We start from the raw sequence: 60,948 nt of genomic DNA, 5'->3' as shown, positions 1-60,948 counted from the left end.
TTACAGTACTGCATGGGTACAACATTGTACTTGCCGTACTGCATGGGTACAACATTGTACTTGCAGTACCGCATGGGTACAACATTGTACTTGCAGTACCACATGGGTACAACTTGTACTTACAGTACCGCATGGGGTACAACATTGTACTTACAGTACTGCATGGGTACAACATTGTACTTGCAGTACCGCATGGGGTACAACATTCTACTTGCAGTACCGCATGGGAAACAACATTGTACTTGCAGTACCGCATGGGGTACAACATTGTACTAACAGTACCGCATGGGTACAACATTGTACTAACTGTACCGCATGGGGTACAACATTGTACTTACAGTACCGCATGGGGTACAACATTGTACTAACAGTACCGCATGGGTAACAACATTGTACTTACAGTACTGCATGGGTACAACATTGTACTTGCCGTACTGCATGGGTACAACATTGTACTTGCAGTACCGCATGGGTACAACATTGTACTTGCAGTACCGCATGGGTACAACATTGTACTTACAGTACCGCATGGGGTACAACATTGTACTTACAGTACTGCATGGGTACAACATTGTACTTACCGTACTGCATGGGTACAACATTGTACTTACAGTACTGCATGGGGTACAACATTGTACTTACAGTACTGCATGGGTACAACATTGTACTTACCGTACTGCATGGGTACAACATTGTACTTACAGTACTGCATGGGTACAACATTGTACTTACCGTACTGCATGGGTACAACATTGTACTTACCGTACTGCATGGGGTACAACATTGTACTAACAGTACCGCATGGGTACAACATTGTACTAACAGTACCGCATGGGTACAACATTGTACTTACAGTATCGCATGGGGTACAACATTGTACTAAAAGTACCGCATGGGGTACAACATTGTACTAAAAGTACCGCATGGGGTACAACATTGTACTTACAGTACTGCATGGGGTACAACATTGTACTTACAGTACCGCATAGGGTACAACATTGTACTTACAGTACCGCATGGGGTACAACTATTAAAATGTCTCATGTAAATATCTGATTTGCCACATATCACATTATATATTAGATTAAACAAAACCAAAACATTATTTTGTATAACCCAAAATCACAAATTATCCTTAACATAACATAAAACCAGTAGGAGACAACTTAAAACAGCAACACACCATGTACACCACAAGGTGGCAGAAGAGCTTATTTCTGAGCCTCAGATTGACTGATTATTATTTATAATTTAACATAACCCTCAATCTACATACATAATGCATGATTAAAAGCTTTACTCACTGGTGGAAACACATATATATATATACACGTATATATATATACATATATATATACACATATATATATATACACACATATATATATGTATATATATACATATATACACATATATATATATACATATATACACATATATATATATATATATACATATATATACACATATATATATATACATATATACACACATATATATATATACATATATACACATATATATATATATATATATATATACATATATACATATATATATATACACACATATATATATATACATATATACACATATATATATATATATATATATATATATACATATATACATATATATACATACACATATATATACATACACATATATACATACACATATATATACACATATATACATATATATACATATACACACATATATACACACATGTATATATATGTGTATATATATATACACACACATGTATATATATATGTATATATATACATATATATACATACATATATATATATACACACCTATATATATACATATATATATATACCTATATATATATATATACATACATATATATACGTACATTTCATTTTCTCATAATCCTATTTACAAGCATTGTTTTATTAATAATGGACATGCACATTCAGACTATACAAATATCTGAGTACTTTTGTTACAATCAATGCTCTTTTGAAAATACGATTTGGTAGTGGACATACGTTTCCTTATCTCGAGGTCACTCATTTAGGAAGGGAAGGATTGCTCACAGGTTGACTGACGAAGGGAAGGCCTCAGTCGAACAGCGAGGCTTCTATTAACTTGCTAATTAATTCTATCATGAAAGTCTCCCACAAACACACACTTGCATCTTTCTCCTGCTGCATCCAAACTGAGGGGAAGTGGCAGCACAACAAAGAATCTTCTCATTGCTGGTGGAGGCTTTGCCAAGCAGGATGTAGCTTTTATATTAAGTCTTTCTGTGTGTGTGTGTGTGTGTGTGTGTGTGTGTGTGTGTGTCACATGGATGTACCTGTGGGTTCAGCAACAGAAGACTCCATAATGATGAAAAGTGGGACCACTTGGATCACCCGACAACTCAGTTTCCACACATTTTATTTCTGAACGTCGCCATTTTGTCGTCTGTGAAAGAAACGTCAGTGATACACACACATATATGTACATATACACATATGTATATATATACACATATATATGTACATATACACATATGTATATATATACACATATATATATACATACACATATGTATATATATATACACATATATATATACATATGTATATATATACACATATATATATACATATATATATATATATACACATACACACACGGGTCATGGAGACGCTTCAGTCACCTCTTTGTGTTGCCAACCGGAGTAAATATCGTCAAATACGTTTGATAAATAAATATGAAGCCAAAGTGTGGAAGCTTGCACTTTATTGAAAAAAAAAAAAAAAATCAAACCAACCAAAATATAAATCTGCAGGAACAATGCAGCAAATGCTCAGTGAATGATTCAGGGCCACTTTAATGTTCAGACCATATTTCATACCTGCACCGGATCCTATGATTGGCAGGGAAAGTTTTATATACACATAGCACCGATCAACAGTGCTCTATTCTCCTGAACAACTAGAACCCCCCTCTGTTACCAGTCAGACCCGAACTTACACCCGTGCCTCATGGTGCCCTCACAGTCCTGAATGCCCCAGTGCTCGCCTATGGAAACATGATCTGAGAATGAAAGGGACCCTGCACATTCAGGCTGGAACCAGGCATCCGGGAGCTTTGTTAAATGTCAGAATATATGGCATGCCAAAAGCGTCAAAAGCATAAATGCAGATTTCTTTCCAATGTAATGCTGCCGCCATCACAGCATTTAGTGATGTTGCTGATGTGAAAAATGTTTCCTTGCCAAATTTTAAGAAATCATCCTGACCGATTTGACTGTTAATGAACGATTACGTTCATTCCTATCCTCAGTGACCCTTAGAGCCACAGATAACTGTACAAGGCATCATAAGAGTACAGAGAATATTTAGTGCCAACAGCAAAACATGTCATCTCTTTATCTTCTTTATATTACATTCTTTTTGAAAAAAAAATCTCAATCACTCAAAATCCAATTCTACAATCAATCATACCTATGTATAAACCTGAAGACCGTCCACAAGGAGATCAGTGACTAGATGCATTTACTTTATTTATTTTGTCATCTTCTCTATAGGTAATCATAAATAAATACAAACAATACACACGGAATGTCTACTGCAAACAATACATACAAAAGTGTGGTATAAAGAGAAGTTTGCAATTACTTTCCCAATTTGGGGATGCTTTCAGAAGGTATTATGATAATCAAAAGACTCAAACAATGTGTATGTGTGACAACAATACAATTTTTTTTTTCTCCAGGTACATAAACCGTGACGTCAGAGCTCTCCCTATGGGTGTCGTGTTTCTTAGTCCAGGATGAAGTAGGGGTTGATCCCTTTCCACATGGGTCTGAATGGCAGCACAGTCGTCTCCTATGACTTCGACGTGATGTGCTCAATGTCCACTGTGATGCCCGTCTGAGATGGTCAGAGCACTCCTAGTCACCGTGGTTTTAGTCAACAAGTCTTATTTGGGCCTTTTATTCCCAGAGAGGGGAGTTCAGAAGAAGCAAACGGCAGGTTTGCTTGGATAGTTCTCTTCTTCGTGAATCATCTTCAGACGGGGGGAAGACCCCCTCCCCTTCACATTACATAAAGTGCATCTAGTGGTATGAAAAACAGTGGGGGAGGGGACACACAACACAAGATTCAATAATGGCTCCAATCGTATGCTTTATGTACATAAATACACCAGATAAAATGCGCCAACAAGGCAAAACAAAAAAGTGTGAGACTGCAAAATAAGAACTACAATTCACTAGAGACTAGTATCACTGGTTATTTGAGTTCCTTTTTCGGGTCCTCTGTGATATCACCCGACGAATCACATCAACGGCAGCCTTTTCACACATTGTGATTTAGTCCCGTTGCTTTGTATCACTATTGTCAAAGCACAGCCACATATTTATCATATGTCCATGGACATAAAATTCATTCCTGCAAGAAACTACAAGCGTGATTATCAATCTCTTGCATCACATCGTCACAGTAGTCCTGAGCACGTAGTGTGTGTAAAGGGTGATGGACTCTCACAGGAAAGTGTTGACATTTAACGCCCAGTTCTGCTCAAACTAAATAGGAATTAATATGCACTTTGTTGACATATTAGGGACCCGGAGTGTTGATGACTGACCCTAAAGACGCTCTGTGGGGGCTGAGACCTGAAGGACTAGAGTCAGAGGAGAGGAAGGGAAGGAGAGCTAATAAGAGGAATTCCAAAAGAAAAGCTACAGGTGTCTGCTCACAAAATAAAACGTATGCATTATTGTTTTATCAATCCTGTATATGGATATCATGCACTTTGTGGCATTTTGTTATGGATCAAAATCCACTTTTCCAATTCAGACAAGCGTAATAACTTTAACTGTAATTAGTGTGTGATCTTTTTACCCCTTTATCTGTATTTATTAAATCAAGCTGGCCTGTGGTTATCATGTTTAGCCAAATTCCAACTCAGATTTGAGAGCTCTGATCCACACAGATAAACAAAAAGGAAGAAGACCCTCAGAGCTGAGGAGCCTTTACTGCATTATGGAATAATCAAGCACAAGCGTTTATCTCTGATGTGGAAGGATTAGGACATTGTATATGCAGACATCCATTACCTGTGCACCTGGACTGGCACCAAAGGGGTTGGCTGGCCTCATCACTGGCTGGGTGTACATCATAGTGGGCTGTGTCGTCATCATCATGGAGCCTACGTGGGGAGGCTGAGAGCAGAGGAAGGAAAACGCAGCAGGGCTGGATTATACAACCTAGAACATACACCTACAAAATAAGGTTGGAGTGGTAGTCAATTTCATCTCCATAAAATAAAAATAAAAAAAAAAGCCTGTTCAGTGATGATGACTCGACTGAGCATCGTCACCCAGATACTTCAAAAGGCTCTCAACTCCGTTGTGCTGCCAGAAGGTGACCGCCTCCCCGTGTGCGTATGTGTGTGTGTGTGTGTGTGTGTCCCAGTCCCTGCTGACTTACCATTGCATATGCCATGGTGCCTGTCGGTGTGGTTGCAGGGAAGGCCATAACAGATGGTGCCTGAGGAGACACAAGAGACAAGATGATTCCTTCTACAGAATCAGGACACTCACCATTAACAGTTAGTAGAGAGTCAGACCCCAGCCTACATGTAATGAGTGTAACTCAAATGATCTATTCAGGAAGAGGTCTTGATCATGGATTCAGAAAATGAATACACCCCATTGAACAATTGTCAGATGTCCATCTAGCCTGGAATTCATATGCAATAAATTATGTATTTTTCCTCAAAATAAATTCACATATGTTGCCATTTCAATGTGAAAACAAAGACAATTCTGACATGAAATCACAAATTAACAATTGCAATTACTTTGTTTGATAAATACATACACTATTTATTGAAGGGTCACTTCTTTCTCAATAACAAAATGCATTAAGGATCATACAGTGGGGAGGGGCCACTTGTCCATCAGGGGACACACACACACACACACACACACACACACACACACACACACACACACACACACACACACACACACACACACACACACACACACACACACACACACACACACACACACACACACACACACACACACACACACACACACACACACACACACACACACACACACACACACACACACACACACACACACACACACACACACACACACACACAGTCTTGCCCAAGGGGCTGAGCCGGGGATCAAACCGCCGATCCTCTGATTGACGGACTCTGCTCACCACTGCAGCAGTCGCCCCCTGACATGACAAGAAACAGCGGGTCACCATGGTTCCTCTTTTAGAAGTGCAGGGACAATAACAAGTCTGGGACAATGTCGTAGAAACGAACACCAAAATATTTGTGGTCCGGTGAAGCTAAAGTATGAAACGCCAAACGTTCCATTTGGCAAAAAAACAAAACAACAACCATCACCAAACAATCCCATCCTCACAAGCATGGTGGTGGCAGCTTAATGTTATGAGATGATTGTCATCTGAGGGGACTGTGGAAACATTAACAGGGAGGATGGATGGAGTCAAATACAGGGAGATTCTGAACAACCTGAAGATGGGTCAGTGTCATATTCCAACAGGTCCATGACCCAAAGCAAAGTTGGACTGGCTATCTATAAGCAAAACTCAATGATAATAATAATAATAATAATAAAGAAATCAGCGGAAACCAACAAACTCTCCCAGCTTAAACTGTTCCGCAAAGAGTAGTGGGATGAAATATCAAAATCCAGGTGGGCTTTCTTTGTGCAGCGCTACTAAAAAGACTGGTAGCTGTGGTGGAAAACAAATGCCTATCAAAATGATTTTGCTGCACTTATCTTGTATGTTAAGGGATTAGGGCAAAACAACCACTTCTATAGGACATTTACAGACAGGATGTGAAAACATTGAAGGTGGTTGTTTCCATTTACTCCCCGAAACATGAAGGTGGAAAGAGGTCTTATTAAAAATGTGTAAACCCTACCAAAAGACTTTCAAGGCTTCTAATGTTATCAGAGCCAGATCCGATGTATTTTAACAGCAGAATGACAGACAGAAGTGCAGGAATCAAAAAGGAGTGTGTCGAGTCCTGGGGGTAGAAGTTGGGTACTGGCAGGTGCTCCTTGTGGAAGGAGATGAAAGAGAAGCTTCCCCAACAGCCCCTGCAGTGATAACAAACCCACATTTGTCTACCGCCCAGCCCTCTCGGGAAGGATACATTTCATTAACTATTCAGTCATTGGCGAAGGGAGGCGCAAGTGAGTCAGACATGACGCTGGTGCCAAAATTGGTGCTTTCATCACAGACTGCGCTTGTTTCATTGCACCGAGAGCTCTCCTTCAGAAATCCTCCTCGCTGACAATGTTTGCCTTGTCTCAGGGACCGCTCACTCAGCGTCCCTCAGCCAGTCAAGAACGACATGAGGCTGGATCTCTGCGCCACATTAGGGTCGTTCTTTAACGACTGATGGATGTCGTGTCTCTGCTCGTTAGTGGATCAGCTTCCTTCAAGTCACCAACTCTTTCTTCCTGGCTTCCTCAGAAGACTCATAAGCCTTTGATCATCAGCTGACATTTGGCCACACCATCATTAACTCATGTGTTCAGAAAGTGTTCTGCCGGATTACCGTCAGATGCTCTTTTTGAACATTTGACCAAAGGGGAGTTCAGATTAAACATTTCACTAGGAAAATTCAAAAAAAAGACTTTGTATTCTCATTTGTGAGAAGTCATGAGACAAAACACGGCTACACATGATCTATTTTGGTAACAGTTCCTCATCGTACAGTACAAGCAACACAGCCCTCATTGTTCATATTGGTCAATAAGTCGGGTTTTACAATATTGACTCACAACAGCAGAAATGTGGTGGTGGTTATATTAAGCAGCCAGAGTGAGAGTACTTTTTGTTCTTCAGAATTTACAATTAAAAAAAGCTACATCAATCTTACATACAACTTACGTGACTGGAAATATTTACTGTAATATGTTTACACAAACTCAGTGCTGGGGCACATTTGAGGGGAAAGTTGAGGTAAAAACAAACAATAAATCATAAAATACAATGCTTAACATTCTGTTGTTGAAGTCCTGAGATATTAATCAAAGTTCTTGTTGGATTTGGGACCTCATCATTAGCACTGCTCTGGTGGTTGTTCCTGATCACAAAGATCAGTTCATTGATCCGACTGTGGGTCAGTGGTTAGCATGTCCGTCTTTCAATCAGGGGATTGGCGGGGATTTAACCTCTAATCCCCTGGTCGATGTGTCCTTGAGCAAGACACTTAACCCTGAATTGCTGTGTCTACGGTGTATGAATGTAACATGATTGTAAGTCGCTTTGGAGAAAAGCGTCAGCTAAATGTAATGTAATGAATAGGACACAAGGGATAACAGCAATGAAAGTATGCAGTCTGAAATCAATCTGCAGTTATGTGAAACAATAAGAGGACCGAAGCTCCAGAAACACTAAAAAAAAATATTTAAAAAAGAAATTTAAAAAAAAACATGGATTGTACCAATAATGCCTCCCAATCTACTTTCTGTATACCACCAATTTCAGTCAATAAATACATGTATAAATACTTGTATAAAAAATAAACACTCAAACAACCATTCATGCGGAGACACAAGAGGTAGGCTTTCATGACAGCACTTAACAAGCGGAAAGGACTAGTGTTTGGAGCCTAGAAAGCACAGGAAATACACTTAACGGCAGGCCATCCAAGAACGCCTTAGTTCCACAGGGCAGGAACAGGCAGATGGACTCTGCATTTTTTTGGCAGACAGAAAACAAAGTTAACCAATAGCAGTAACCTGATATTGGTTCAAAGCTGTAATGAAGTGGTTCCCTCTGCCCATGACTAAGTTGTCCACACAGGAACTGATGATGATTGAGCCCAGGCTGCTGCATGCAGTGCTAGCACAGGAAATCTCCCACACACACTGTTACAGCCTCTCCCCCACACACACTGTTACAGCCTCTCCCCCACACACACTGTTACAGCCTCTCCCCCACACACTGTTACAGCCTCTCTCCCACACACACTGTTACAGCCTCTCTCCCACACACACTGTTACAGCCTCTCCCACACACACACACACACACTGTTACAGCCTCTCCCACACACACACACACTGTTACAGCCTCTCACACACACACACTGTTACAGCCTCTCACACACACACACACACACACTGTTACAGCCTCTCCCACACACACACTGTTACAGCCTCTCCCACACACACACACTGTTACAGCCTCTCTCCCACACACTGTTACAGCCTCTCCCACACACACACACACTGTTACAGCCTCTCCCACACACACACTGTTACAGCCTCTCTCCCACACACTGTTACAGCCTCTCCCCCACACCCACCCTGTTACAGCCGCTCACCCACACGCCGTAACAGATGCTCTTTTACACACACACGCACACACACACACACACACACACACGTTACAGACGCTCTTACACAGATACAGTTACAGCCACACACTTTTTAAAAATGTTTTATTTATATTTGCTCCATTACCAATGGGGTTAAAAGTTTGACTTACTCGTCAACATCACAAACCAGATGAACACAGTTACAGCCGCTGACAGTCACACACACACTAAAAATGGCAACCATATTTTCCGTCTTGGCAACTAAAAGCTGATGCCTGGCAACCACTTTTAAAAATGAGTGTTGAGCCCTGAGGACTATGGAGGAGAGCCACGCTAGAAAATCATTCATGCCCAACTGATCTCCTTTTGGATGTTTACTGGTTGGGGAATAGAAGCAGACAGGTGAGCCCTACCATGGCTGCAGGGTTCCAGGTGGTAGAAGGAGCAGTCTTGGGTTGCCAGTTGTTTCCACCCGTCAGCTTCTTCTCACCAGGCTGACTCCAGTGAAGATCACTACAGAGTCCATTCAAAATGTTAGTCATGTTTAATATGCAGTATCAGGGATATGAAGTTTAAGGCCACTTGCGTGCACTTACTTCTTTGCTGTGCCGTTGCCAATTCCCAGATCTAAAGAGGACAGATGCAATGTAAGGAATGCACCACAAAACACTTAATTAACACAAAGGATAACATGTAGCGAGACGGATGTAATTTCACTCTACTCTTAACATTTATGCTAATTTTACTATGTTTTTATTTATTTCCATGCTATAATTTACGGTACACATTTAACCTAATCTAATAATCTGTTTATACAGCACAATTTGTTGTAAAAAAGGGAACTTACTGCCGACAAGGTTGGCTAGTGATGAGTCCAGGTCGTTGGACACCAGTTTGTGGGCCTGTTGGCCGTTCAGGGTCATGCCCATATCCTGACTGGGTGAACATGTCACTGTGGGTTTGAGGAGGCCACCTAAAACATCTTAATCAAAAGGGGGCATGATAAGGGGAAAGGAAGGGAGACAACAACAGACAATAACATGGCCACACACACAGACAAAAGACGGCCACGCACACACACACACGGACAACAGACGGCCATTCGCACACACACACACACACACACACACACACACACACACAGAGAGAGGGACAGGGAGAGAGAGAGAGAGAGAGAGCGAGAGAGAAACAGAGACAGAGAACATGTTGAGCGTGGATGAGGCAGGACAGCAGTGCTCACAGAAGGAAAGAAAACTGTGTGAGAGGAGTGTGTGTTGAGTCAACTCACCCAGTCATGCACACGCCATGCAAAAAGCCAAGGGCCCAGAGAGTGTGTTTATCCCCAGCACAAGGGAGGAGAGAAACAAGATGATGTGAGACTGTGAGCAGCCGAGAACCAAGTGAAGGTGTGCAAACAATGAGTCTGTTAGATGGTATATAATTACTAGGAGTTCTCACACTCCAGTGACCGTGTTTACATTTTTTTTATAATTAATACCCATTTCACATGTCATTCCCTCAAAAAATCCATCTCAGTGGCAGTGTTAAATACAGGCTGCTAGTGTTTCCAGTAATGGGCTCATTTGTTATAATAATAAGAATTTAAAGAGATATTTAGATTTTAGAGATTAATTTCTCTAAATCCTAAAATTCTACTTTTTTTGATCCCAGGTAAAATGAATAGTTAGTTTTATCAAACACTGTGCTTTTGTGGTGTCTGCAGCTCATTGATAATGACAATAGTCCGTAGACAAAGAATCTGCAAGTGAGACCATCTCAGCTGAAATTATTCCACAGCCACACATAACGAAACAGCGTCATTTTCTGCACCTGTGCATGCTAAAAAATAAATATGTGGCGAGATGGCAGAAGCACATGAGAATTGTTTGGATATTCAACAATAAGAAAGTGATGACCGCCATCTGTGACGTGCTTAAAATAATTTTTCAGACTCCCACTTATGTCATTGTCTAATGGTTATGTACGGCTATAGTGTAAAAAGCATTTAATAATTGAGCCTGTGGGGTTTAAATAATATTGTCTGGATTGATCAGAAGGGGTTCAAATTGTTCCGTCTGAGCATATTTTTAAAAAAAAGGAAAAATGGGTAATCATGTCAACAATAAGTAACCTGATCAGTGAAATTAGAGTATTTGGGATATACTTTGAACATTCATAGTCCACATAAAACACACGAGCAAGTCAAAGTCAAAAACTTTGATTTTCTATAGCCTCAACATGATTCAATGGACGTGCAACTTGTCCCCAAACCTTCAGGTGGCAGCAGAGTACATGAAGACAGCTGGCTCCCAAAGGGCTATGAGGATATACAGTGTAAGTGTGTGTAGGAATACTACTCTATTACCTGTAGCATCCTGGTTGTTAGCGTTGATGTTGTTGCCGAATACTGAGTCAAAGTCGACGTTAAGGCCTTGAGAGTTCTGGGGCTGCTGTGGCGTTGGGGAGGCTGGAAACCCTGTTGAGGCAAAAAAGAAAATGTATTGACAACACTACCTCTGTTCCTCCCAACACAACCAGAGGCAAGTAGAAAAACAATAACTCTTTGGAAAAGGTGGATAATGTGACTGGATGACTCTTTTTTTTTGTAGAAAAAACCAAACCATCCTGACCACTGTCACCGCTGTATTTTCTTGTTGATTTGTTGCAGAACTAATATGCAAAGACCAAAAGAGAAAAGGTTGACAGTACAGACAACTGTCTTTATCCATTATCTTTCAAGGAAAATGTCACTGCTTAAGGTTGGACAACCACTGGCGACGGTGTCATAACCTCCCCGTCTATTGTTGTCCATCTATGTGAGCTCACATCAGTGATGTCTGGAAACAGCTTGGTCTATCTGCGTACCGTTCTATTGCCCAGCTTCCTCACCCATCAGAAAGCAACATTTTAATCACATTTGCTCTTTAGATTAGCACATCCATCCATCATGGTACAGTTGCTCTAATACTACTTCCATCTGTACAGGTGCCAAATGACACCTGTGTGTGTGTGTGCGTGCGTGTATATATATATACACACATATATATATATATATATATATATATATATATATACACACACACACACACATATGTGTGTATATATATATATATATATATATATATATATATATATATATATATATATATATATATATATATATATATATATATATATATATATATATATGTGCATATGCACATGCACACACACTTTATTAGCTGCTTCCTCCGCATGTCGGCATTAGTAGAATTATAAAATGCAGAATTTAACTACACAACAGCCGATAGTATAAATTGATGAGATTGGTAATACCCGTAATCTGTTTTTCATGTTGAATTAACATGGTAATCAATAATCGTGTCTGCTGAGATCCAATTATGTAGCATCAACATTTTTTAAAACTTCTCTGGTTACGCCATCCACACTAGGAAGTAACCCTGTAGTTTTCAAACTTATCCGTCCACGTGAGCATTTTAAAAAGGTTTTTGGTGCTCTAAAACACCGGACTAGTGTGGACGCTCAGTGTAAATGTGGCAAAAGATTTAAAATGGAAATGTAGTATTGTGGACATGGCCTAAGAAAGTCTAGGAAACTCCTTTGATTGTAAAGAGTGCTCAATTCTCAAATTGAAACAATTAATGTAGTAGTCTATTCTATCCTATTACAACATGGAGCTAAAACGTTCTGATAACTGATCTTTTTTGCACAGCCAAATGACCTCTGGTTGTAACAAAATATATAAACATAAGTCATTTGGCATTTAGAGAAGTCACCTGAGGCTCAGAGAAATTGTGATGCTTGCCTCACTATTTTCAGACAGTTTAAATGATTAATTGGGGGAACAAAAAACATCCACAGATTAATAAACTGGCAAAGATAATTGTTAGTATAAGCTTTAAGGAACTCACACCCAAACATGATAGTTACCATCAGTCTTCCTTTAGATCATAGACACATTCTTTGAACAAACTAAGCTGAGGCTATGCTGTAAAAACACTGATGTCAGTCTGAGAATGTTCCCAGGAGACAACTACAAATACAACACAAGTAAGGAACATCTGGAGCATTAGGTTGGATTTCACCTTGATCAACCCGGGAATACCTACCTCTGAATAGACCAGCTACAGCAGGGGACTCAGATTGGAAGAGTGGAGTGGTGTTGTAAGGGCTTGGCCCACAGAAGGAGTCTGACACACAGCAGCAACAGCAGACAGGCAAAGAACCAAATGGAGAAAGAGGGAGGAGGAGAAGATTATGAAGAGATGTAGACCAGAAAAATTACAGAGCAGCGAAGAAGCCGAGCAACTGCGGGAATGGCTTTTTAGGGAAAAGGTCAGGATTCGCAGCTCAAAAGCGGAGGAAGCCGGCACTCATCACAGCCAAATCTCAGGGCAGCGCATAACTATAGCGTTGTAGGAAACAGCGATGGAGAGGAGGCATTTCCAGCAGGACGGCTTTGTGTCAACACTGAGACACTGTCAATCGAGTTCTATTCATGACCATTCACAAAACATCTCACTACTCTCACATCAGCCATCCAGCAGCCAGACAGTCGTCTGTACCTGTGATAAATGTCTCTATTGGCGCGGCAGAATCGAGATCAGATGCCAGGGAAGAGTTTGAGTCAAAAAAGGGATTGTAATGATCTGGAGAAAGGCAAAAAGCCTGCTGGTAAAGATGGACATTCTGCAACAAAGTCCTTTGGCCTTTGAAGTACAAACAGAAAGAGAGAAAGCAAATAAAAGATACAGCAGCCTTAATCAGAGAGTTAAGTGCTGAGGAAATAAACAGTAGTAACATAGCCTGATTACGGAAGGAAACACATATTTGGTGTGGGGCAGCGTGCCAGATCTTTGATGAATGGAGTAAAGAGTCAAGAAATGTTCTGACCAGTGACCCTCAACCACTTCAGGCATTTCCTCCCTCTTTCCCTACTGCTCTGAAATATACTCCAGTACCCATGTTAAATGGCATTAAACCACCAGTCAGGCTGATGTTATGAGACGAGTGGCAGCCATACAACACAAAATTAAATCTAGACTAAAAGAAAAGAGAGGATGCAGCAAAACAATCCCACCAAACACTTCATGGCTAGGTGTCCTAGAGGACAGGCTGCCAGCGTCCGAAGACACCGTGGACAGGTGGACAGCAACGACAACAGGTAGTGTGAGGAAAGGGTTTGAGTTTGGAATAGATTCCTCCACAGCTTCTGCAGCAGAGGTGAAAAGATCTGAGTGAGCAGAGGGGGAGAAAAAAAGAACAAGGAAAAAAAGGAATGGAGAGATTATGGCAGAGAGGGGAAGAAAATGGAAGACGAGAAGATACAAAGATGCATGCAAGATAGGGTGTAGGGAAAGATGACAGTGCTCGGGTGAGACGGATTAACACAGAGTTTAAGATACAGAGACAGGCTTAGATCATGCACTCCCTCATTGGACATGTCAGGTCTGATGACCAGCTTTATTACAAGCACACTGAGTGGTACATCAGTCACCAGGTTAAGAGTCGTTATTATCACAACAGCCAGAGTCCATACCTTCTGATAGCCAAAGACAGCAATGCTTACAGAAATAGCCATGTATGATGTTTGTGTTCAGAAATGTCAATTTGGGGAATGCCTAACCTGTTTGTTACAAAATACAAGTACAAACATGAACAAGGCTGCAATTATACAGCATTGACAAGTCCATGTTGTACTTTGATTGTCTTTGCCTTCATTGAAAACGTTGCTCCTTGTCAGTAACTAATGGGAACAAAATCACATGTGGCTTATTTTGGTTTTAATATAATAAACAACCAAAGAAACTTGAAATGAATACACATGAACCATGTGGCCTAATTTAAAACTAATATTCTAAATTACAGGCCGTCGTATCTAGAGCATACACAATATTGACATACCCTTTGACATGAAAAACATTATGAAGAGATAAGATTGCAACTGTGCAAGTCAATATTATTCTCCAAATTAAACTCTAAAAACAGCAAAGTCCCAATGCAAACCAGGTTCCCATACAAACTGTGCACCAGTAACAAGTTCCATTGTCTACTTAAGGTACAGTAATATGACTCAGGCAAGCAAAGTGTTCAGCAGGCAATGAAATGTCTTTCAATTATTATATAAATTTGTTTAATATTCAAATAAAAGTGGACATGCAATGTAGGAACATGTTTTTTTCAGTGGCCCAGGAATATAAAAATAAAGTACATGATTAACAGATTGTTATGGCCGACTGTGCCTGATAAATAATGGTGAAATAGCCATCCATCTCCACCTCACAGGGCGGTCACACGTGCTGTCATTTGCATGAGTAAAGAGAAAGATCGTTGATGTTTTTCAAAAAAAGCTACACCAGCTACAGTCAAAAATACACTAACACCTGACAAAATAGATTAAACATCACTTTAAAAAAATTTTCCTGCATTCTTCTATATGTATAATATATACACACACACTAGATTACCTCAGTCCTTAACAGATATTCTAAGGCATCATTGTTGAATGCGTGTACTGTGAGGAATGTGTGAGAGCTGTGTGTGCCAAGGAGTGCTTGACGTGTGCGTTTGTGCTGTGAAGACGAGCGGCGCTCTCACCTCCCCATGTGTTGGTGGCGGACGGAGTCAGCGACTGCTGGAAAGCCGGCTGCAGGTCCAGCAGCTCATTGGCTGCCTTGGAGGTGCTGGTGGGAAACGGGCAGAAAAACAAGGTCATGGAGGATAAATCAGTCACTCATTGACAAAACGGTAGGTTCAACATAAGGTTTCCTTTAGAAGAAACTTTTTTCCCTGAGCAATACAGAGTAACCCAAAGATATTATAGACATTCTTATTTCTATGTACAAATACTGGCGTTAAAACTGATGACCGTTATGGTGGAGTGTTACGTTTTAAGTTGCACTGCATGTTATCAGTCTTACTGCTGCAGCTCTCTAGTTTCTATACAGGGATCAAAGTTTCATCTAATCATAGTGCGCAGAACCTGTGAAGCCATATTGAAAAATGTTAGCCATCTACTTGCATTTAAAGCTACTATGGAGGAATTTTATTTTGTGTTGACACAATGACCAGCATTAAGAATAACTATAGAAATTAAAGCTGCGACCCGCTCGGCCGAGAACCCAGGGCCGCCGGTCGTACGTTTTACCATTTGTCGCGTAACGCTTTCTTTCGCCAGTAGGTGGCGCTTCGTCTATGACTGAAATTAGGCTCGTCGTCCGTGACTTGTAACAAACATGACAAGTTTGGGGCAGATTTGAGCTAGTCCAGTTGAGCCATTAGGTTGCACAATGAGAATGTGAACATATACATGCATCATGTGTCTCTACGTGGTCTAGACCACATCATGTAAATTAAAAGTGATGAAAAAATTAAACCTGGCCTGGATTTGAACACACGACTCCCGCTCTCAAGGCGATTTATTATACCACCGATTTGATGAAAAAACTTAAGCGGATCGTGTATAACCATAAGACATTAGTGTCTAAAACCACACACAAAAAAGATCTGATCGACTTCAATCTTCTTCCCAGGATGATCTGAAGGTCTTGAAGATGATTATTCAGAAAAAAAACGGGTTTTTCACCCATTCTCACTTGTCGTTATAAAAACTCAAATAAATGCCCACTTTCTGTGTTTTGTTATGTTATAGACTGTTGCTTTAACTAAACCAATCCTTCCAAAAATAACCATGCATGATGCCAGTCAAGGCCTGAACACATTTCCAAGAAACATTCAAAATTGTCATAGGAACACAACTAAAAGAAATCAAATGACAAGTTTTAGACCAGAATATATATATTCTAAAATATAAACTATATATTTGTATATATATTCGATGCTACAACAATTTGTTGTCCAATGTCTAAACGTTCACTTATGCCGTTCAATAAATAAAATGATCAGATCTCCTTTCAACTTTTATCTCCAGTTCTGAAACATCTGCAACAGAATGTCAGACTAAATCCACACTAATATGAGTTACTAACGCTACGTTTCAGTGTTGTTTGAAACAGCTGCAGACACTTTTTAAAATGTGAAAACTCTGGGGTTTGTTTCAGTCTCGACGGGTAAAAGAGGAGACTTTTGAAAACCATGATGTTAAGACCCACGTTCACTTATTGATTGGGTCCAGTCACAATGTGTCCTTTCCTGATTCATCACGCCCCTATGATGTTTCCCTTTACCAGGAGAAAACCAATGACATCAGCCTTCATTACCATGCAACTACCAATGGTTAATTCAACACAGATTACAAATTACATAGATAGATATAGATAGATAGAGAGAGATATATAGATAGAGCCAGACCTCTAGGTAGCCTTGTAAGTGGGTCTGAAAAATAAACCTGGCATTTAAAACCTAAGATGATATGAATAAGCCCTGTGGTCTCACCTGTTGGTGGAGCTGGGGGTAGAGAAGAGGTCAATGGCAGGGGCAGAGTGGATGGTCCCGCCCACCGTGGAGATAGGGGTGGAGTCTGTGGTTGCTGCGGAAGGATTCTTCTGGAGCTCTAAAAGACGCTGCTCCTTCAAATCATTAGGAGGACAGTGGTAAGCAAAGTTCACACTACACGTCAAGGAAATTAATACGCGAGCAGCAGCAAACCAGCAGCAATGGTGAAAAGCAGCATTATGCCACTGTTGTTTTGGGCTTTCATGCCACATGACTTGGAGGAATCCCAGATGAGTATGTCTGTTATCCAGGATTGCAATAAGTGGTATTGTCGCTTAAGTATGGAGAAAACATTGTATCGCATACTTACAAATGGCTATAAACTCCCATTAATGCACATTACTAACTATGCTTCTTCCCCGGTGTCTTTGTGCGGTCTCGCCTCACTGGTTTACATGGATCGTGGTTTTATCTGGACCCTGGTCCTGCCCAACACCTCCTGCTATTATCATTCTTATTGATAGTTGCATTGCTATTAGTGCTTTCAATACCATTACCGCTTCCATTATTATTCTTTTACATCCACTGTTGCCACTTTTGGTAGTTGTAACTTTTTCCATCATGGTTACTACTCTCATACTCTCATTTCTTTCATACGCATTGAATGTGTTGCAACTCTGTTCATTCTGTACACATGACATCTATTGCTTCTGTCCATCCGGGGAGAGTGATCCTCCTGAAGGTTTCGTCTCTTTTTCTCCAAGTTAAAGGTTTTTTGGGAGAGTTCTTCCTGATCTGATGTGAGAGACAGGGATGTCGTATGTGAACAGAGAGTAAAGCCCTCTGAGGATTATTTTGTCATTTGGGGCTTTACAAAATAAATTGAATTGAGCACAAACTAAATCGCTGATTTGCCTGTGATCGGGATTTTTTCAGGCTGTGGTAATGTCTGCACTATTATAGCACAAGAGCTTTACAACACAAGTCAGCATTCACACATTGGAACTCTGGTGGCTGCTCATCAGGAACAATAAATTGTTGGTGAGTGAGGAAAATGTACCTTTAGTGCTCTCAGGCGACTCTGCTCTTCCTCCAAGGCTGCCAGTTTCTCCCTCTCATCCACTCTGGTGAAAGATATGCCAGTGTTGGCCAGGGAGGAGACCGCATTGGAGAGGGTGCTGGCCCTGAAACAACGGAGAGACACAGGAAACCGTGACAAACCAAGAAACTATACACATTATATACATATTTCACATAAGAGATTTTCTGTGGTCTGAGTTGTCTTGTTTCTAGCTTGTTTGTTTTTTAATGACGACATAAAAGAATAGTTTAACTTTGAGGAAAGTGCATCTTCCATGCTGGAATTTCTTTTTACATAAATCATCACGTTTTTGAAGCAAACAAGCCTCTGCTAGGAGCCAGATGAAGTGCAGCAGACCTACCTGCTGGCTGCTGTTGAGTCTTTGACTTTCTTTCCCTCTAAAGAGGCCAAGTGCTGCTCCAGGGCATCAAGCAGGCTACTGGGGGCCTATTGTGAATATCATTGACACACATTAAGTTTCAGACTGAGGAAAGCCTAATACAAGATTTCATCTGAAGAAGAAAGAAAAAAAAAAAAACACACTGAAGCATGCCAAGTTATTGCCAAGAGTCCACAAACAGAGATACCCCCAAATGCAGAGAGAGAAAAGGTTCATATACTTACACAAACTGTAAACTGAAAACGGAAAGATAGAAAGAAGGGAAGAAAATACAGAAAATAAAAGGTGGCAAAAGTCAAGATGTTATAAAGAAAACCTCTGGGAGAAAGATCTCCACTTTGGGCATATCCGTTACAGTTAGAAACCTCTACCAACTACATAATGAACGCAGCCTCCAAATAAGTGTATTTTCTACATAATGCACCACTTGAGCAGGCCACTGCTTTATACAAGAAGGTTCCATCATATCGCACCCTAAAAACCTTGATTCACACCTTTATTTGCTGTACAGCGTGCAAGGTCAGGAGTGAGTGAGTTGGAGGGTGTCTGTGAGAGCATGCATTGCCTGCCTAGCATGCACAGCACTTGGTGTTAAAACGTGTTGGGCCTGAAACTGCAGGGGTTAGCAGTCTGTGAAAAAGATATTATAGCCACATTTTGCAAGTTGCATATTATGGAGGTCACTTGAGCACCACACGTAATGACCTACAGCATACGAGCTGAAAGCTTGCAAATAGCATGTGCCAAATAAAATGACGAGTTGACCAGGAGTTTGTATAATAATAATGCAGTTTTATTATGTCAGCTCTCTCCCCATAAATGAGACTCACATTATAGTCCAACTTTGGTCCTAGAAGTGTTACTAAGCTACAGGACACACGACATAATAGTTTTGGCATTATGTCTGCTGGTCTTGAGACGTTGACCTCTTGGAAAACTTTTAATGGCCAAATTCAAGAGGTGTTAAACTCCACTCACCTTTAGTTGATTGGAGTTGTGAGCAAATTCTCGGTGGTTTATACCTTAAAAGCTCAGCACATAAAACAGAAACTAGGCCTGGATGGATGACAGTGAGATGTTTTTCTTGATTTGGTCAACTGAGCCTTTAACATGTCAACGTCATGCTACGGTAACGCATTACATAGGGGACAGACTCATTTAAAGCAGGTGCTACTGCACATTGACAGTGTCCTTTTAATCATTATTGACATTAGTCAGTGATGATTTGAGCCGTTCTCAAATATCTGTCACGCTGTATATTCTAGACATACATTAGATAAATAATGAAATATATATCATCAATTAATACCCCATTTAGCCATTTTCCTGTTTTAAGTTACGCAAAGCCAGTGAAGAGGTCAGGGCTGTAAAGTGTGTCAAAGTAATTGCAAAGAATCCAAATAGTCATCTTTAGAGCTGGCATTGAGGCTCACCTGTGACAGATCTGGGATGTCCCCTCGATCAATTCCGACTTGCTGCAGGAAGAGAACAAAGACCATCAGATTCGGATGAGGAAAAAAACAACAAAAAACAGCCAACTCTTCGAAATCCAGGGTCCTGTCTTACCTCTGCAACTTTGAGGAACTCTGAGATTCGAGTCATTCGTGTAAGGAATTTCTTGTAGATGTCGAGTCCTTCTTTGCACTGCACTTTCTTCATGTCAAAGTATTTCTCTATTGACGAGGATGACAAACACCATCATCATTTCCCTTAACTCGGTTTTGTCTGCTACTTTGAAGTTTATATTTTCAGAACACAATAGTCTTAAGGGTACAGTATCTCCAGAGGGTATACACACTTCATTGTCAGCAGACATGATCAATGCTGGGTCAATTCCATCTTGGGACTCAGGGCAAAGGTAAATGAGAACAATGAAAACAAATCCCTATTTATACATGGGTTGTGAAATTTGCATAGTAAAAACTAAAGTTCCATCCTATGATCATTGACTACTGTCGAAGTAGTTTAGATTAGTTTGTTTGCAACAACACCCTAAACTTTCTTTGCATTAAGCTTGTTGGAGGTCTGCAGTTCCAGAAATCCATCTATCCTCTGTTTATCTGGACTTACATACACTTTGTGTGACTGTTAAACATTCTACAAGTACATCCTTGCTTTCAAAGCTCAATACAAAGTATTAAAAAAAATAATCGCAAGGCCACTGAAGTAATTAATTTAGACTTTCCCCTTATGGCCCTCATCATACATAATGACCTCTTCAAGTATAGCAAATAAGGATAAGCAGAAAGTTTAAAACAAATTCATTAGTAAGGGCATGCCAACCCAAATGCTTGTTTTTACCCAGGAGGTTGATTATGCCCTCATTGTACGCTGCAAACAGTCGGATCGCATCTTTGAACAGAAGCATGAAGGCTGCGTTGATCACGCCATTTGTCAGTTCATTGGCATTGACCTGGAAGAGGGGTGGAGGGGTTGAGATCAGTTTAAAGTTTAGGAGTGCATTTGGAAAAACAACTAAACAGCTGATTTCAAGTGTGCAATAGATTTTAGAAGCCAGGCAGTGCAAACCATACTGAGCACTCACATTGAAATCGAGTAACACGTCCATCTGATTTTGGATGATGGGGATGGTCTTGAGGAGTTTCTCCGTGTTCATGGTTCTCATCACTCCATCAGACCTGTGGAGAGAAAAGGCAAATGTAATTTCATAAAAATGTCTTTGGGCTTCTAGTCTTGATTGTTCGGGGAGTTTTACTGTAAAAGGAGCTCATATGTACAGTATGAGCGAACAAATCTCTGCAACAGTCCCACTGGACAGTGCAATATCTATAGTTACACTGTAATAATAATGCTAAATATTCATAAACATTAGGCCCCTTAATGTCCAGCCCCCCACAGAGCATGATTACATCTATAAACATTAGAGTATATTAACTTTAACATGATAAAGTGAAGCGTAAACAGGAATTTTACCACTAATGGCGCTGAGAGGTCAAATGCTTCATACATCTGATGAGCTTATGGAACGAAGAACAAAGCGGTCCGAAAGTTTTTTCCAGGAAATACAACTTGTGCAATGTTATCCTTCAGTATCATTCAGCATCATCTGCCACAGGAAACCCTTCACTGGGGTTTCACCTTTCTGGAGCATGAGGCTTTTGGGCTCAGGTCAACACCACAGCAAGTTAGAGTGAAAGCAAAGAAGAGAAAGCTCCTTACCCTCTTTTCACTTTAGTGAAGTCAAAGGCGACTTGTCTGTAGGACACAGCCTTCTCATTCAGGTAGCGGCTATACCTCCTTATGAACGTCGACATGTCATAGCCTACGTTGCAAAGGAACGAAGAGAGGAGTGTCATAATGAATGAGTATTGGCTTATTGCAGCCCAATGTGAACAGTGTTGGTAACGTACCTTGGAGGCCACTTTTGTCCAAAAAATTACTGAGGTTGAATAGTGTGTTTCTTGAGGCCAGATACTGTATAAATCTCTGCAGAAAAACATCAAGGGGGGCTTTTGAACAATGAAATTGTGGCAATGTAACGTAGACCATGCAGACAACATGTATTCCGTCAATGTACAGGGGAGAACCCGTGATCAGATAAACAAATATCCTTGATAGCAAAGATGAAGAACAGTTGTTGAAGTGCTGACCTCATTGCCATAGACCATCAGATGGTGTGTGGCGGTGAGGGACTTGAACACAACCACCCAGCTGGTGTTGATGGCCCTCTCAAACAGTGTGTCGGCCAGCTGAGGGATGTTCACATTCATCTCATTTGTGCACTGTATCAAGTCTGTGGAGGAGAAAGAGAGAAAAGAAAGAACCTCAGAGGGAGCACACAAGTTTGCCGTTTAGGGAGAGATCTTCATCCTCATTTTCTTTTAGTGGTTCCTTTTCCTAACGCCATGCTGTGAACAATCATTAAAATACTGGAGGGAAAGGTGGTGCTGGTGAGTCAGAGTTTAGGTAAACCGAGACCATCAGAACAAATAAACACTTCTAGAAAGCAAAGGGACAGGAACATGTTACACACTTTATAGGAGAGGATGATCTCATCAGTTGCGTGTTACTTAATACACACTCAAAAATCAACCAATCTGAAAGTATGGATACATTTCACATCAATGAATTTAGAGGAGATGATAGCAAAAGCCACAGGACATATGGCTTTATTTCAGAAGGTGAGATTACAAAGTAGCCACACTCAGAGAAAACACCCAGCGTTATCTTGGAAAAAGTCGCGCTTGTGACCCAGTACGTCTCCTTTTCTTTTCCCACACGCATGCCCACATGAGAGGACTGAGATCTGTCGACTGACAAGGCATATAAACGCAGTATGGCTGCCATGCGCTACAATTCAATTTCAATTCAGTTTATTTTGTATAGCCCAATATCACAAATTACAAATTTGCCTCAGAGGGCTTTACAATCTGTACACATACGACATCCCTGTCCCAGGACCTCACATCGGATCAGGAAAAACTCCCCAAAAATAACCTTTGACAGGGAAAAAAAGCTTCTAGAGAGCAACAGAGGAGGATCCCTCTCCCCAGATGGACAAAAGCAATAGATGTCGTGAACAGCATTTACAAAGTTACATAAACACATTACATGAATATGACAATGTATGAATGGAACTCCAATCCATGAAACAGAAGGAGGTAGAGAGGGGGGTGGGGGGGGGGGGGGGGGGGGGGGGTATCAGCAGGGCCAACGCGGGAGGCCGGCTCACCAGGCATCAGCCATCTGGTTTGAGAGGAAAGCAAATGCTGGTAATTAGAAATTGTACATAAATAAGACACACTTTAAAAGGGGGAGTGGCTTGTCTTGTCTCTGTGGCTTGTCTCCATAAAAACAGTTATTTCCACCGCTCACCACGGAATAAATAACCACTAGTTCTGCTTTATACTTGTTGTGGACATCCCATAAACCTCGGAACATCTAACGCCCTGGTGTTTGGGTTCATAACGGCCGTTTCTCAATATGCGTTCTTGTCCATACTTGTGTTCTCGTGGACTTGTGAAACGTCGTCAGTCGCGGCCCAAGTACTGTTCCAATTCAAAAGTTTGCTTCTCGCAAAGCACGGTAAAAATGCCCGGATGTGACTTGATCCGCCCAGTTTCCAAAGGATGCATCAGAGGAGACTTTGGACAGCACCAGCGACGGGGAGCAATGGGGAAGGACAAAATACTCAACTGAAAGTTGACTTTTTCTAAATACTGTTGTTGAGTCACGGAATGTAATTTTAAGACGTTTTCAGGCGAGAAGTTATTAGTTTAAGCATCAAATCTGTGGTCTGTTTGCCGAGATTCAGCCGATAAAAAATATGCGCCGACGGTTTCGGAGATTTGAGTTCTGGCTCGCGGGACCGGTGAGCCTGCAGCACCGGGCGGTCAGCGCTCAGTGTGGCCGCCGAGAACAGCCTGATGTCGGCAGGACTTTTTCAAATGATCCGCTGGCTCTGGTGTCTCCGTAGCGGTTACACATGAGATATCATTCAGGTTTGGAGGATCTAACGAGCACAACGAGTTTATTATTAGTTCACAGGTTGAATCAGTTTAACTGAAGAATTATATATATATATATATATATATATATATATATATATATATATATATATATATATATATAAATAAATGACAGTGAATAATTGTTCCAATTGTAGAAAGACAGTCCTGCATCCTCCCGTCCTCGGGAGTTTGGACTCTGGACTCCAGAGTCCAAACTCCCAAGTCCAGACTCCAATAGAACACAAGTCTGTACTCAGCGTACTTTGGATTGAGAAACGGCCAACATCATCCCTAGGCTCACACAGCTCGGAGTTTCACCGACTAACTTCCGCTTCTGCCGGAGCAGCAGCAGCAGCATGCAGGAAGGGAAGGGGGCGTGGCTTGTCTCCGTAGAAACAGCCGTTCACCACCGGGGAAATAAGTTAGTTCTCGCACAACGTTACGGGTCTCTCCGATGGTCTTTGCTCTACCGGCTTTTTTTTGTTGCTCCGCACTCAACTCAATTTTTTTTTTTAATATACTTATACATCTCCGCGTCTTATTGGGTGGCGTAATAATCGCGCGACACAACGAATCGATAATGCAATTCGTTGCCAACTATTTTAATAATCGATTTTAATCGATTCGCTGTTGCAGCCCTAGTCAATATACAATCGACAAGCGGTACAAGCCTATACTCTATTTCGTTTGCTGAAACACACAGCAAATACCCAGAAACCAGACATTTAACAAAGTCAAACTCATGTGATGCATTGGGAAACCCCTGAGCAGCAAACCTGCACGGTTCCTGAAAGATGTCATCTGGACATATAAATCACATTTGATCAAATGTTGACTAGGTTCCAAAGGAATGGAAAAATCTGAGAATATCCAATATTCATTCCCTTCATATGTCAAAAAGAGGCTTGGCAGACAGTGTAAATAAATATTAATGTGAATTTTATATTCAAAGGACATGAATGATCCTCTCCAGGCCTTACCGATTGTTCAAGATGTGAAACACTATTGTATATCTCCATTGCATGTTTCCAATTGTGTTTTATTGGCTGTGGTATTACTGTAGACTCTAATTAGATTGCAAAAGTGCAGGTTCAAATAAGACAAAATTAACTAGGAAGGTTTGCACTTGATATACTGTACACCAGATAACTGTCACAACAAGCCACATCAAAGAAACAATTGAGATAGCTTGTTTCAGTTAATAGGTAATGTTAGCGGTGTACGCGGCGGTGGCTGTGCTGCCCGTTGAGGCCTGTTTACATGGGTGGTCTATGAATCCTCCTCAGTGTTTGTTGAAAGCCACACAAAAGGCTTTTTGCATACAGAATGGGCCACCCATGTGACAACAAAGGCCTTGTTAGACACAAATGAAATGGCTGTGGGGACTTTCTCCACTGGCATTTCTGAAATTAGTTTTGTACAAGCACAAATTATAACCTGCCACTTTTGCTAGTTATACTACTCTAAAACAGTTTTCCCAAACTTACATTTAAATAAATAAATATATATATATATATATATATATATAACAGAAAAGCTGCCTTCAAAGAATGTATTTTTTTTCCAGTTCTGTTACAGTAAGAATACATTTGTGGAAGTGGGTGGATTTTGAATAAATTTCACACAATGGCCATTTCAAAAACAGTTGCCTTGACACATTCTCAGAATACTACGAGGTAGTTCAACCCAGTCAGCGACATTTAGCAGCAGAGGCAATTAGGAGAGAGCGGTAGACAAAACAAGCCACTGGTCTTTAACTTGTTCAGCAGAGCAACCATATGTAAAGAAAGCTTTGGTATCATGTCATTCTAATAACGCAGGCTTCACACACACACACACACACACACACACACACACACACACACACACACACACACACACACACACACACACACACACACACACACACACACACACACACACACACACACACACACACACACACACACACACACACACACACACACACACACACACACACACACACACACACACACACACACACACACACACACACACACACACACACACACACACACACACACACACACACACACACACACACACACACACACACACACACACACACACACACACACACACACACACACACACACACACACACACACACACACACACACACACACACACACACACACACACACACACACACACACACACACACACACACACACACACACACACACCATCTGCGTTCAGCCCTCTGACGTGTTGATACCGCGAGTACCTGCTGCCGGTGAATGGATGCAATTCCTCCTCAAGACCCAAGCCAAGTGTATGTCTTTCTTGCCACCTACAGAAACTTGAAGGGGGCTAGCCACAAAGATAACGACAACTTTGGCTGTTAAGGCAGATCAGCTGGTCCAAATAAGGGGCCATTCTACAACCATCCTATAGACCTAGCTCTATATATTATTGTATAAATGTCTTTGTACCTTCTGAAAATGCATTAGGAGCCAGATGTAATATGTTGTGTTGTGACTTAAGTTCCTCTGTTAAAACACTTCAAATAAAGTTGGTTCACAAATATACAAACCACCAGAGAGGGAGCCGAAACATGGACCGCCTGACTGTTAATTAGACATCTGTGGTACAAATCGCTGCTATATGACAGCAGTTGGCACTTTAATTTTAGTTTTTACTTTGGCAGCTTTGCTAAATGTGTGTACTTCCTTTCTGGATCACACCCAAAACAAAACTCAATGCGATGAAGTTCACTTTGTAAATTTTGTGGAATTTTAAGATAACATCATTATAACATTACTGCATGATAATGGGCATTCCAGTGGTCGAGTGTGGCTGCTGTAATTGTGTAGGCTTGTAATCAGCAGCAGAATTGTCAGGAAATGCATCAGAATTATACCAGCCAATCTCACATTTGATCAGCACAGCTCCCCTTTGCTCTGGAGAGGGGTTGGGTCAAGAAATGACTTCCTGTTGGCCGTTTACCCCCAGACAATCCAAGGCTGTCGAATAGTCAGAATTTACCTCCTAACGTCTAACCACTTTTCCTTGACCTCTGGAAACCATCACAGGGTCAAGAAAAGATGGGACGGTGAATTCATGGAGGAGTTAGGAAAAGACAACCGCGATGTTTAGAGAATCCGACCCCACTTCCACTAAACTACGTAGTTATGAGGCGACGTCAGGCGGATGTTAGTGACATCAGTCTGCAGCGGTGAAACTCCAATGTTCAGGAGATTGACTACAAAAAAGATCATCTTACATGTTTGTCTGTGTTGTGTCATGCAGACGACATAAGTCAAGGTATTACTTTATTACCAAGGTTGGAATAGAAATGAAAGAAGGAATATAAAAGTGAAACCAAGGGATTGTCACAGAGAACAAAGCTACTAAACCTTCTCATTCTTCAGTTTCAAACATGCTGAATTAAATACGGTATCACGCTATCAATGTCTCATACCCCTTTATGTTGTTATGGTTTATATACAGATAATATGATCATAAAAATATGCAAACAATAGTGTATGAAACACCACACAACTCAGTGTGATCCAGAAGTGTCGACTTGACAGTGTTTTACAATTGTATTGTTGATAGAAAACATAATCAAAAACATGAACCAGACGTCCCCACTGAAGAGCTCGTCCAGTTTAACCCTTTTATCAAAGCGCAACTGAAGTCAAATCAAAGAAGGCTGAGGCTACAGTACAACACCAGAGAGCATATCAAATACATGTCAGTTTGATCACTTTACAGAAGTGTTCAGCAACAGTAATGTAACATTCTACTTTGCCAGCAGGTTTAACCGATTATTTAAAGTTCACAACATTTAAGCATTTCCAAGTTATAGCAACGGTTATTTACATAACCAGCATTTGTCGGCCATGATCACTTGTTCTCATGAATGGCGCGTCACTTTTATTATGGGGTGGAATTATCTCCTACGGTCCAGTGTTTCCTATGCTGAAGGAGATAAGGAAGCATTGAAGCCCTTTACTTTGCATTTAGAGAATTCAAACAGCTCTTATCATGATGGCCACTTGGATACTTACGGGTAATTCCACTTAGTTAGGAACCTTCCTAAGCAAAAAAGGACTATTGGACCACAGCCTAAGGCTGGCTTTAGGAACAAACGGAACACTTCCTGCTTCAGAGAACGTCTATCCTTCCAATACAGTGACTCTGAACATGATGTGGGCGAGCAGGAGACGGGTGTGTACGACAGGGTAAAGGTTACCTATGATCTGCTGGTTAGTGAAACATGGAAGGATCTCACAATAACTGCAATACTGAGCTATTAATAAACCAACCGCAGGATATGGCAAGCAAGATTAAAATTATGTTCAGTGGGTTCGCCGTGTATTTACACTATGCTACTTTTTTTACCCAGCCGTCCAATCACTATGGAGAGGGAGTTGGACAAATACCTCAAAGACCAAATGCCGTCTCCCACATGTAGGCTACAAGTGAACAACAACGGAGGAGGAGACATGAATACCCAGAGACCGGCTGGTCCGTCTCCCTTCGATCCGGTCTTCATCCAGATCCAGATCCACCTGGTGCTGACATAACATGGTGCAAATATTCCGTATCATAGCAACAAAACACAACCAAAGTTTCTCGGCTGAAAAAGAAAAAACGCTGCACCTCACTGCCCTTCTGTATCCAATAACAGACATTTCATTATTTTTAAAACTGACAATTCTGTATTTCAGACAATATACCGAATAATAGTTAGCGAAAGGAACATTTCAATTACCAGCAAGTTCCTTCTCTGCTCAGGTATACATTTACATATTTATCCACTATTTTTTTTACATGGGAATAGTCGTTTGCTGCTGAAGTAATGTTCTGGATGACAAAGACAGCTCCTTTAACATAAAAAAGTTAAGGTGAAGTAATTTTTGAAAAAAAGAAATGCAATAATAGAACATATCACACTGTTCAACCAATCAGTATCACTAAAGGGGAAATTCCTTCACCATGATAGCCCTGGATGGATTCTGTGTTCTGCGAGAAACACTGTATAAAACAGAGGAGCCTAGGTATAAATAGTCAGACGACAGACAGGTGTCATGTGTTGTCAAGGACTTCTCCACTCCATACCTGTGGTCTCTGGTGGGCTCCAGGAGCAAGCACATGCTCATGTTAGCTACTTTGAGTTGTGAATCTCACAGGCTGTCAGAGTCACAGCGGACTAGTGGACCGGGCATCAGCACTCTTTAAGGGTGGTCACTCGATGCCACTGCAGTCACATGCAGTGGCATCACACAAAATTACCAAAGCAATATCATAAATTCAGATTATGACCAGCCCAGAGTCTGACTGCTCAAATAAACCTGCTCTATTCTTTAAAACATATTATCTAAATGCCCTTCTGTAAGACCTTTAAACTGCTGCTTGTAAATGCTACTTTTTCATCAACTAGTGCCAACAGAGAACCAGATGGAACTAGAAGGCACAATCAAACTCAGAACCGGTGAGACATGAATGAGATCTTTCATGCCATACAGATTTGTATGTTGGTCTGAGGTGTGGGTGAAACTGTGAGAACCGAAGCGCCTCAATGAATAACTTTATAGACTACAGTGAACAAATGGACCAAAAAGGTGCAAGAGGCAGAGTCTTTCTCAACATTTACTTTGTTGTCTTATGATAAGTTCATGTATGGAGACGTGTTTACCCAAAAACACGTCAGTTTTAAGTTTCAACTGAAATAAATGGCCTCTATTCTGGATGTCTACCTTTAAGTTAATACCTTCTAAACTGGGACGGTAGAAAGGACAGGAAGAGATAATAAAAAAAAACATAACTGTATGTTAGATTAGAAAGCATGTGACACAATAAGAGCAATTAACACGGGAGTACCTGCAGCTTCAAAATAATGCACCATAGGACATCACAGGGCCCATTCCTACAAATCCTAACTTCCTCCAGAGTCAAGATTGTTACACCCGTACCAAAGGTCAACAGCTACTGCTGACTTCATATATACACACACACACACACACACACACATCACTTCATGAGAGACCTTTGACCACTAGCAGTGTGTAAAGAACGTATGATGTGTAATGGCAATTAACCTGAAAGATTGCTACCATGAACTTGTGCAGAACATTATTTAACAACAACAACTCAGCGGAAAGAGAAAAATAAAATTGCACTAAACCCAAATTTCCCTGAAGAAATTTCACACTGACTTTAAACAAACACACAAGTAAATAAGCTGAAGCAAACAGCAGAGGTTGATTTGTTCACCCTTCACTTATCCTCGTCTGGTAACTGCAGAGTCTCTTAAGTTATGTGACTGAGTTTATCTAGCATGTCAGTGTTAAAGAATGTGAACTGTAGTCCAGCGTAAACACAACAAAGGCGGGCCATGTCTCACCTGCAACACAAAATGCAGGAACACAGGAAGGGCAGTGAGACACATGAAGGCAATACTTGGCTGGAGAGGAGACTCCAAACACAAATGCACCTTTCTGCCCTCTTTAAATACCTCAAACCTAAGTGAGATTCCTGCTTGGCAGTGGGTCTCTGGATTACTTCAATTCTGCTGTTCCACAGATGAGCCATATATCACCTGGTTGTCTGGTATCAGAGAGGTCACTGTGACACTGCCTCATTACCTCATAACTCCATCAGCTGAAAGGTGTAGCTATTCCAAAATCCACATGTTCCAACATCAAACATGGCGCTCCGTGCCTAAAAATAGTAGATTCCACATCGTACCAATGCCTGCATCATACTGTTGGTTGCCGAGCCACTTTGTATCACAGAAAAGAGCACTGTGATGAAACACACATTTCATAGCCTCAATTATTTATCAATTATTTACAACAATCATCCTAACAAAATCTTTTCTTACAGCTTATGCCACCATTCAAACTGCAACCAACTGGCAGTAATGGAGAATCTTCCAAATCTATCCAAAAGGCCTGCTATTCAAATTGAACTGTGGTGATAATTTAGCAGAGGAGGTGCACTGAATGTTTGCCGTTTGTCGATGGAAGTGCTACCAAGTTCATTGGCAAGGCTGATAGAAGTAGACCAAAATCTAAGGCAGTTTATCCCTGAAGAGAAACAACTGATTGGAAAAAGATGATGTAAGATTAATGATAAAAAGTTAGCAAATACCTGCAGGGCAACACATTATCACATCTAATGAAATTGAGTGCCAACATTTGAATATATAATAAATATTTGAACCTGTTTAAAAGTATATGGAGTGGAGCTGCACATCCATGCTGAGCTGTCTGAGAACACTTATTTTTACATTGGAAACAGGGTTAACAGGTGCTCCGATTATGATTAAGCCGACAGTCCATGGACTACCCTTGTTCAAATAAGGGCAATGTTTACAACCTGAAAAACTATTTTAAGTTACAATGTAGCAATGCGTTTTCCAACAAATGGTTTGGGGGAACCAGTCATCTACGCTATACAGACTGATAAGCTGCATGTGGAGTAGTATGAACTGATAATAAAACCCAAGCAGGGAGTATACAGATGAGCCGTTTGACTTGGGAGCCCCTGACAGCACCATGGTAGTCTGGGAAAGATAGATAGACTCAAAAGGTCAGGAAGAGCAAAGGCTGTGTCAACTATCCAGCGCATTCAGAGCATCTGTCCAGCTGGACAGATCCCTCCATTAACAACAACTCATGAACAGCTCAACACTAAAATACCCTTATGGATCTGGTCGAGACCATGCTGAATATATATTAGCTTGTGTACTCTTGATAAAGTTGTGCAAGTCTGCTGCATGAAAAGTACAACCTCAACAAGCAGAACAGTTGCCGACCGACACAGAATGTTCTACTGAAACATATTTCAACACCTTTATGTTTGTATAATGTTGAAGCAGAATCAATGAAGCCAAAGTTACTCCATGCAGCTACCATTCCATCTGAAATGCCTCATTGTAGCTCCCTGTTGTGTGCGTTTTAGCAGAAAGTCAGAGCCCTTCTAAAAGCTGGAATACCAACGGAGAGTTCTTCGGTGTGACGTCAACCTCGGTGGCGAACTGAAGCGTGATTCATGACAAATCAGGCTGAACATAATATTTTATAGGACTATACAAGTTAGCGTGTTCAAAAAAAGAAGGGAGCTCTTTTGTTACCTTGCTACATGTTGAATGCAGCCCCTCTCCGCAGAGCTAACGTTAGCTCCCCAACACTCCTTCCTACGGGGACCGAACTGTGTGCGCACAGCCAGTCCATTTCGTGGGACGTAGTTATCAATATCAAATGCAAAATGATAACGCGTTACAATGAATTAGCACGAACAAGGATCCTAGCTGCTAACACTGAGCATGTAATTGACGGACTGCTTGTCAAGCACCACACGCAAGGCTGCCGTTTAAGATCAAATAAATCAGACTTGATTGGACCTCTATAGACACACGTGTTCGTTGGAATAGTAGAGCAACTACCACAGCATGTACGAGTTACAGGAACTTAACACTTCCATGTCTGTGAAGGCCTCAATGCCAAGACACGGCAGTCACATTCTGACGTTAATAAAAACATTTTTTTTTTTTAAAGGCCAAACCATATTGAAATATTGAACAGGTAATGTTACAGCTATATCAATTATCAATTAATAGAATACTTACAATCCAAATGTTTCTTTTTCGGCCCCATTATTTCATGTGTGGTTGACTTGCACACCGTTTTGGTTATCGCCGAGCCGGTAACACTGTGCTGAGCGGCGGTGATTCGGTCGGTAATGCTCTGTCCAGACATCCTGCCTCGGATCAAGTGAACGGTCGCCGCTAAAGAAACGTTTACAAATCCAGCGGAACAGCCCTGCTTCTGTGGACGGTGTCGCTCTTCAATGGATCTGTGCCACCTGACAACACTGAAGACAAGAGAGAGAGACAGAGACGGAATAATGAGACGAGTGCCAGCGATGCTTTTCGGTAGGAAGCTAGCCGGCTAGCTACCGACTGGGAGAACCACCCTAGCGGACCGACGGTAAAGCCTGAAGCTGCAGTACGAAGCAGCCATTACAGTAAGATACCAACCCGGTCTTATGGTCGAGCACTCACGTCTAGTCTGCTCTCCTCTTCCCGTACAAGTCTCACATACCGTAGCGTTAGAGACAGACAGAATAGAAATATATGTTACTTCCGGACAGAGCTTTCCACAATAAAAGCTCACTTCATGAAAAAACAAGAAAAGCAGGAGTGATAAAGATAAGCAGTAGCCCCCGAAACCTTACCTGTAAATATGACCCTCATTGTTATTAGTTAAACAGAATGTATTTCCAAAAGCACATACTTTGTGTTTCTGGTGGCCTGCTCCATATTCAGTCCCCAATAACTATTCCCTACTTATGAAGCTATATACAGGTACAAAGCCTAATTTGCTGTAAAAACAACACCAACAAAAACATAGCAACCACAACAACAACAACAAATAAACAACGTAATTGAGTTCACCAATATTCATTTAAACCCCTGTGGGATCAGGGTTAGTTCGAGCCTTTATTTTGGAGTCCACATATGTCACTGCCGGTTTTGTGCCATTAACTGTGTCTGCCTTGATACGTCTTTCGGCCTCGCTAACTTTGGTTCCCACGCAAACTGCGTCCTGTGTTTAACAGCGCCTCTGTCTGCTGGGTTGCTTTAAATCAGCGTGTAAATGGACTGGAGAGACAGCGAGTGCGATTACTGACAGTGGCAGCGTGTGGCAAGTCTGTGGCAGCCGTCAGTCAGGTGTCAGGAAAGCGCCAAGTTAACTCGTTCGGCACCACTGGTTAATTTAAATGTATTTTGCCGTTTCTTATTGGCACTTCATGAAATTGTACATGTACAAATTGTTGAATAAAGAATTTAAAAAATGTTTAAAAACAAGAAGCTGCCAAGCTGAATGGATGGAGCCACATTTCATTTCCATTGTTGTTACGACAGGTCAGCTGCCGTAAATCATATTTCTGATTTTAGTTCTGTTAACTCTTTTTTTGTTTCTCACTCATTTTATTTCTATACGATTTCGCTGGTTTTGAAATAAAAAGAAACAAAACATACTCTTTCCAAATAATTATTGTTATAGTCATGTACAACAATCGACTAAAACAATGAACATAAATCATCCTTTTTATTATTTAAAACTATCAAAACGTTTTTAAATACAAGTCGAATAATATCTCAACTTGTCCTCGACATATATATAGGTGTCGGGAGGTGCCACAAGCTGTCAGTGGCAATAGGTGTCACAGGAGTGCCACCACTAGTCAGAGAAGTCTGACATCTGATGGCTGTCCGAGACATGTTCAGCTGGCAGAATTAAACCCAAGAAATTCAGAAGATATTTAGAAAAATGACACTGCAGTCACATCAATTAAAACAAATTGGTTTGATAAAATGTCCGTGGAACAACAATGGGTGTTCCCAGGGAATGTGGCTCCACCCACTCAGCTTGTCAGCTTCTTGAAGGGTATTGAGTGCCACTGAATAGTTTCTGCCACTGTCCTGACACCTGACTGATGGCTGACTGATGCCTGCCACACGCTTACCACACACCTGCCACACGCCTGCCACAGACTTGCCACTATCCTCCATCTCTGCCCTGCGTTCATTTGAGAACATTTTTAGTATCTGTGTGCCTTATTGGTTATAAGATCAGTATTGGCTTGGATGACACTTGGTCGATAATCAAGTTTGATGATGTAATCACCAATCAAAGACATGGAAGTAAAAAAATAATCCTGTTACATTTTCCATCTGTTTGGCGACCTGTGTGCTTTATTCGGTCTTTATTAGGCCTCTCATTTGAGGTTAAATGTGCGCTTTACTATTGATACTGCAATATGGTTATTCCTTTGTTCATCATATTATCCATAACAATTAAGAAGTGTATTGACTACATTAAACTAGGTTAGGAAGCGTTTTTCATTGTTTGGTGAACTCTTGAATAAAACAAAACTTCAGTTGGGTCAGTCAATCATTTCCTACAGGAAGCGCTAATGTGAATTGCTTCCGTAACTTGCCTACTTGGGTTTCTGTCCTGACCCCATGTGAGGAAACCAAAACAATCATGTGACAGAGACAGCCTTGCTCTGGGCTGTTGGCTGCATTTGGCCTGTTTAGCATGTCAAGTGGTACAGAGCTATTTTGGGATCCAATGGAAACTATGGAGTGGAGTAGTATGTTCATTTGTACACAAAACACATGGGTGTAAAAAAGTCTGACAGGGTGAAAATACAGGAAAAGTAAAATAGCCTTTTCAACAGTCCTTTGAAAATAATTATGATATCAGTGATAACAATAATATTTTATTCGTATAGCACGTTTTTAAATTCAAGCACAAAGGGCTTTCCAGATTTATAGATGTACAGAATACAAAAATTAAAAAAAATAACCTGCATGGCATAGAAAAAAAGGAACATTAACACATGAACTAGCACTGGGGAACTACACTGGATGTTTCCTGTATTGCCTAGTTAATACCTCACATAGTAGGCTGCAATGATTTAATCACCTTTAGCATTGCTTTGGCATCTGTGCTCTATTCACATACTTACTTAATGGTAATCCTCATACCCCAGATTGTAAAACCCTCCTAGGCAAGTTTGTGATTCTAGGCTATACAAAATAAACTGACTTGAATTGAATTTAGTATAACTTTGTTGACATCTAGTGGCCAGCATTTGTAATTACGGGACTGAATCGGCAGTACCCTCAGATACCTCCTCAAGTCAACAGCTATGTTCAGTGTAAGACACATTCCTTACTCATTGTAGTTTCCAAATTAATGTATGTGATCAAACAATTGTTGGAGTAGTTTAAATATTCCACATTAGGATAATCTGGCACTGTTGCACATCAGTAGTCTGTGATGCTCAATACATTCCTGGTATCTGTGATTAATTGTTGTGATTTTTCACTTGGAAGAACCAATATCCATACCTTTGTCTGTTTACTACATTTCCCAGAATGACTTAGAACAACCACTAGACATGAACCATACATGTGTTGTGGTTTATGCGCTTAAATCCTTTCCCTGCGTCACAGTGGAACTCTCTCAACAGACAATGATCTGAGGATCCTTTATCTAAAGTGAAATCAATCTAGACTGGGTGCCATCACACTGAGCTCTCTTTAGCAGGTTGAGTGGCACACAAGTCATTTTCTGTGTTTGACAGAATGAAAGGATAAGTCTCTCAGCTTTTGTTGGCTAAAATGTCATCACTTGGCTCACATACAAGTAACCAAGGTCTTTGCATCATTTTCAGTGTCCCTCAGAGAGTATCCCTGTATGAGCTTGCCCTCCCTGTTGACAGCCATTATATACATGACAAGTATATTCTTCAGAGGAGGATGCATCTGCCTGGATGATATAGGGAAAAGGGAAGCTAAAGCATGGCTACAGTAAATATGTTCAACACAGACTGAAACTACCTATAAAATGAAAAATATATAAAAGTTGAATAAATAATTTTGGTACATAGTTCTTAAGTATTTTAAGAAACATTCAATTTGTGAATAGGTCAGGTTCTTCATGATGGCACCAGTGTCTAAGTTTAAGTGCCTAGTTATCATTATCCTCACATATCTGGGAACCGTAACTCTCTGACCAAATGTGTGAATGTGGTGGCACAATGATCACGTTTTAGTAGAAATGCTAAGTTAACCTTTATTGTAACCCAACGTAAAATCCGTTTTAGTTTCCTTTTGAACATACCTCCTCATTTCTGATGTTTCTATGTGGCATATAGTTTTTTTTAAATGGTTTACACATCAGGGAAGTTTGTTATCAGTGGCAAGCATCCTAAGATATCGTCCTAATGCAATTTCTTAAAATATTTATTTCTGAAAAGATGAACATCACATCTCATTTACCAGAAAGTGAACATTGTCAGTGTAGAGATGAAATGTAGTGAAGATTTTGGGAAATACTTCAGTGTGATAGTTAACTAAATAAAGGAAATGAACATAAACATAAACAGTTTGATTAACACTAAAATAAATACAGTTGTTAGTCATAGCTTTAGATATGATCACTTAAAAAATATGGCGTGACATAACTCTGGTCCAGTAGTCCATTGTATGACCATTTACTGAAGTCCCATTAAATAACACACATAATTAACTAGTTATATTTACAAACCATTTTGCAGATAGTACCACTGAAAGATGTTAACGTATAGAAAGACTGCTGGAGGGGTATAGACTCAAGTTACTGTACTCTTAATTGATAAACACACTGTTGCTTTGCTGAGGACATGACTTTTTGCACATGTAGTTTGACAACATTGAAAACAAAGGGCCTAGTTACATATATTTGTGGTCTATATAAGTGCATCTTCAGTTATTATATAGTATTAAGATGATAAACCAATTTTATTTACCTTATATATGCTTCCTTTGGGCAACATTATCAGGAAACACTCCATAAACTTTCATTGTTATGCAGATGATACTCAATTATATCTATCGATCAAACTAGAAGAAACCAACCAGCTCGCTAAACTTCAAGCATGTCTTAAAGACATAAAAACATGGATGACCTGCAACTTCCTGATGTTAAACTCAGACAAAACTGAAATTATTTTACTGGGCCCTGAACACCTCCAAAATCAATTATCTAATGAAATAGCTGTAGATGGCATTGCCCTGGCATCTAACACCACCGTAAAGAATCTCAGGGTTATCTTTGATCAGGACTTTTAACTCCAACATAAAACAAATCTCAAGGACTGCCTTATTTCACCTACCAAACATAAAAAAAATTCGACACATCAAAAACTAAGAAAAGAGATCACATTACTCCTGTATTAGATGCTCTGCACTGGCTCCCTGTAAAATCAAGAATTTCTCCTCACCTACAAAGCCTTAATTGTTGATGCACCATCATATCTTAAGGAGCTTGTAGTACCATATTACCCCACTAGAGATCACTAACTGTGGGGCTACTTGTGGTTCCTAGAGTCCTAAAAAGTAGGATGGGAGCCAGAGCCTTCAGTTATCAAGCTCCTCTTTTATGGAACCAGCTTCCACTTTCAGTCCGGGAGGCAGACACAGTCACCTCATTTAAGAGTAGACTTAAGACTTTCCTCTATAGTTAAGGCTGGCTCAGGTTTGCCCTGGTCCAGCCCTTAGATATGCTTCTATAGGCCTAGGCTGCTGGGAGACATCTTAGGATACACTGGGCTCCTCTCTCCACTTCTCTCTCTCCTTATGGACGAATTCACGTCCCTTCATTGAACATTTTTAACTCTACTTCTTCCCCGGAGTCTTTGTGTCTTCTCGCCTCACAGGGTCCATTGGACCTGGCTGTGTCTAGAGCCGGTCCTGGCTCCTGGGCCCTGCCCCCTGACTCCTTGCCCCTGTTTCCTGCATCCTGCCCTTGGCCTGGGTCTGACCTCCTTCCTCATTGGTCCTGCTTCCTTCTTTGTGCCTCCTGCCTCAGGGGCCTGGCCTCATGCCTCATTGGCCCTGCCTCCTTCGCGATGCCTCCTGCATAATGGACCAGCCTCCTGCCTCCGTGGCCCTGCCTCATGCCATGGCCCTGCTGCCCCTTCTCTCTACCTCCTTCTGTTTACATGGATTGTGGAAATCTGGATCGTGGTCAATGCCCTACCACTCATTATTCATACTTTCTGTCATATTCATAGAATGTGTTGTAACTCTGTAACACTGTTCATTCTGTACACATGACATCTATTGCTTCTGTCCATGCGGGGAGAGGGATCCTCCTCTGTTGCTCTCCTGAAGGTTTCTTCCCTTTTTCCCAACGTTTTTTTTCTGTTTTTTGGGGAGTTTTTCCTGATCCAATGTGAGGTTCTGGGAGAGGGATGTTGTATGTGTACAGATTGTAAAGCCCTTTGAGGTAAATGTGTAATTCGTGATTCTGGGCTGTAATAAACTATAATGAACTGAATTTAATTTAATTGAAACCACGGGGGCAACAACCAGCGTGTTACAAGGGCTTACCCCAGGCTGTTCTCAGCGGGGTGGGCTGCTGCTGAGCCGGACGGGGGACATCGTAGGGCGGTGGAAAGAGCACTCTGAGGAACTCCTAAACCCGACCCAGGAGAGGAGGCAGCGCCTGAATTCCGTCACGGTCGTGGAACAGTGGACCAGCTCTTTACCCTCGCAAACTACTGGAGGGGTCCTGGGAGTTTGCTCAACCAGTCTATGTGCTTTGTCGACTTGGAGAAGGCTTTCGACCGGATCCCTCTGGGTTTTTTGTGGGGGGTGATGCGGGAGTATTGGGTGCCGGACCCGTTGCAACGGGCCAATCCGGTCTCTGTACGCCTGCAGTAAGAGCTTTGTTCGTATTCTTGGTATTAAGTTAGACACGTTCCCGGTGAGTGTTGGCCTCCATCAGGGCTACCCTTTATCACCGGTTCTGTTTGTGACTTTCGTGGACAGGATATCTAGGTGCAGCCGAGGGGTGGTGAACGTCAGCTTTGGGACTCTTAGGATCGCCTCTCTGCTGTTTGCAGATGATGTGCCTCCTCGGACCGTGACCTCCAGCATTCACTGGGGTGTTTTGCAGCCGAGTGTGAAGCGGCGGGGATGAGAGTCAGCACCACCAAATCTGAGGCCATGGTGCTCTGCCGACAACCGGTGGATTGCTCCCTCCAGGTGGGGGCACAGTGTCTACCCCAAGCGAAGGAGTTCAAGCATCTCGGGGTCTTGTTCAGATGGTAAGATGGAGTGGGAGTTTGAGAGGCAGATCGGTGCTGCTGCAGCAGTAAAACCGGCGCTCCTTCTTGACCAAGACGACCATCTGAGCTGGAAGGCGAAGCTCTTAATTTACTGGTCGGTCTACGTTCCGACCCTCACCTCTGGGTTGTGACTGAAAGAACGAGGTTGTGGATGAAGCGGCCAAAATGTTTTTCCTCTGTAGGAGGGCCGGGCTCAGCCTTAGAGAAGGGTAATGAATAAACAAGTAATGCAAACAATGAAAGAACCAAATCAAAAAAGATGTTTCCACTAAAGCCACTAGAGGGCACTGTACACCAGAGAAAGCTAGCGGGACATATAGAGCGCTTTTTTCGAGTGACTAACCTGTAGAGTGTTCCCGTGTGGGTTACTATTTCTGTACAAAATTATCAAAAGATGTACATTAATATGAGTGTATAGAAGTCAGGAAATATATTGTTTGACACTAATTGCGCCGATAGTGATTCAATTGTGCCGAGCGTTCATGAGAGGACTGCAAGGCTAATAATGTTCAGCATTTTAAGACCATCCTACAAGTATACATTATGTTATCATTCATGTTTGAGAACATATAATGTGCATTGAACCCCATATAATGTAGTTCTGAATGGGGTTGGTGTCTATCGATGCCACATGTGAACTTGAGCTAGCACAAAGATCAAATGTAACGAGTATATTGAGATATACTGCATAATTTCTTTTTATTAATGGACCAAATGTTTCATGTCCTAAATTTCAGATTTAACTGTGTGGTATTGTTTGTTGTTTTTTTATTTTTGGATTACCGGAAGAGCTACCACTACAGTTATTTATGCATTAAAATCATGCACTAGATTGATGCACTGATTGTTTGTACTGAGCTACACAGTTTCTTCCTCAGTTAGTGACCAAGGTGAAACTTTTTGTGAGATTTTGTGTTTACAGTGAGATTTTGTGTTTACAATGTAACATATTTGTTAAATTTAACATATTACATTCAACTCTATCCTTTTAAGAGCAGTCGAGAATTAAAGATCTCTGAGTATAGTTTTGCGTCTGGTACCAAATCAGACCGGCCTACGGTAGTAATGAATGGAATGATGTCTGGTGGTTTAATAGCAGTGGCAGCCAGATCTGCATACAAGGATAACCTATCAGGGTATCTTTACTTTTCTGTTTTGAAAGGAATATCCATCTCAATTCCGGTATAACAATCCAATTAACTTTTGTTTTGTTGAAAAAGGAAATTTCAATGGGAATTTTATTGGATAAGTTATCTAACCAAAGTCCTAAGTACGTATGATGCTTTACTGTATATTTTACACAAAAGGTATGGAACAGAGTAGCAACATTAAAGCCTTGTGCTATGGTGAAATGCATGCAATTTGTCTGTTGGATTTTAAAATAATAAAACAAGGAATCTCTGTCTGTATCTGTTAGCTCTTTGTATTTCTTGACAGTCTCCAATCAAGAGCATGCGTTCGCCAACTAAACGTTTGCATAGGTGTAGCCAGCCAATCACAGACATGCCGACCCAGATACGTGCAGATGATTGGGGAGAGGGATCCTCCTCTGTTGCTCTCCTGAAGGTTTCTTCCCTTTTTTCCCTGTTTGTAATTTGTGATATTGGGCTATACAAAATAAACTGAATTGAATTGAATAGATGCCACAGTATATAAAGCAGCACACCCTGCTTCCTGACGATCCTACACCCTCTTTAGGGAGTGGTTCAGGAGTAACAGGGCCCCCCTAGGTAACATTATTGTAACCTTTCAAATGCACATAGGCTCCGCCTGTAAGAGGCTGACCAAAGAGTGTCTATTGTGAAATCCCTTATGGCTGCATACACTTTGTCAGTGGCATAAGACAACACTGCATCAAATGCTGCAAAAAGGAGAGAATAGCCCCAACTGCTCAGGATAGGGGATCAAGTCACCTTTCCTCGCACCAGCTTTAAAACAGTGACCACCTTCCCTTGTAAAAGGTGATGGTGGATCCCGCTCTTGCTGCATGGAGGGTCTGCACTACCTGTACAGACAGTCAGCACCGTCTCAACCTGTCCCTCTCAGGAGCCAAGCCTGGAGAGGATGGCCCAGAATGGACACCAGGCATATCGTATCCACCTCCTGAAACAATGCCCCCAAGAACTGGAGGATGGTCAAGGGCTGGGCAGCCATCATCTGTGTCACGATCATGGTTTTGGTTAAGTTTGTTTTCTGTTTTATTTTAAAGTTCCCTGCCTCTCGTGTCCCGTGTGCACTTCACTTCCTGCCTTTGAATGTTTTTCACGCCTGAAGCTACCAGCATGACTGACGACCGCTCATGCAGCAGGAGAGTGATGTGGCATGAAGGCGAAAAGCAGCTTTTTTGGTCATGGCATGTGCAAATGAGTCCATCCCAGGGGTGGATCAACCTGTTGTGCCAGGGAGAACATAGCAGGCAGTGGGTGTTGGTTGGCAAACAGATCCAGTTTCACTTTCCAAAACCGCTTCCCCACCCCTGCTTGAAGCCTCCATTCGTGATATAGGGGTCCACCTATAGGGGGCTTTCCAGTCTCGGAATATGGAGTGCTTTCAGAGACAGCAGGTACTCCGAGGCCCACAACCGAAAGCTCTCTGCCATCCTTAACAGTGCAACGGACCGGATTTAGAAGCCCAGCACTACATGACGTTAATGCCGTCACCCTTACACCCTGCTGCAGTTCGTCAACTGCCTGCAGCATGACCGGCAGTCTGAGTTCAGTGTTCTGCTGCCTGAAAGCATTGAGCAGTGTGTTGTGTTGAAGCTTGTGAGAAATTATATTGGTGATGAAAGACATGTGGGGAAGAAAAATACATGTGGCTGGATTTTCAAACAGTCAAATGAGAGTTACCAAACAAGTGCCTCTTTTTGTTTCCATTGGACCTGAAGTGAGTTAGTTTGCTCAAAACAATGCAATTTCCATCTCATATTCCATATTCACAGGATCCCTGTGTGTCCTCTGTCTGGTTCACACTGCAGCAAGCCCGTCACATATACCGCCGTCCATATGGAAGATGGGACAGCGAGGACCAGCTAATCCCTTGAAACTCCATGAACTTTGCTGTCTTTTTCTTTGCTCTCTTTATGTGCTGGGAGTCCTGTGACCAGGAATCAAAGTTTAGGGTTCAGGTATGAGGCCGGCAGCAGCTCGCAGCCCCACCAAGCAGATTGCCTGCTGCTGTGCTGACTGAGGACTGCCGCACACAAAGCATGAAAAGTGTGGATTCCGGGGGCCAAGAGCCCACGTGGTGGGCTCTGCAATCCCCGACCGACCCGGGGAGAAAGGAACGGCTCAGTCAGCAGGCCAGGGCCACTGGAGCGATGAAAAGATAATTCTCCCCCCCACCGCTGCTGGACCTCATGCGGCGTCAAACCATTTGTGAGCAGTGACACAGCCAGATTGGGCCGAAAGGATATGAGTGGGAAACTTCAAAACCTGCTCATGTTTCTGCGAACGTGAAAGGATTTGTATAACACATTCAGATTTGATGGACTTTCCCATGTTCACTCTGGACAGCCCTTTTTTGTTGACATGTTCAAATAATGAATCTCTTATGTGTAGATCCCTTTTTCCCCCCCTGCTCCCGAGTCCCGTTTCTAGTTGTCGGGTAGGGATGCAGTGCGGACCATTCCATCGTCTGTCCCAAGCTTATGGAGAACCGCTGACTCGCTGGCTTCCAGGAACCAGGGTGAGTGATTCTACTTTTCGAGCGGCAATCGGCCTTTTTTCCCTCAAGCTGTCGGGAATTTGTCTGCTGTCAGAGCTAGAGACGGCAACTACAAACTTGGTGAAATTACTCCTTTAATTTACCTAATTCCTCAGGACTGAAACTGTGTCTGTGACTGACAACGATTAGGTGATAAGAGGTTATCACAGGACAATGAGATGTCCACACGGAGATAAACCATTATACTTGATGACATGATTATCAGCACATTATCCAGCATCATTCTATACATATTTCTGCCAAAGTTAAGGAAATATTAGCCTCTGAAATTAGCACACTTAGGTTTCCTCAGGAAAACTAAAATTAATATATGAAGGATTTCACTTTCAGTGTGACAGATAGACTGCATTTCTTACACACAGTGCCCTTTCTTGCTCTGTTTCAGGTGCTGAAATGGAACATATATTTCTGATTCTTTTACTGTTTAGTAAGGCTTCATCAGTTGGAGCTCAATTCAATGGATACAACTGTGATGCCAACTTTCACAGCCGTTTCCCTGGTGAGGAACTCAACACTTTTTCTTTAAGACTAACTAGACACATTTACATGTGAATGTCTCTTTAAAGTAAACTTCTCCACAAACTGGCTACATATTCCAAAAAGGAAATAATGACATGTTTGTCAACAAACCAGTTCCTGATTTATGGTTTGAACAAAATATTTAAGGTAATGGTTTTGGACTGTCATCCCATAAGTGCACCCAAAACCTGATCAAAATAATAATTAAAATTATGTAATCTAAATAACATTTCTAACCCTAATATCATGTGACTCGTTTTAATGCCTGTATGCACCTGTGTCTGTGTGTGTGTCTTGCAGCGGAGAGGGATATCAGTGTGTACTGTGGGGTGCAGACCATCACCCTCAAGATCAACTTCTGCCCTGTCCTCTTTTCTGGCTACACAGACACTGACCTGGTCCTCAATGGTCGCCATGGAGATTCCCACTGCCGTGGTTTCATCAACAACAACACCTTTCCCACTGTGGTAATCTTTAGTATCAGCCTGGCGACGCTGGAGTCCTGTGGCAATTCCCTGGTGGTAAGAAAAGCGGTGTAAATTCTGGTTTAGCAGATTTTAAATGATTACTGTCAGCATCACTGACAATGTTAATGATGGAGTTGGATGCTTTAACTGTAATGGTTATGCTGTCAGAAATAATATAATATAACTAGCTTTGAGATAATATTATCAAAGCTAATGAAAGTATAGTTTACTGTAAAGGCTAGGTAATGTACAGTTTAACTGTAAACTCATGGTTTAATGGACTTATTGTAAGTCGCTTTGGATAAAAGCGTCAGCTAAATGACATGTAATGTATTTTAATGTAAAGTGTCATAAAAATCAATCATAGTCTGAGATGAGTTGACAGTTACCTTTGTAATATTGTGTTTGCTAAATTATACTAGCTGAAAAATCACAAACTAAAGAGGAAAATTGAAAAAACAGCAAAAAGCCTCCCAGCCGTTTGTAGAAAAAGATCAGATGCGTTTTTATTCCGTCCAGCTCAATTATCCATGTTTGGAAGTGGATCCTGCATATCTCTGTAAAGGGGTTGCTGTTGGTCCTCAAGGTTGTCAGGATGATGAGTGCCCCAGTGTTGAGCTGGATGCAATGGGACAGTTCCCTGAGGGTCTGTGCTCAGATGGAAAGGGATTGCTTTGGGGATTAGCGAGGTGCCTTAGCATGCTCAGTGGTATGGCTGATGATATCAACCCCGGTCGGGTCCAGTGTGCCCACAGGGAAATAATGGAGGTCGGTTAGAGTGTCACTCACACTGGTGTTGTTCGCCTCAGGTCTCCACGGCTCAAGGACCCAACGCTTATGGTAACCTGTCACTGGTGCAGATTGGAAACATATCAGGGTATATCGACACACCGGATCCCCCCACCATCATCAGCTACCTGCCAGGTCTGCTGTACAAGTTCAGCTGCAGTTACCCACTGGAATACCTGGTCAACAACACACAGCTGGCCTCGTAAGTCTCACTTCTACTTTTTCATTGATTTAAAAGTGCTGGGTTGCTACAGTCAGCAAGCCATCCAAAATACGAAGTAAATTGATGCTATTCAGTTTTTGTTGACTCTGTATTAGAGAGGGTATAATTAATCGGTATGGTAATTTCTGAGGATGTAGTGTGTAATTTCATTTTCGAATCATTATGCCAACGGGGTGAACAAAATAAACGAAACACCTCCAATACATAATTAATACCGTCCACACGCTGAATTTCTCAGAAAGACAATCTCTTTGAGTTTGTCTTTCATGTTGGACACAATATTTAGAACAAGTATAATGCATTAAGAGACAACACCACCAAAAAATAAGGAAATACCATGGAGCTGGATCAACATATCTCTGACAGAGTCGACAAAACTTGACTATTCATCACTTAAAAAAGGTGTTGGGGCTATTGGGGCTATTTTTGGGGCTATTGTTTTATATCTCATCATATTTTTTGTGTTTAAGTTGTGTCCACCTGTATCTAAACTGTATAAAGCCAGTCACTGGATTAGGTGGGGAAATAAACAAGATTTTTCAGAGCCAATCTATACAGCATGGCTAAATCCAAATGAGCTAATATTGACACAAAATAGAGACTTTTAATCTGAGGTTAAATCTGGACAGTAAGACATTCCGATGGCTCACAGTGCTACGCATAAGAATAACACTGTGTGTTGGGACAGTGTTATCAGCTGTATCCATTTGATGAGACCGTTAGTGGGCATGCTCATAACACATGAGCGTCATAACACAAGATGCAGCACGTTTGTTCTTCTTTATTATTATTGTGAATAATAGCAAGTACAGAATAATCTTCTAAAAAAAGAAGAAAAAAAGAAATGCGTATTGCAAATATTACAATAAATGTTGGAATCACCTTTCAAAATGTTTTTGGCAGCTTTTATATTTTCTTTATCTTCATTGAAGGTCAGCAGCTGCAATCTCAGTGAAGGAAAGCAATGGTACTTTCATCAGCACGTTGAATCTACTACTTTACAATGTAAGTTCACATCAGTTATTTTGCTGTACAGCAGGGGAGCTTATAGGCTGCTGCATATGAAGTCATATACTAAAGCTGTAACAAGTCAGAAAGCATCAAAGAGCACTCAAAGCTCTGCAGCTAAGTTAAATGAATCTGCACCTTTTCAATCTGCAATTTCAACGATTTCTGATGATGAGGATCTATGTAGAAGGCTACCAAAGGTTTTGAAACCCCGCTTACAGGATTAAATGACCTTAGAATTCTGTAATTGGAGAAAATTATACTCTATTTACCCACAATTCATGTCTCACCACATGCTTGGGGTTGACTGTAGCTCGTGGGGGAGAGTGGTCGTCGATTAACCACAACGTAGTCGTTCGATCCCCGCTCACATAGTTGCATGTTGAAGTGTCCTTGAGCAAGACACTGAACCCCCAGTTGCTCCCCGGGCGCTTCACTGCAGCCCACTGCTCCTTAATAACTAAGGATGGGTCAAATGCAGAGAAGAATTTACCCACAGGGATCAATAAAAGTGTACATTTCTCTTTTCTTCTTTCTAAATGTTGTGCAGGGATTATGTGGATACCAGATAATAAATATGTGTGAATTCATGAAGTATAGTGAAAGGGAAAAAATCCTCCTCAACATGATGAAGGGAAAAAGTTTTGGAAATGTGACAAACTTGCTGTAATGCTATTGTTGTTTATGTACAGGACTCGTCATACATTCAGCAGCTGTCCATCCCCATGGCAGGACTAACCCTGAAGACGCGAGTGTTTGCAGCCGTAAAAGCTTCTAACCTGGATAGGAGGTATTCAACCAACATCCAAACATTCAATCTCAAGAAGTTACTTTATACCAAAACTACATCATTTTAGAGGGAGAGTAGGTTACCATATTACTTTATGTTGTCCATTGTTAAATATTGGCATTGGTTATAGCACAATGTAAGCAACCCAGACTGTCCGTGTAGAGCAACAAACAGGGCTGTACAATGACCTTTGGGTGCAACATAATGTGAATAACAACACCACTGACCTATATTTAGTTGATATAGAAGCAGAGAAGGGATTTATCACAAATCCACCTTCGTCCAAGGAGTTTTACCCTCTTCTACATTTAAGTTGTCGGGGCAGTGGTGCCTAACTAGTCTGTACACATGACATCTATTGCTTCTGTCCATCCGGGGAGAGGGATCCTCCTCTGTTGCTCTCCTGAAGGTTTCTTCCCTTTTTTCCCTGTGAAAGGTTATTTTTGGGGAGTTTTTCCTGATTCGATGTGAGGTCCTGGGACAGGGATGTCGTATGTGTACAGATTGTAAAGCCAGGCAAATTTGTAATTTGTGATATTGGGCTATACAAAATAAACTGAAACTGAAACTGAAACTGAAGTTATGCCAGATGAGAGTAAAAGTAAAAGTAAAAAAAGTGTTCTTAATTTGTTCATTAGACATATAGGAGCTATAAGGATGTCTAACAAAAATTGCTTAGAAATTAAATCAGCCTGCTCTACGAATGCGCTTGAGACAGATGAATGTGGCTTTTAACTGTTATTTTGTTGTTAGAATAACTTTTCTCCATACATACAGTGCAGAAATGCACCATGTGAAAGTAATTGGTAAATAGACCTGTACTTGTAAAGATCTTTTCTTGTCTTCCGACCACTCAAAGATCTTTAACACTACATGTCATCATTCACCCATTCACACCCATTCATACACTGATGGGAGGAGCTAAGGTTCCACCTGCACATCAGCAGTAACTAACATTCATATAAATTCCACACACCGTAGGCACAGCTATGGAAGCCTTTTGGGCTTAAGTGTCTTGCCCAAGGACACATTGACATGGGCTAGTGGAGCCGGGGATCGAACCGCCGATCCTCTGATTTAAGGACGACTAGATTCTCGTCACATTCTCTTCTCGTCTGACATTTCTCGTGCCCCTTACTCTGTCACCTCGGCCTCTCGTGATGGTGTCCCAGAACACCTTATTCAAGCATACCAAGATCTCAGACTTGTCTCAGGTCATTGGGGTTTGGGGGGTTTGTCATACCCAGGCACCACTGCCCCGACAAAGCCCCTTACAACTAATTTGACCAACCAGACAAACTACATGTTCAAGCCCTTCATTTACGTTTTTATTAATACATTGTGAAACACATCCTGTTGATGGTGTGGTACTTGCTAGTAATACATATAATATATACATGTAATGCTTCCTAGACAAAAAAAAGGAATTTGAGGCGGCAATTACTTTTCTAAGCAATACATAATTGGAAAAAGAGTAGTATATGGATATCATTTCTAGTAGACAGGGTTGTAATAGATAGTTCTATATATTGAAACAATACAAAGCTCATCAGCAGGAGAGGTGAGCATTGTGCCATCAAAGTGTCTGAGTAGCCCTTTACATCATCATAATCTGAATTGCATTTAAATCCATCAACTCTGGATTTACTAATCTTTAATGTTAGATGGAACGTTCTAATGGACTACTGCTACACCACACCCTCTGGAAACCCCAACGATGACCTCCGCTATGATCTTTTCTTTAGGTAACTTTAAAAATGTAACATTTTAAACCCATCAATGATTGTGTTCAGTTCTTATATTTGTGTTGCTCTCCTTTCTATCAAGTTTTTCTTATTTTCCCTCCCTGAGCCAGCTGTGAAAAAGACCCCCAGACCGCCGTCTTTGAAAATGGGAAGAGCCAAATGGGCCGCTTTGCTTTTGAAGTATTCCGCTTTGTAAAGCACAAGAATCAGAAGATGTCTACAGTCTTCCTGCACTGTGTCACCAAACTGTGTCGAGCAGATGACTGCCCAATGCTCATGCCAGTGAGACTAACACAAGGGCGCTTTCACACATAACATGACAAACTCTTAAGAACAAATATAACACAGTACTTGTAATTTACTTGAGTATTTCCATGCACTGTTACCTTCCACGCCACTATATATTCTACATATTGTACTTTTTGCTTCGCTACAATTGTTGTGACAAATAAAATCAAACAAAACATATTCTTTAAATATTATGTATTTTTATGAATTAAACTACTACTTAAAATACAACTACGACTATGAACATCAGCTCCAACTCAACCATCTATATACAGTTATTCTTACATCAGTAGCTTAATAATCAAATATTAAAGGATAATAATGTAACTGTACTGTACTTTGACGTTTGCTATTTTAATTACATTTTGCTTGAATACTTTAACAATTTAATTAGATTTCTAATCCAATATTTCCACATTGTGTAGTGATACTTTTACTAAATTAAAGGATCTGAGTACTTCTTCCACCAGACAGATAACCAGACAAAATCAATAACCAAGTTTGAATTTTAAGCCACTCAAGTATATATATATAATATAGGTCCTGGCGCTATGATTCATGTATACATTCATCAATACTTGAATGATTACTTGAAATTCAGATTATTAAGTGATGAGAAACTTATGAGTGGCTTAACATTCAAATAGTATTATCTTGAGGTGTTTACTGACTTTCTGGACATTTATTTACAGTCAGATATAATTTATGTACTTACACATTTCCTTGGCTCATATAGAAAATGTATCTAACTTCAATTCAAACTTTTTTTCGGGAAAAGATCTTTTCTGTCAATTAAGAAAAATGGCAGATATACTTGTCAGATGATATTTCAGAGCAGGCAAGTTCTACTCCTCCTGTCTCACATTTCAAAACAATGCTTTATTGAGCCCTAATTGACGGCAGCTGGGGGTAATTGTAATATCTAAAAGTGGTCAGCTGCACAATATATTGTAACAGGTCCTTCAGTCAGCATATATTCCCTCATCCTTCTTTAATTTTAGTAATCAATGAGAAAAAAAATCATGATTAAATGCAACACATTCTACCGCCATATCTCTTTTTTACAGATCTGTGGCAGCAGGAAGAAGAGAGATGTCATAGAGGAGAAGGAATCAAACGCTGCATCTGGGAATGCCGTCCTGACTGCCGGGCCAATCATCACTCGGAGTGGTACACTTTTTGATATTCCTTTCTCTCAGTGTCTGTTTACCACCAACTACCTTTATCTTTCTGACATAATCCAAACTACACTGCTACTGCCTGAGGAGCACTTTCTTCCGAACTACTTCCAATACATTAAGCCAGGCTCAGACTACAGGAGTTCTCGACCAATTTATCTCTGATTTACCCGTCCTGACAATCTGAGGAAAAATCAGATCCAGGACCTTGGTCGGTACCAGATTATTGTGTGATGTGAGTTTTTTACAAATCCCGTCTTAAACCTCCTGAAGTGTACACAGCCCCATCGGAGCGGTCCCGTTAATATCCAACTTTAGCTGACGTGTTATTATAAATCCCACTGCTCTTCCTGGTAAAAAATATTCTAGATGATTTGAACTCTAAAGATGCTTTCTTTGTACGCACATTCCCCTTAAACATTTTCCTTTATGAACTTACTTACTAACTTACTCCACCTGTAGTTTAATGTGCTGGTGAACTCAGAACCACAGAAAATAACACAAAAACACAGAAGTGTTGTATCTGAAGTTGGACAGCATACTCTTGGGGGGATGACAGACATAGGAATCTTTTGCAGTCAGCAGTTACTGTAATAAATAAAAAATAAGACAATCAATTAACAGCCATGAAAAAAAGTTATTAAGTAATCTTGATGAAAAAATAATTTACAGGAAAGTAGCTAATGCTTACTAGCTTAATTAACTGCTTCATTGCTGTGAAATTATTATTATTATTTTTTTTTTAAACCTTTATTTAACCAGGTGAGTCCCATTGAGATTAAAAATCTCTTTTTCGAGGGTGACCTGGCCAAGACAGGCAGCAGCATAAGAAACAGATTGTTACAAACCAAAAAAAACAGAGAACAAGACAAGTTAAAAGAAACTAAAAGTTAAGAGACAGTGACATAACCGAATTAATTTAAGAAACATTGACATTTTTGGGAACCTGCCTCCATGTCTTTCATTTTATATTTAAAACCAGTAAGTGGAATCAGTTCTTTAATTTTCTGCAACATATTCCATGATGAGGGTGCAGAATATATTTTTCCCATTTCCGTTCTGGTTTTTGGAACAGTGAGCATCAGGAAGTCCTGAGAACCCAAGGAGTATTGTCCCACACTTTTCTTCCTGATGAGGACACACAGGTAATTTAGGAGCAGACCAAGGATTGCCTTATAAATGAAGGTGTACCAATGACAGCGCCTCCGGGTTGCCAAAGCAGGCCATCCTACCCGAGAGTATAACTCACAGTGGTGAGTCAGAGCTTTGCAGTTGGTAATGAACCGCAGTGAAGCATGGTAAGCCGTGTCCACCATATGAAGGCAGTTAGCAGAGGCATGCATGTAAAGAAGATCACCATAGTCCAACACAGGTAAAAAAGTAGCAGCAACTAATCACTTTTTTTACATTAGTTGAAAAGCACAGCTTATTTCGAAAATAAAAGCCCAGTTTTAACCTCTGGATATTCATAAGAGTCAACCACCTCTATTTCACCTCCTTCAAGAGTGACCACCGAAGAGATATTCTGTGGCCTACTCCGCAATTTTGAAAACAACATAAGTTTTGTCTTATCTGTTTTCTGTTGAAATGACAAGTTAAGTTTCCTTGGGGGTAATGATTAGAGGTGGAAATCTCTTGGCATCTCACGTTTTGATTCCAATTTAGAGGGATACGATGCCATTATAAAACGATTATGGATTCCTCTTGATTCATCAACATTTTTCTATACATGATTTTATTTTCTCACTGTGACATTCTGCTATTTTTATAATTGTTCATAATTAAAAAAACAGATTCATTTACTTCTATTATTTTTTATTAATTCAAATAAACAAATAGAAGACATTTGTCAACTGTGTTACATTTTCAAGCCAACAAGAAAATATTTAAAAATGGGGCTCGTTGCAGCATCCTCGTAGTTAAAACACAGTCATGTTACATAAAAAGCTCTTATTCACTATAATCTTAATAATAGCTTGTAGTGTGTGATATGCCATTATTTTAGATTAGAGAAAGGAACATCTGTGAACATTGACCTTATTTGTGGGTGCAACCCGATTTCAAAATCTGTTTTAAAACCCGGCTTGAGCTCTGAGAATTCTTTCAAACTTCACAAGTCTTCTCTTTCTGTGATTTCTAACAGTTCCATGTACTATTTATTATATCTGAAGGGATTGTGTAGACAAAGCTCAGGTTGTTGGTTGATGGTGGTGATAACTTTTGTGGGCAACCTAAATGGATAGAGTGCGCTGGAACGCATCCTGTTGACTTATGTACTGTACAACTGTACACAATTGGACAGTGAAGAACTGTATTGCTGTTACCCTGAATGCACTTTACTCTTTTTCACAGATGAAACGCCAACCAACAACTCTCAACTGGGTAAGCTCTCACATTCTGTGTATTGTGTTGCATTATACTTTTAAGTGCCTTTCACTGATATGAAAGTGAGCCATTTAAAATAGTAAAGACCTAAAAAAAAGGAAGAAATTCTACTATACCATATCACTCTGTCATGTTTGATGCATGCCATGAGTTACATTAAGAGCCCATCTAGCCTTTACTAATTGCACTATAGTCATTGATTGCAATTATGTGTAGTACGAGCAAAGAGTGTGTGCTTTTTTAGTTGAGAAAAGGGCTCCTGTGCTCCAAATATTGTCACTTATAGTTATATTATGATGTCCTTGATTCTAATATCAGTGATGAAATCTGGTATATCTGCTGTTATGATGGATTTTTTTTCTTTGTTGAATGGACCTGTACTTCCTGACTACTCAAAGTGCTTTAACACTACATGACATCATTCATCCACTGATGGGAGGAGCTAAGGTTCCACCTGCACATAAGCAGTAACTAACATTCACACACATTCACACAACTACGGGAGACATTTGGGGTTAAGTGTCTTGCCCAAGGACACATCGACATGGGCTAGCGGAGTCGGGGTTTGAACCGCCGATCCTCTGATTTAAGGACGACCCTGCTCACCACTGAGCCACAGCAACAGCATGTTGATTTCATTTGATTTATGGTGTTTTGTGTATGTAATCATTTTCTGCTATTAAACACCACTGTCGTTGAGCTGGGAATATCTCACTGTGACATTACAAATCATTTTTCCCAAGAACCAGAAAAACCATAAAATAAATTGGGCTGTGAAATGCTCTGTGAATCATTAATAGGTTCTGTATGTGGGATTTGGCATTCAAGTTGAAGAGCAAGTGTTGAAAGTTGGAACAAAATATGAACAGATTTGATTGCCTCTCTGTGTTGTTGCTGCTCTAGCCCATCTGAAAGCTCCAGTGTTTCAGATGAACACAGTGACAAGCGCGCTCATCTCCGGCGTGATCATCCTGGGCGTCATGAGTGTTTGCTTCTTCGTCTTCTCCCTCACTCTCCTCAAAGGCAAAAGTGCTCCTGTCAGCACCCTGTCTGGAGTCCGCAACCCAGCCTTCAACTGAGCACCGAACACAACTCACTGCAGACTTCCCTCCACAACCGACAATGCTCAGCGAGTGGCAAACAACATGATGTAACATGATGTTGGTGCAGGTAGTAATCTTTACAGAAGAATGAAAGCTAAATGTTGTAGGTCTGTGCAATGTGCATTTGTGTAGAAGTAAAGCAGGACTTTTAATATGTTTGTTCTGTACTTTGTGTTTCAACCATGTGGCAGGCGAGGCCTCGCCTGCCTGTAATTGTTTTTCATACAGTTTTGACCCACATAGCGGAGACACTCATAACTTAATAAATTACCTCAGCTATACAGCTTTCAATTGCAGGGTATAGGATCAATTAAAAAGGCTTACAGTACATGATAGTAGTGACCGTTTAGATCTGTTTGTGAAACCTACACTTCCTGCTTAGAAGCGGAAATGAGAGAACTTCATTTGGATATATATATAACTTAAGATAATGAGGGAATTCTACTTCATGAAAATAAGCTCAAAACCTTCAATTAATTAATTCAGTGAACTAACAGAAAGCCTCAGGCTTGGATGGTAAGCTTAAAGTTTTCTCAACATAAAAATCTAACTTTTAAAAGTATATTTATATCATAATTTGGCTACATATAGAGTAGTAGTTTTGTGATTAATCATTTAAGAGGTCTGTTCTACCTAAATATGTATTTCACTCTCTTTAAATAGTTTATGCAATGTGACAGAAATGAAAGTTTCATTTGTACATGTACCCAATGTAACTGTGTATAACTTAAAACCCTTATAATGCCATTGATGATCTATTCCTGAAATGTACAATTGTGCATATTGCACATATTGCACTTTGACTTGTGATTAAAACGTGCCCGGTGTCACATTTCTAAATATATAGTATGAATTTCCTCATAAACCTGAACACTGAATAAAAGCATTAATGGTATTGGTAATAATAATAGTAATGTGACTAATAATAATAGTATCAGCAGAATCTTGTTTAAAACTGCTGGCTATACAAGCCGGCGGTAATGACTCCCGACCACGAGGAGGTCACTGAAATGAATGTGGAATCGGTGTGTACTTATGCCAAGACAATGTCGGACTCCGTAGTTTTCTCTGGCCCTCTCCCCAATCTGATCAATGATGACATGTATAGCCTCAAGTCGTCATTCAACTGCTGGTTGTCGAGGTGGAGCCCAGCAAACAATGTGGGCTACGTAGATAACTGGAAGACTTTCTGGGGAAAACCTGATCTGATGAGTCGAGACGGCATTCATCCCACTTGGGATGGAGCGGGTCTCGTTTCTGCAAATATGACCAAGTTTGATTAACGGACTTAATCCATGAAAACCCAGGGTTCAGATCAGGAAGCAGAGTTGTAGTCTTACACCCTTCTCTGCAGTTACCCACCCATAACTCTATAGAGACTGTGTCTGTCCCACGGCCACTTCAATTCCTTAAATCAATCAACACTATTTCAGCAGTGCAACAAAACAGGGGAATTAAATGTTGACTCCTAAATATTAGATCTCTGTCATCTAAAGCTGTATTAGTAAATTATTTAATATCAGACAATCATATTGATTTATTGTGTCTTACTGAAACCTGGCTGAGCCATGAAGAATGTCAGCCTAAATTAATCAACTCCTCCAAGTCATATTACACATTCCTCGAGGCACCGGCCTAGGAGGTGGAGTAGTAACCATTTTTGACTCAAGCCTATTAATAAATCCTAAACCTAAATTAAACTACAACTCATTTGAAAGCCCTGTTCTTAGTCTTTTACAGCTTGCTAAAATTCAAGCATGTCTTAAAGACGTAAAAACATGGATGGCCTGCAACTTCCTGATGTTAAACTCAGACAAAACTGAAGTTATTTTACCAGAACACCTCAGAGATGAAGTTGGCTAATTACTATTTTTGGTTAAAAGCTTGTCGAGTGTTGAAAGATGTTCAAAGTTTTCAAGGTTTTTCCCTGGTGAATTTAACCACAGAGCAATAAACTGAACAAACAAACAAAAACAAAGGATGAACGTGCTCACCTTTACGCCTCAATCACCCGTTATATAATAAAAGTGTCTACAAATATTTCAGTGGCAACAAACGATGTGAAAGCAATCCAGTTTGTGAGGGATTGCGCAATCTGCAAAAAGGAGGCACAGCTCGTCGCTGCCTCCTCTCTGTTTGAACAGGAAATGCGCACATTCAGCGATTTTGATTATAAAAATGCATGAAATTATTGGAATCATACACAAATTAAATGTTCCCAGAGGACCGAAATGCATGTGACTAACAAGATTCAGGCTCCAAAGCAACACAAGGAAAACACAAGAAAACGGTGAGGCTTAAAGCAGAAACAACCATGTTAGCTGAGACAGGAGTGGTTGACAAGCCAGAGTATACAAATACTGCAGGCTGATGAAAATCAGGCAGGCAGACCTGGAGGGGTGATTAGCTGGTTGCAGAAAGGTGAGTATGAGCAGAGCAGGGGACCACACCCAAAGAAAAACAATACAACAGTGTTTGACTATGTGTATTAGTCAAGAAGCATACGTTTCATGTTCTGAGGCCAAACAGTCACATATTAGATAAATGATAAACTGCAGAATGTACTCTTGACATATACAGCAGTCTTGATTCCATCTCTTTAAAATTGACTGTGGTTGCTCTGCTTTTTAAAGCTAGATTCCTAATTTCAGGCAGCCAGGCGCTTACTTGCACTGTTTGTCTTTGACTTTCATCTACATGACAACCTTTGTTTGACTGAAAATAATAGGATGGAATTTTCTATTCAGTTCTGCTGGAAACTGCAGCATGGATTCAAAAGGAAACTCTATCGGTAAGATGCTCAGTTACTGAGAGGGAGAGAGAGAAGTTTCGGTGTTGTATAAGAAAGAATCACAAGAGAATCATTGAGCCTTTCAAACGTCTCTCTCTCTCTCTCTCTCTCTCTCTCACAAAAAGTGAGAGTTCAGTAATTATTATTGTATTGAGTCATCCTCGGGATAGTTAGATTACTAAATCTAGCAATTGATTTGGATTAAAGTGTGTATGTGTCATGTCAACACATTTTTCTTCTTTTAGAGTAATTCCTCAGATAAACCTGTAGGAGGAACTTTAATCATTTGTTTGTTCCTCGTCAGTTTATGTAATTTCTCACCTGCTGAATAACTATGCTTCCTAATACAGTATATGTATAAATAATACACATAGAAGTGTGTGTTGAATGGGAAATTCAGGTTTTTAATTAAGCACCCTAGCAGGGTTTGAATAATCTCCAGCTTCATTGGTTTGTACTTTTAAAGTCTAAACTGTAAAGCCTTGTGAAGGTGCCCAGCGAAGAAAATAATATACGATTTCAATATAGCACAATCAGAATAGAAATAGAAATATAGAATTAAATAATTCTTTAATCCCAGTCAGAGAGTATATTATCCCTGTCCACTGCAATCAGTGTCTTATCTGTTGTGTGTTCCCTCTACTGGACATTAAAATGGGATAGGTGTGTCATTATGGATATGTTTTGATGTCGGTAGGAGAGCTGCCCAAGTAAAGGAAATATGAAGATTAAAAAAATAAGATGCATCCTCTGTGTCTTATTACCCAGAGCCAGTCATGCCACACATGTTCACTAGATGTCCCCGGTGAGTTTCTGTCCTCCGTTGTCCACATGGTTATCGGTGGCCTTCTCATTTGCTCATGAGCTCCTCTGTCGGGGACAGTTTACATATATGTTGAGACCAGGCTGATTGTTGATACCTGTGTTTGTAGGTCTATGGTCGCAGAGCATTTACATACCATGAGAATGAACATGTTATGTGTTTTTCCCGCATTAAGGATTTACATTTAAAACCAATATCATATTGACAGACATACAATATTAAATGTTGATTTATCATCGAGTCAGATTGTTCAGGCATTGGAAGCATCTGAAAACACTCAACATGACACAAGTTGGATAGTTTAGAAGTCAGTGGACAAAAATAATAAATGGGAATGGTGAATTTTTACTTAAAAAATGTTTAAATAGTTGTGGTTATGTACTTTGAAAATACAGTACAAACTTAATTTAAAAAATAAGTCTGGTAATAATCTATATTTTTGTTATTGTTAGTTTGTTATCAACGTTATCATGTTGCCAGAAATACTTGTAGTGCACCGAATCTTCAGCTGAAAATAGCCCTCGATAAATGCACTTCCTCTTTTTGTAAGGTTTACATAAAACAAAAGTATTATAATACTTGACCTTATGACTCATTGTAAAAGGCTTAATGATGTGTTAGGTTTATTGTTATAATGCATTATGGATATGTATGAGTGCATATAAATATATTTATATAGTGCTTATAAGCTGATTCAGGGATATTATTGCCTTTTGTGTCAAAGACCATTCTTCATCTGAATGTCTTGGGTTCTGCTGCAGTGTCCTTGAGTAACTGAATGATTATCTCCCATTATAGTTCATATAATACATTATCATTGACAGTATTTGTATGAAGGACCCAGTGTCTGTTTGTTTTTACCTCATAGCTGTGTTTTCAAGAGAGGTTTATCAAGGCTACTCAATACCAAATCACAACTGCAGACAGTTAACATGATATAAATAATGAAAATATAGCAGTTTAAAATAACCTCAGGTAAGGAGCTACTCAATAGCTCAAAAATATTTTTGTACGTCTGTTTTATATAAATGAGATTTGTAGGATTAACCTCTGTTCTCCGTGAAAATTCATTTCACGGAGATCCTTTTTAATAATAGTTAACTGATACTTTATTAAAAACGCTGCCATGAAGGTGGAAACAATGCTGCCATCGGGTGTCCCTCCTAAACCTTTCGGTGGAGTCGGCCCTAGTTTACAGACTACATGGGAGATGTAGTCTGTAACTGGGCACATACCTGTTCTCTACTTGCTGTTATACCTATGCAGCTCAGTGTGTATGTTGGCCCTGTTGTGCTGCTGCTTTCATGTTTGGTAATGCACTCAAGAGAGTCTTGACATCGCAATGCCTGCACTTCACCAGAATAATACAAAGGAAGCAAAAAATCTTCACATTTACGTTGTCTAAATGGATAAAAACAAGCATATATTAACTAAAATTTCTCAGAAACTCTGATTATTTTGCACTAAAGCTCTTAAATGAGTAAATAGTCAAAGTGCTTTAAATGTGTCAAGTATTTAATTCACAGATGAGAATACAATGCATTCAAAATGCAATGCATTCACAAAAACTAAGAAAAGAGATCATATTACTCCTGTATTAGCTGCTCTGCACTGGCTCCCTGTAAAATCAAGAATCACATTTAAAATTCTTCTCCTCACCCACAAAGCCTTGATTAGTGATGCACCATCATATCTTAAGGAGCTTGTAGTACCATATTGCCCCACTAGAGAGCTGCGCTCACTAAATGCAGCGCTACTCGTGGTTCTTTGAGTCCTAAAAAGTAGGATGGGAGCCAGAGCCTTCAGTTATCAAGCTCCTCTTTTATGGAACCAGCTTCCACTTTCAGTCCGGTGGGTAGACACAGTCACCTCATTTAAGAGTAGACTTAAGACTTTCCTCTTTAATAGTGCTTATAGTTAGGGCTGGCTCAGGTTTGCCCTGGTCCAGCCCCTATGCTGCTATAGGCCTATCGGCTGCTGGGGGACATTTTAGGATACACTGAGCTCCTCTCTCCTCTTCTCTCTCTCCTTCTGGATGAATTCACGTCTCTTTATTGCACATTACTAACTCTACTTCTTCCCCGGAGTATTAGTGCCTTCTTGCCTCACAGGATCCGTTGGACCTGGCTGTGTCTGGGCCCTGCCCCTGCTTCCTGCATCATGCCCCTGGCCTAGCCTCCTTCCTCATTGGTCCTGCTTCCTTCTTTGTGCCTCCTGCCTCAGGGGCCTGGCCTCATGCCTCATTGGCCCTGCCTCCTTTGCAATGCCTCCTGCATAATGGACCAGCCTCCTGCCTCCGTGGCCCTGCCTCCTGCCATGGCCCTGCTGATGCCCCTTCTCTCTACCTCATTCTGTTTACATGAATTGTGGAAATCTGGATCGTGGTCCATGACTACGACTCATTATTCATAATTTTGGTCATATTCATTGAATGTGTTGTAACTCTGTAACTCGTTGTGACTACACATCTCATAGGGTCCATTGGACCTGGTGGTGTCTGATGCCTCTTGCCTGGTGAGCCGACCTCCTGCCTTGGCCCTGCTGATGCGCCATGGCCATCAGCATCAGGGTTAGGGTTGGCACCCCGCCCCCCCCTCCTCTCTACCTCCTTCTGTTTCATGGATTGGAGTTCCATTCATACATTGTCATATTCATGTAATGTGTTTATGTAACTTTGTAAATGCTGTTCATTCTGTACACATGACATCTATTGCTTCTGTCCATCCGGGGAGAGGGATCCT

The 60,948-nt window shown here is 40.7% G+C and overlaps 2 protein-coding genes across 9 annotated transcripts; one reads left to right on the top strand and one right to left on the bottom strand.

Moving 5' to 3' along the window:
* Window positions 1-2,744: 2,744 nt before the first annotated feature.
* Window positions 2,745-33,834, bottom strand: picalma (phosphatidylinositol binding clathrin assembly protein a). 8 transcript variants are annotated; one of them, XM_034549915.1, is made up of 20 exons: window positions 33,720-33,828; window positions 33,309-33,553; window positions 22,844-22,986; window positions 22,604-22,679; window positions 22,413-22,515; window positions 21,778-21,871; window positions 21,534-21,645; window positions 20,799-20,905; window positions 20,666-20,707; window positions 19,194-19,279; window positions 18,812-18,935; window positions 17,752-17,885; window positions 15,955-16,040; window positions 11,723-11,833; window positions 10,205-10,309; window positions 9,954-9,984; window positions 9,771-9,870; window positions 5,457-5,516; window positions 5,084-5,188; window positions 2,745-4,081 (listed from the first exon to the last, which is right to left on the bottom strand). In XM_034549915.1, the coding sequence occupies exons 2-20, from the start codon at window positions 33,436-33,438 to the stop codon at window positions 4,067-4,069; spliced, it is 1,764 nt and encodes a 587-aa protein (XP_034405806.1). In that variant the 5' UTR covers window positions 33,439-33,553; window positions 33,720-33,828; the 3' UTR covers window positions 2,745-4,066. The 8 variants fall into 8 exon arrangements, 6 of the variants coding, with proteins under 6 accessions (XP_034405806.1, XP_034405804.1, XP_034405803.1 ...); XM_034549913.1 differs by having other exon boundaries at window positions 2,765-4,081; window positions 10,205-10,339; window positions 17,752-17,879; XM_034549912.1 differs by having other exon boundaries at window positions 2,766-4,081; window positions 10,205-10,339.
* A 10,649-nt stretch (window positions 33,835-44,483) lies between these two features.
* zpld1a (zona pellucida-like domain containing 1a) lies at window positions 44,484-54,586 on the top strand. The gene is made up of 10 exons (XM_034550781.1): window positions 44,484-44,597; window positions 44,918-45,138; window positions 45,894-46,075; window positions 47,029-47,101; window positions 47,797-47,894; window positions 49,559-49,639; window positions 49,750-49,921; window positions 50,995-51,097; window positions 53,458-53,487; window positions 54,394-54,586. The coding sequence occupies exons 1-10, from the start codon at window positions 44,492-44,494 to the stop codon at window positions 54,567-54,569; spliced, it is 1,242 nt and encodes a 413-aa protein (XP_034406672.1). The 5' UTR covers window positions 44,484-44,491; the 3' UTR covers window positions 54,570-54,586.
* Window positions 54,587-60,948: the final 6,362 nt, after the last annotated feature.

This window comes from Cyclopterus lumpus, chromosome 14 (genome assembly GCF_009769545.1).
Source record: "Cyclopterus lumpus isolate fCycLum1 chromosome 14, fCycLum1.pri, whole genome shotgun sequence".
NCBI classification, from domain to species: Eukaryota; Metazoa; Chordata; class Actinopteri; order Perciformes; family Cyclopteridae; genus Cyclopterus; species Cyclopterus lumpus.
Note: the sequence above shows the minus strand (reverse complement) of the source record. Positions and strands in the feature narration are given on the sequence as shown.

Bases quoted from the DNA above. Each gene is read 5' to 3' on its own strand.
- picalma (XM_034549911.1), bottom strand. From the start codon at position 33,438: ATGTCTGGACAGAGCATTACCGACCGAATCACCGCCGCTCAGCACAGT. The intron at 22,987-33,308 runs GTAAGTATTCTA...TCTCCTCCACAG, and splicing joins GAAAAAGAAACATTTGGATT to ACTTGATACAGTGCACAAAT. The intron at 16,041-17,751 runs GTGAGACCACAG...GTTTCCCACCAG, and splicing joins ACCCCCAGCTCCACCAACAG to CACCTCCAAGGCAGCCAATG.
- zpld1a (XM_034550781.1), top strand. From the start codon at position 44,492: ATGGAACATATATTTCTGATTCTTTTACTGTTTAGTAAGGCTTCATCA. The intron at 45,139-45,893 runs GTAAGAAAAGCG...TGTTCGCCTCAG, and splicing joins CCTGTGGCAATTCCCTGGTG to GTCTCCACGGCTCAAGGACC. The intron at 49,922-50,994 runs GTGAGACTAACA...TCTTTTTTACAG, and splicing joins ACTGCCCAATGCTCATGCCA to ATCTGTGGCAGCAGGAAGAA.